At 38.5% G+C, this 63,597-nt stretch overlaps 2 pseudogenes; both read left to right on the top strand.

The window, feature by feature from the left end:
- Window positions 1-42,174: 42,174 nt before the first annotated feature.
- LOC107506463 lies at window positions 42,175-45,300 on the top strand (annotated as a pseudogene).
- Window positions 45,301-57,725: 12,425 nt separating this feature from the next.
- LOC107506462 lies at window positions 57,726-58,145 on the top strand (annotated as a pseudogene).
- Window positions 58,146-63,597: the final 5,452 nt, after the last annotated feature.

A 63,597-nucleotide genomic window follows, 5' to 3' on the forward strand; every position in this document is an offset into this window, starting at 1 on the left:
CAGGTATGTGAAAATATGCTCGCCATCACTAATTATCAGGGCAATTAAAATCAAAACCACAATAAGATATAACCACACACCTGTTAAAATGGCTGTTATCAAAAAGACAATTGATAATAAGTGTTGGAGAGGTTGTGAATAAAAAGGAACCCTTGTGCACTCTTGATGGAAATGTAAATTGGTGTAGCCAAGTTAGAAAACAGTATGGAGGTTACTTGAAAATTTAAAAAAAAAAAACAGAACTACCATATCATCTAGCAATCCCACTTCTCAGCATATAACCAAAGAAAATTAAATCAAGTCATCAGAGAGACATCTGCACCCCCTATGTTCATCACAGTATTATTCACAATAGCGAAGACATGAAAACAACCTAAGTGTCCATCTACAGATGAATGGATGAAGAAGTGATATACAGGAATACTATTCAGTCATGAAAAAGAAGAAAATCCTGCCATTTGCAACATGGATGGACCTAGAGGGCATTATGCTAAGTGAATTAAGTCAGACAGAAAAAGACAGATACTGTATGATCTTATTTATATATGGAATCTAAAAAGGCCAAACTCATAGAGAGTTGAATGGTAGTTTAGAGTAGAAAGGGGCTGGGAGGTGGAAGAAATCGGGAAGTGTCAGTCAAAGTGCACTAACTTTCAGTTATAAGATTAGTAAGTTCTGGGCATCTACTGTACAGCATGGTGACTATAGTTAGCAACACTGCATTATATTCTTGAAAATTGCTAAGAGAGATCTTAAATGTTTTCACCATAAAAACGAAATGATAATTATGTGAGGTAATGAAGGTTTTAACTAACCCTACTATAGTCATAATTTTGCAATATATATGAGTATCAAATCATAATATTGCCCACCTTAAACTTATACAGTGTTAATATATATGGCAATTATATCTCAGTAAATCTGGAGAAAGGTACAAAAAAAGAGAAAATCTCATGGTTCTACTTAAACACTAGCTATCCGAGAAGAGAATGAATGAATCAAAAACTTCCCAGGGGAAAAATTCTCTTAGAAGAAGATCGAATCATGTTTCCCCATATCATAGAAATTCTTCATAAACACATTAGGATAAAAATAAACATTAATTTTAGTTAGGTAAATATAACAAGTGTCTAGTCTTCTATGATCCTTATATTCTTTCCCCTGCCCCCAACCCATTCGTATTAGGAAATTCAATTGCAAAGTAGGAACATACAAACATGTTCCTTTATGTTCCTAAAGTGGAAATATTATTTTGTGACTGAGGCTGTGAATTTTTAAATCACTACAAGACTTTCCATAGTTGGACTTGAATTATTAATTTTTTTAACCTAGTTAAATTTTTGAGGTCTTTCAGTGGACTATACATTTTTTGGCAAATATGAATATTTTAATTTGTACATAAAATCAAAAAGTCATCTTCTTAATTTGTTAATCAGTGGTTGGGATAAAGTAAATGAAATCCTAAACACTACAAGCAGAAATATTATTTTCATATATATACATAGAAAGAAAAACTGTATGTTATGAACTGACATCTATATTATCGTCATGGATACTAGAAAACAAATTCTCTTTGGTGGTTTTCTGACACCAGTGTTTAACTGTAGCCTTATTACAAGCCATCTCTAGATACATAAAGGAAAATACTATTTAAACAAGTACAAATAAATGTGCATGATTCACCAGCACAGTTAATTCAAGATTTTCCAGACTTACAACTACAGCTGATAGGAAGATTTATTACCACAGCTGCTTGTATTAAACTTCTTTTCTCAAGTTTCAGGAATCAAATTTCTCATTTAAGATTGGACATTTGTGAAGGTGTTACCAACTGCAAAATGCTTCTGTTATGCACTCTGTTGCTGTCCCCCAATCTTAATTTTTATCTTTTTTGTGTCTAACCCACTTATACACAGACAATTTTTAGTGACTTACACTGTCATGTTTAATTTAGTTCGAAAACTAAATTAGTTTGCTTTGTTTAATGGCAATGTGGCAATCTGACAAGGAAGGATAGGATGAAATGACGTTTTGGCACATGTTCACATGTATGAAATCTGAGTAGATGAGAAATTCTATATAAAGATGAAAGTGGAAAGAAAGAAAACTAACATTTCTTGAGTGACTATAAATGTGCCAAGCACTGTGCTATACTTTATAGCCTCATGATTACTTTGTAACTACCAATTTGTACTTCTTAATACCTTCACTTTTTTTTACCTAGCTCCAACAAAACTCTAACCATTTGACAATCATCAGTTTGTTCTGTATCTGAGTTTGTTTTTGTTTTGTTTGTTCATTTATCTTGTTCTGTAGATCCCACATATAAGTGAAATCATATGGCATTTGTCTTTCTCTGACTTAGGTCCATCCATGTTGTTGCAGATGGCAAGGTTTTGTTCTTTTTAAAGGCTGAATAATATTCCATTGTATATCTGTGCCACTTCTTATCCATTCATCTATTGATGGAGAATGAGGTTGCTTCCGTATGTTAGCTATTGTAAATAATGCTGTAATTGACATACAAATGCATATGTCTTTTTGAAGTAGTGTTTCGGGTGTCTTCGGATAAATACTCAGAGGTGAAATTACTGGGTCGTACTTTGTCACTCATTATAACCTTTGTTTTAAAGCTTTTTTTGTTTGGTATAAGTATTGGTACCACAGCTTTTTTTCCCTCCATTTTAATGAAATATCTTTTTCCATCTCTTTACTTTCAGCCTGTGTATATCTTTCATCTGAAGTGAATCTCTTATACACAGCATATTTAAGGGGCTCATTTCCTTCTCCATTCAAGGAACCTATGTCTTGATTGGTGCATGTAATCCATGTACATTTAAAGCAATTGTTGAAGATCTAGTCAAGATGGCATAGAAGGTAGATACTGTGCTCGCCTCCTCTTGGGACCACACCAAAATTATAACAAAACTACAGAACACCCATCACTAGAGTTACCTCAGGTTTAGCTGAACAGAAGTCCTACAACTGGCAACATACATAAGGCGTAAGGTTATGTCTAGTAGGAGGGGCAGAGATGCGAAATGGCCCAGTCTCATAACCACATATGGCAGTTGAGAATTGGGAGGGTTGTCTTGGCTACAGGTCCTCCTTCCCCCCAAGAGGAGTGAAGGATCTTAGCCCCATACTGGGCTCCCCAGTCCAGGATACCAGTGCTGGGAAGAGAAGTGACCACAACCTCCAAATGTGAAAATCAATAGAAATTGTAGCTGAGTGAGATGGAGGGCTGCAGGAGTCTCCGACGTTCCTCTTAAAGGTCCTGCACCCAGATTTAATCACTGATGGACTCATGTGCCTTGAGCTCCAGCACTGGGGCAGCTGCTCAGAGTGCCAGGGACACACAAGGAGTAACTGAGTTGTTGGGCTTCAGGTCAAGGGCTCGAGGAGTGGCTTTCTCCTGAACAGAAGTGCTGGCAGTAGAATGCTGGCAATATCCATTGTTCCTATGTTGAGCTTTCCCCGCTCCCAGCATGCATATGTAGGTGGCTGCCAAATCTGTCTCCAGCAACCTCTTTAACACAGATTGCTCCACCCAAGTGATTACCTAAAACCCTGCTTCTCCCAACATGTGTGTCCAACCAGGCTGCCTCCAGTGGTTTATTCCATACTAAGAGCTATAATGGCTGAAAAATGACTGCTAGAAATTTATCACTTGCAGGAAAATTACTGCTTGGCTGTGTCCATGGGAACATGGCTATGTCCATAGGCTGTCACTCATAGGAACATAACATTCTAAACAATAAGCTTTCTGCTTCTGTACCCCCGCTTACACACCTGACCTGTGAGTTGACAGGTAAAGAATAGAAGGGTAGATCTTTGTGTTTAGACAGAATGAAGAATGGGATTTGGGGCTTAAAAACCCTGTACCTCTACATTTCAGGGCTGCTTAATTTTGGGTCTGCGTACCCCTGGCAGACCCAGCTGGCTGAATAAAGAGTGTTTCCTATAACTCACTGAGTTCTGGTGGTCCGTGTGTCTTTTGGGGGCTGGCGGCCACAACATAGCCTGTCTTGGCTCGTGCTGCTGACTTTCCTAAAATCTGTCAAAGGCTCACAAAACTCAAAGAAGCAGCAACCGGCCTTGGCATGCCTCTTGCTGAGCAGCCCCAAGCCCAGCACTAGCAGCAGGTAGCCTCAGTTTCTGGCTTGGACTTTTCAGAACCTCTAAGCCCAGAATGGATGACAGCCACCTGCAGATTGCTTGGTGACTCTTACTAGGTGGCCCTGAAAGTGCACAGGCTGTGGCTAAACTTACTTGGTTGGCAGCTGGGCCCCTCCCAGGAGGCCCTGGTGTTCACACATTCAGTAGTCTGCTTTGACTGGAGCTAGAGCTAGTGCACCATCCAGGGCTGCAACTGAAGAGGACACACCTAAAGGGCAGACTGGGCAGCACCAAAGCCTAGCTAAAGTGAATCCTGCTCTGTAGGGTTGGTCCCTCACGAGCAAATTCTCAAAATCAATCAGCCTGAGGGTCCATCGCTCTCACTGACACGCAAACTACAACCAAGGCTCAAATACAAAAGATACATCTATACAAGAGATACAACTTGACCTCCTGGCTCAAGTGACCAGGGAGACTGCGCCATTGGGCCCCACAGGACAACTAATACATGAATACACTCTGCTAAAACTGGTAGTCTTAGGAGCCCTACCTAAATACAGGAGGGAAGCCAAAATAAGGAGATAAAGAAATATGTCCCACATGAGAGAACAGAACAAAGCTCCCAAAAAGAACTAAACAAAATGGAGACAAGCAATCTACCAGATGCACAGTTCAAAACACTGGTTATAAGGATGATGAATGATCTCAGGAGGAATTTCAACAAAGAAATAGAAAACATAAAAATGGAGATAAAATATATAAAAGAGAACTAGTTAGAAATGAAGAAAACAATAGCTGAGTTGAAGAATACATTAGAGAGGTTTTTTAGGGGGAAGATGGCAGACTAGGTTAAAGCAGGATACGCCTCCTCTAAAGTCTACATTGAAATTAAAAACAAATTATAAAATAAACAATGTGGAGAATCACATGAAGTCAAGCTAATCAAAACACATCTGATAATATAAAAATGGAGCCACACTGAAGACAGCAGGAGGGTGAAAATCATGAATTGGGCTGTTCCTGCGCCCATGGGTGGTGGAGAACAAGGCTGCAGAGGCTCCCTCGAAAGAGAGGGGTGTCCTACCTTCATTCATGGGCTCCCCAGCCCAGGGAATAGGAGTTTCCAATAACTGTAACTGTAAAAACCAGAGGGAATTTCGGCCATCTGGGAGAGACAGAAGTAGACTGAAACCGTAGATGCCCCTTTTAAGGGCTTACATGCAGGCTTTCTGACCTGCAGACACTCACCCAGACACCAACCGTGAGTCAAAAGTTCATGCAGGATTCATACTGAGATAGTCTGCATTACCTGGTACCAAAATGAAGGCTGGAAGGGCAGCCACCGTTCTGCTTTAGTCAGGTCTCCCTACAGGGCAATCTACAGACCACATAAGCTTGACACTGCAGACTCCTCCTACAGCGCCATTAGGAAATCCTGGCCTGAGGAAATCAGCTTGCCACACCCAACCTGCAGATTGCCAAGGGCTTTTGTTGCTGGATGGCTGCCACGTCCTACATCCATTCAAAGCCAAACATTCACAGCTGCCAGCGAGCTCTGTGAGCGTATATTTCAGAGACAGCTTCAGGCAGATCACTACTGCCAACATGAACTTGGGCGAATCTCAGGCCAGTCACACAAAGCAGAGGGTCTTGCTGTAATCTGAAACTTCTGTGGGAAGGAGCCAACAGCTACCAAAGATGCAGCAATACTGAGGCTGTATTGCTCTGATGGCCATTGTCTCCCAGAGACTTGGCCCCACCCTATCTACAAATGGCCCCCGGCAGCCCATTGACAGTGAACCACCACAGCCCTGCACAGCTACCCTTGTCTCCTAATCCACTCAGGAAAAAAACTTTGGCTAGCACAGGACAGGCACTGCAGGGAAACCAATTGCAGCAAGACCTCTGTTGCCTGCAAGAGATGCAATATCCCTTGATGGTACAACAGAGGTCAATGGAGTCTCTCTAGGTGGAAGCTGATCTCACTGTGATCTGTAATTACGGTGTTAAGTGCCCAGGCACAGAAATTGCAACAAAACTGAGGCTGTGTGGCCTGATGGCCCTTTGTCTCCCTGAGATACCGCATCACCCAAGCCTTAAAGTGCCTGCAGCCCATTGACAGGCAGCATCCCACACTCTGCTTGGATCCGGGGTTGCACATTCTGCGAGGCAACAGACCTTGGCTAGTGCCTTGAGTGCATTTCGAGGAAAACAGTTGTGGACAGATCGCTACAGCATGAACAAGCTGCAATATCTCTTGAGGGGATCAAAGGAATTTATAGGATTTCCCTAGACAGTGGCTTGTCTCTATGTAATCTGTGACTACTGAAGGAACATGCAGACACAGAAACTGCAGAAAACTGAGGCTATTGACCTGACAGCCCTTGACTCCTTGAGTTCGAAACCCATCTAATACACTAACTACTCATGGCACTTTGATAAGGAGCGGCCTCTGCCCTGGGGTGACATAGTCAGGACCAATGAGGGCAGCAGCTGAACTTTCCATGATTGGAAACTTATATAGGGAGCTACAGAGACAGCACTAGTGTGTAAACTGACACTGCAGTGGCAGGGGAAAATTTACTCAATAGATTCAGGAGAACCCTGCACTACCCAACACACATATCACCCAGAGGATCTTCCAGTTTCAGAGACTTATGGGCAACTGACAGGTGATGTCACTCCTTGAGGAGCACTGGTTCCTTTGCTAAACTGCCCTAGGTCAGGGACAGGGGATAACCCGACCTCTGCCTACAGCGTTGTCTCTTCCATTTACCTATAGACACAGCAAAGGCAAAACCCATCTGCAGATCACTTTGTAGCTCTGAGCCAAGTAGCCCTGAGCAATCAAAAGCAGCAGCTGACCTTGGCATACCGGGGAGCCTCTCCCAAGGGGCCACAAAACTAACACATCTGGAAGCTGGCAGTAGACCACAACAGAGCAGTACACAAAAAGGGTGTTTAAAACAAGTAAGCAAGCCTGCTAGAGCAAATCCCACTCAATGGGGTCAGCCACCACGCAGTCACTCTTACATGTGGGTGCAGCCAATTCCCACAATTAGTCAGCCTGAGCATTAATCCCATCCACTGATGTGCTAAAAACAATAAAGCTTTGGTGACAACAGAAGATCACACACAACCCACACAAAGATCAAATCCAGAGCCCCTGGCATAGGGGATCAGGGAGAGTGCACCACTGGGCCACACAGGACACCTTCCACATTAGGCCACCAGGCCAAGGCCGAGGGACAAAACAAATACTTCTGACACATGGAAATAAACAAAGAGAAGCTAATAAAATGAGAAAAGAAAGAAACATGCCACATATGAAACAACAGGAGAAAACTTCAGAAAAAAAAGCTAAATGAAATGGAGGCAAGCAACCTACCAGAGACAGAGTTCAAAATAATGGCTATAAGGGCGCTCAATGAACTTAGAGGGGTGAATGGATGAGCACAATGAGAACTTCAACAGAGAGATAATAAGCATAAAAAAGGACATAGAAAGTGCAAAAAAGAACCAGGCAGAAATGAAGAATACAATAAGTGAAATGAAGAATACACTAGAAGGATTCAACAGTAGACTGGATGAAGCAGAAGACTGAATCAGCGAGGTGGAAGACAAGGTAGCAGAATACACCCAATTAGAACCAGAAAAAAAAGAATTTTTAAAAATGAGGCTAGTTTAAGAGATCTCTGAGGTAATGGGAAGCTTAACAATATCCGGATCATAGAAGTACCCGAAGGGGAAGAGAGAGAGCAAGGGATTGAGAATCTATTTGGAGAAATAGTGACAGAAAACTTCCCTAACCTTGCAAGAGAATTAGACATACAAGTTCGGGAAGCACAAAGAGTCCTAAACAAGAGGAATTCAAACAGACCCACACTAAGACGCATCATAACTAAGATGCCAAAGGTCAGAGGCAAAGAGAATCTTAAAGGCAGCAAGAAAAGGCAGCTAGCAACTAACTTATAAGGGTACCCCGTAAGAGTGTCTGCTGCTTTTTCAGTGGAAACTTTGCAGGTGAGAAGGGACTGGCAAGAAATATTCAAAGTTATGAAAAACAAGTATCTACAACTGCAAACACTCTACACAGCAAGGCTTTCGATTAAAACGGAAGATGAGACGAAGAGCTTCCCAGACAGGAAAAACTTAAGGAATTCATCATCAACAAGCCAGTATTACAAGAAATGTTAAAGGGACCTCCGTAAAAGGAGAAGGGGTAAAAAAGTAAATAGAGAAAACAAATAGGAATAATAAAGTGGCCGTAACTACGTACCTATCAGTAATCACTTTAAATGGAATTGGATTAAATGCTCCAATCAAAAGACATAGGGTAACCGAAGTGGGGGGGGGGGCACGACAAATGCATATGCTGTCTCTAAGAAACCCACTTCGGATCAAATGAAACTCACAGACTGAAAGTAAAGTGATGGAAAAAGATATTTCACGCAAATGGAAATGATAAGAAAAAGCAAGGGTAGTGATATTTATATCATATAAAACAGACTTTAAAATAAAGACTATAATAAGATCTTTGGAAACATGGCAGAGTGAGAGACGTCCCCAGATCTCTCTCCTTGAAACAACAATACGCTGAACATCTAAAACTCAACGAAAATCACCCAAACTGCACACCAGCACGTCTGAGCATGGGATCTACGCACATAAGAGCTACCACAGGTCAGAACCCCTGTTGTCAGGCGGTGGACGAGGAGAAATAAAGAAGCTGCCTCTCACAGCCGCTGGAGCTCTCTGCGGGAGGAGAGCGAGGGGACGGGGAGCAGCAAGTTTGTGCAGCAAGTTCCCTGAACAGCCTGGATAGCTGTGAGGTCCCTGTGGCTGGCTGGTGGCAGGGCCCGGTCATCAGGGCAGAAAGCAGAGAAGTGGGACGGGAACGCAGAGGAACAACACCCGGTTTTTGCTGGCTGCAGTCGCAAAACCGAGGCTGAGCCGCAGGCCCCAAACTCCAACCCAGAGGGCACCTCTCAGCATACCCTCCAAGACCGATCACCACAGAGCCCCAGGGGAATCCGAGCAAACGCTGCTGAGACTGTCACTGACACTGACAGGGACTGAAACTGAGGGTAGCGAGTGTGATTAAATATCCACAAGAAAAATTTTAAAAAATGTTATTAAGAAGCTTAGACGCCACCTACTGGAAACCAAAAGAAAAACGCCTTCTTTGCCATAGGCTAGAGAGAGACCTTTATATAATTAATTTTCTTACTGGAAAAACAGCAGAATATACTTCCATTAATGCCCAGGCACAGAAATAGTCCATTAAACACCATGAACAACCAAAGTGACAAGGCATCTCAGAAAAAAAAAAGAGAAAACTCTTCAGAAAATAAGCTTACAGACATAGAAATACGCAACTTCAATGACAGAGAATTCAGGATGGTACTTCTGAAAAAAAAAAAAACTCAATGAGATCCAAAACAACTCAAATCGACAATTTCAGGAATTGAAAAAAACAACTAGATAAGCAGAGCAAGGAGATTGAAACCCTCAAAAAGAGCCAAATAGAAGTTCTGGAGAGGAAGGACACACCGCAAGAGATGAAAAATGAAATAGCAAGCTTGGGAAGTAGAGTCGACCAAATGGAGGAAAGGATCAGTGATACTGAAGACAGAAATCTAGAAATAAATCAGAAGGAAAAAGACAGAAGCCAAAGAATGAAAAATAATGAAAGAGAAATACAAAAACTAGGTGACACCATCAGGACAGGAAGCAAGAATAATGGGCATTATCGAAGGTGAGGAAAAGTAACAGGGATTAGAAAGCATTTTAATAGTTGATGAGAATTTCCCAAATCTAAAGAATGAGCTAGGGCTTGGAATTCGAAAGGTCAATAGAACATCCAATTATCTCAACCCAAAAAGGCCTTCACCAAGACACTTTGTATTAAAATTATCAAAAATCAATGACAAGGACAGAATTCTCAAGGCAGCCAGAGAGAGAGAAAGAAAAGGTAACTTTTGAAGGTAAACCCATTAGATTTTCCTCGACCTTTAAGCACAAACCTTATGAGCCAGAAAAGAATAGAACCAATATTTAAACTATTAAGTGAAAAAAACTACCAGCCTAGAATAATATCTCCAGCTAAGCTCTCCTTTAGATATGAAGGAGAAATTAAGACTTTTCCAGACATACAAATATTGAGGAACTATTCACTATGAGCTTGCACTACAGGAAATACTGAAGGGGGTCAGTTCACCTAAAACAAAATGAAAAAAAAACATAATTAGGAATAAAGTGACTATCGGGCAAATAGAAGCAGAGGAGTGCATTCCTTACTAAGAACAGGGCATTATAAGCTTAAATAATAAGAAGAGAATTGTTATAACAAGACAGCAATAGGAACAAACTGAGATAACAATGACTGAACAGGAGGGGATTCAAAGATCCAAACCGCAAAGGGGAATGGAGATAAGGCATGCAAAGAAGAAAATAGATGAGTGTGTGTGTGTGTGTGTGTGTGTGTGTGTGTAACTATCCTTTACATATTCATAATGGTAACCACATGCCAAAGATTCAGAACCATTGTATATAACGTAAAACAAGAGGGACCAGAGGCAAAACCGACAAAAGCCAACCAAAATAAAGAAAACAAAAGCACAAGGACAAGGAAGCGATAGAAACACAGAGACAAGAAAGCAAAAGATAAATTGGCCATAAGAAGACCTCGTATTTCGATAATCACCCTAAATGTAATTGGATTCAACTCACCAATAAAATGGCACAGAGTTGCAGAATGGATCAAAAAAACAAAACCCAACCCTATGCTGCCTCAAGAAGAAACATCTCAGCTTCAAAGACAAATATACACTCAAAGTGAAAGGGTGGAAAATGATATTTCAAACAAATGACATTCAGAGAAAAATGGGAGTAGCGGTAATAATATCAGATGAAATAGACTTCAAAATAAAAAAGTTAAAGAAAGATACTGAGGGACACTTCATAATGATAAAGGGAATCATACACCAAGAAGACATCACATTCATTAATACCTATGCTTCCAAATATGTAAAGCAATTACAACAGAACTAAAAGGTAAACAAACCAAAACACTATCATAGCAGGGGACTTAAATACCCCACTGTCGAATATGGACAGATCATCCAAACAGAAAATCGATAAGGAAATAACATCCTTAAATGGCGCATTAGACCAACTGGACATAATTTACATTTGCAGAGCCTTCCATCCCAAAACAGCTGCTTATACATTCTTCTCTGGTGCGCATGGAACATTCTCAAGAATCGACTGCATGCTGGGACACAGAGATAGCCTCAACAAATATAAGAAGGTTGAAATCATACCAAACATATTCTCTGCTTTGAAACGAGAGATCAACTGCAAAAGGAAATCAGGAATAACCACAAATACAAGGGGATTAACCAACATGCTGCTGAAGGATAACTGGGTCAGAGAAGAAATAAAAAGAGAGATCAATGATAATGATAGTACAACATATCAAAACTTTTGGGACATGGCAAAAGCGGTCATAAGAGGAAAGTTCATATCATTACAGGCCTATCTCCAAACAAGAATGAGCCCAAATAAACAACCTAACCCTTCATCTTAAAAAACTAGAAAAGGAAGAACAAATAAAGCCTAAAGTCAGCAGAAAGACATAATCTAAAGTAGAGCTGAGATAAATGAAGTTGAAAACAAACAAACAAAAAGATTAAAAATAAATAAATGCAACAAAGAAGTGATTATTTGAGAAGGTTAATAAAATTGACAAAACTCTGGCTACACTCACTAAAGAAAAAAGAGAAAGGACACAAACACAATCAGGGATGAAAGAGGGGAAAGTATGACTGACGCCACAGATAAGCAAAGGATCATACAAGAATTTTATGAAAAAGCATATAACACCAAATATAATAGCCTAGAAGAAATGGACCAGTACTCAGAAAAATACAACCTTCCTGGCCTGAATCAGGAGGAACTGGAAAATCTAAATAGACCGATCAGCAGTATGGGAATTTAAACAATGTCAAAAGCCTACCAAAAAGTAAAAGTCCAGGACCAGATAGATGGCTTCGCTAGTGAATTCTACCAAATATTCAAAAAGAAGATTTAATACCTATTCTCTTCAATCTCTTCCAAAAAATTGAAGAGGAGGCAATACTTCCCAACTCATTTTATGAGGCCAATGTTACCCTGATACCAAAATGTGGTAAAGATAACACAAAAAAAGAAAACTACAGACTAATATCTCTCATGAACACGGATGCAAAAATCCTCAATAAGATACTAGGAACCAAATACGGCAACATATCAAAAGATTATATACCATGATCAAGTGGGCTTCATCCCAGGGGCACAGGGATGGTTCAACATATGCAAATCAATTAATGGGATACACCAAATAAACAAATTAAAAAGTAAGAATCATATGATCTATCGATAGATGCAGAAAAAGCCTTTGACAAAATACAGCATCCATTTATGATCAAAACACTTAACAAAATCGGTATAGGAGGAAAGTACCTTAACATAATCAAGGCCATCTATGACAAACCCTCAGCCAACATTCTACTTAATAGTGAAAACCTAAAAACCTTTTCTCTAAGATCAAGAAGAAGCCAAGGCTGTCTACTATCACCATTGTTATTCAATATAATATTGGAGGTCCTAGTGAGTGCAATCAGACAACAGAAAAATTTAAAAGGCATCCAAATAGGAAACGAAGAAGTCAAACTGTCACTATTTTCAGATGACATGATTCTCTATATAAAAAACCCTAAAGACTCCACAAGAACACTACTAGAAACAATCAGCAATACAGTAAAGTCTCTGGATACAAAATCTACATTCAAAAATCCATAGCATTCCTATACTCTAATAATGAAGTGTCAGAAAAAGAAGTGGAAAAATAATTCCTTTTGTAATTGCAACAAAGAGAATAAAATACCTAGGAATAAAATTAACGAAACATGTGAAGGATCTATATAATGAAAATTATAAGACCTGTTTAAAAGAAATCGAAGAAGGTACAAAGAAATGGAAAGATATTTTGTGTTCTTGGATTGGATTGGAAAAATCAACATAGTTAAAATGACCATGCTACCTAAAGCATTATACAGATTTAATGCAATCCCCATCAAAATCCCATCGGCACTTTTTAAAGAAACAGAACAAAACATCATCAGATTTGAAAGGAGGCACAAAAGACCTAGAAATGCCAGAACCATCCTGAGAAAAAAGAACGAGGCTGGAGGCATCACTCTGCCCAACCTGAAAGTATACTACAAAACAACAGTAATCAAAACGGCATGATATTGGCAGCAAAACAGACACACAGACCAGTGGAACAGAATCAAGAGTCCAGAAGTAAACCCATATTTATATGGGCAAATAATTTTCAACAACAACAACAACAACAACAACAACAACAACAACAACGAAAAGCCAAAAACGTACAGTGGAGAAATGAAAGAAAGCCTCTTCAATAAATGGTGCTGGGAAAACTGGAAAGCCACCTGCGAAAGAATGAAACTAGATTGTTGTCTATCACCACACACCAAAATTACCTCAAAATGGGTTAAGGACCTAAATATAAAACCTGAAACAATAAAATTCATAGAAGAAAATATAGGAACTAAGCTGAAGGACCTTGGACTTAAAGAGGATTTTGTGAATTCGACCTTGAAAGCAAAGCAAGTAAAAGCTAAAATAAATGAATTGGACTACATCAAACTAACAAGCTTCTGTTCAGCAAAACAAATCATCAACGAGGTAAAGAGACAGCCATCCAAATGAGAAAATATATTTGCAAGCAACACCTCCAATAAAGCCCTAATATCCAAAATATACAAAGAACTCAAAATAACAAACATACAAACAAAACCAAAAAACCATAACCAAAACAAAAACCAAGCGATCCAATCAAAAAAAAATGGGCAGAGGACCTGAAAAGACATTTCTCCCTAGAGGACATACAAAATGGCTAACAAATATACTAAAAGATGCTCAACATTGCTAGCTATTAGGGAAATACAAATCAAAAGCACAATGAGATCCCATCTCACATCTGTTAGAATAGCGATAATCATCATGACAAATAACGACACATGTTGGAGAGGATGCAGAGACAAAGGAGCCCTCGTACACTGTGGGGGGGGGACTGCAAATTTGTACATCCACTATGGAAAACAGTCTGGAGGTTCCTTGAAAAACTAAGAATTGATCTCCCGTATGATCCAGCAATCTCCTCTATTGGGTATTTACTCCAAAGTCTTGAAAACCCATATCCAAAAAGATATTTGCACACCGATGTTCATAGCAGCATTATTCATAGTGGCCAGGACACGGAAGGAACTGAAATGTCCTATGAGAGATGATTGGATAAAGAAGTTGTGGTACATATATACAATGGAATATTACTCAGCCATAAGAAGAGATGAAATACTGCCATTTGAGACAACATGGATGGACCTCGATATAATCATGCTAAGCAAAATAAGCCAGACAGAAAAAGTTGAAAATCACATGATATCACTTCTGTGTGCAATATAAACGTAAAAGCAACGAATGAGCAGGACAAACGAACAGAGACTCATGGATATGGACTATAGGCTAGTGGTTACTGGAGGACTATAGACTAGTGGTTACTAGTGGGGTGGGGGAGGAGTTGGGAGATAGACAGGGTAAATGGGATCAGATATAGGGTTTAGGGGGAGGGTGAAGAGGATAAAGGGGATCAAACATACGGTAGCTGAAGGAAACCGGACTTTGGGTGGTAAACGCACAATAGAATATATAGATGTCAAGTGATAAAGTACACCTGAAAATTATGTAAAAATTTATTTTTTAAAAAATAAAGACTATAAGAGATAAAGACGGGCATTATGTAATGATAAAGGGACCGATAAATCAAGAGGACATAACCCTAGTAAGCATACACACCCAACATAGGAGCACCTGCATACATAAAGCAATTATTGACTGACAAAAGGAGAGATCAACAGCAATACACTCATATAGGAGGCTTTAACATCCCATTGATATGGACAGATATCCCAGACAAAAAATTAACAACATAACAGTGGGCATACGAGACACACTAGACTAGATGGATTTAATAGATATTTTCAGAGCATTTTACCCCAAAGCAACGAATTATGCGTTCTTCTCAAGTGCACATGGAACATTTTCCAGGACAGACCACATGTCAAGTCTCAATAAATTTAAGACTGAAACCACATCAACTGTCTTTTCCAATCACCACGGTATAAAACTAGAAATCAACTACAAGAAAGAAAAGGAAAAAAAAAAAAAAAAGAAAGAAAATACACAAACACACGAGGGCTAAATAACATGCTGCTAAACAATGAATGGGTTATCAATGACATCAAGGAAGAATTCAAAAGATACCTAGAGACAAATGAAAATGAAAACACAATGACTCAAATCTATGGGACACAACAAAAGCAGTCCGAAGAGGGAAATTCATAGCAATACAGGCCTACCTCAAGAAACAAGAAAAACTTCAAACAAACAATCGACCTTACACTTGAAAGAACCAGAAAAAGAATAGCAAACAAAACCCAAAGTGAAGAGAAGGAAGGAAATAATGAAGATCAGAGCAGAAATAAATGAAATAGAGTCTAGAAAAACAATACGAAAGATTAATGAAACCAAGGGCCCTTTCTTTGACAAGATAAACAAAATCAACAGACCCTTAGCCAGACTCATCAAGGAAAAAAGAGAGAGAACTCAAATAAATAAAATCAGAAATGAAAGAGGAGAAATAACCACGGACTCCACAGAAATACAATGGATCATAAGAAAATACTATGAGCAATGATATGCCAAAAAATTGGACAATCTGGAAGGAATGGACACATTCCCAGAAACATATAATCTTCCAAGGCCGAGTCAAGAAGAAACAGAAAATCTGAACTGACCAATTACCACAAATGAAATAGAATCAGTAATCAAAAACTTCCCAAAAAACAAAAGTCCCGGACCAGATAGCTTCAGAGGCAAATTTTACCAAACGTTCCAAGAAGAATTAACACCTATTACTTTCAAACTATTCCAAAAATTTCAATAAGAGCGAAGGCTCCCTAACTCCTTTCATGAGACCACCATTACCTTGATTCCAAAACCAGACAAAGACATTACGAAAAAAGAAAACCATAGGACGGCATCTCTGATGAACATTGATGCAGAAATCCTCAACAAAATATTAGCAGACGGAATTCAGCAATACATTAAAACTATCACACAGCATGATCAAGTTGGATTTATTCCTGGGATGCAAGGTTGGTACGATATCCGCAAATCACATTAACACATCAAAGGCTAAAAACCGTATGATCATATCAATAGATGCAGAAAAGCATTCGACAGAATCCAGCATCCATTTATCATAAAAACTCTCAGCAATGTGAGAACGGAGGGAACATACCTCAACATAATAAAGGTCATATATGAAAGACCTACAGCCAACATCATACTCAATGGGCAAAAACTAAAAGCATTTCCCTTAAGAACAGGAACAAGGCAAGGATGCCCACTTTCACCACTCTTATTTAACATAGTACTGGAAGTCTTAGCCACAGCAATCAGACCAGAAAGAGAAATAAAAGATATTCGAATCGGAGAGGAAGAAGCGAAACTCGTTATTTGCCGATGACATGATACTATATATAGAGAACCCTAAAGATTCCACCAAAAAAAAAAAAACTCTTAGAACCAATCGATGAATTCAGTAAATTAGCAGATTACAAAATAAATATCCAGAAGTCTGTGGCATTTTTATTCACCAATGATGAACTTTCAGAAAGAGAAGTTAAGAAAACAATCCCTTTCACATTTGCATCAAAAACAATAAAATACCTGGGACTCAAATTAACCAAGGAGGTAAAAGACCTGTTTTCAGAAAATCATAAGTCATTGGAAAAAGAAATTGAAGAAGATACAAATAAATGGAAACATATACCGTGCTCATGGATGGGAAGAATCAACACTGTTAAAGTGGTCATACTACCCAGAGCAACCTATAGATTCAGTGCAATCCCTATCAAAATGCCAATGGCATTTTTCAGAGAGCTAGAACAAATAATCCTAAAATTTATATGGAACCATAAAAGACCCCGAATAACCACAACAATCTTGAGAAAGAAGAACAAAGTTGGAGGTATCGCACTACCTGATATCAAACTATACTACAAGTCTACAGTAATCAAAACAGCATGGTCCTGGTGCAAAAACAGATTCATTCATTGATGGAATAATAGAATGAGAGCCCAGAAATAAATCCACACTTATATGTTCACTTAATATATGACAAGGAGGTAAGAATATACAATGGGGTAATGACAGTCTCTTTGATAAATGGTGTTGAGAAAATTGGACAGATACATGCAAAAAAAAAACATTAGAAACTGGACCACCTTCTTACACCACATACGATAGACTCAAAATGGAGTAAAGACTTAAATGTGAGACCTGAATCCATAAAACTTGTAGAAGGAAACATAGGCAAGTAGACTCTAATTTTGCTAACAGTAATTTCCTTTCAGCTATATCTCCTCAGGCAAGGGAAACAAAAGAAAAAAATCAACAAATGGGAGTATATCAAACTAAAAAGTTTTGTACAGAAAAGGAAACCATCAACAAAACAAAAAGGCAACCGATTGATTGAGAGAAGATATTTGCTAATGATACATCTGATATGAGGTTAGTTAATATCATAAATATATAAAGAACTCATACAACTCAACAACAAAAAAATCCAAACGATCCAATTAAAAAATGGGCAGAAGACCTGAACAGATACTTTTCCAAAGAGGAAATACAGATGTACGATAGACATATGAAAAGCTGCTCAAGGTCACTAATCATGCAAAATTTAAATTAAAACCACAATGAGATATCACCTCACACTTGTCAGAACGGCTATCATCAATAAATCAGAAAACAACATGTGTTGACGAGGATGCGGCTAAAAAGGAACTCTCGTACAATGTTGGTGTGATTGCAAGTTGGTACCGCCGCTATGGAAAACAGTCTGAAGGTTTCTCAAAAAATAAAAAGTGGATATACCTTTTTACCCAGCAATTGCACTTCTGGGTGTTTATCCAAAGAAAACCAAAACAATACTTCGTAAAGATCTATGCTCCCTTATGTTCGTGGCAGCACGATTTACAATAGCCAAAATATGGAAGCAACCTCAATGCCCATCCACAGATGATTGGATAAAGAAGTTATGGTTCATATATACAATGGACTATTACTTAGCCATTAGAGAAATGAAATCCTACCATTTGTAATGACATGGGTCGATATAGAGGGTATTATGCTGAGTAAAATAAGTCATACTGAGAAAGATAAATGCCATATGATTTCATTATATGTGGTATCTAAGGAACAGGAAAAACAAACTAATCAAAAATAGACTCACAAATATAGGGAACAATCTGGGGTCGCCAGAAAGAATGGCATTTGGTGGGCTAGGATAATGTGGTATAGGTTAAAGAAGTACAAATTGGTAGTTGATAGATGGTCACGAGGATGGGGAGAACAGCATAGGGAATTCAGTTAGCATTATTATATTGTCTAGGTGTAGAGCCAGAGAAGAGAAAGAGCAATCGGGGGATCATTTTATAAACTATATAAATGTCTAACCAAAAATCAGAGCACAAACCAGGAACTTCTTTAATAGGACAAGTGTCTGGAAATAGTAATGGTGCTTGGTCTTTTCAGGGGGTTGAAATGTGTCCCCCCAAATATATTTTTACCAGGAACTTCAGAATTACCTGATTTCAAATAATGATCTTTGTAAATGAAATTAAATATTTTGAGAAAAGCTCATCCTGGATTATGTTGGGCCCTAAATATAATCATAGGTCCTTATAACAGAAACGGAAAAGACACAGAAGAAGACATAGAAGAGAAGACTGTATGAAGGGAGAGGCAGAGATTGGAGTCATACTGCCATAAATTAAGGAATGCCTGGAGCCACCAGATGCTGGAAGAGGAAAGGATCGAATCTTCCTTAGTGCCTTTAGAGGGAGTATGGCTTTGCTGACAGTTCAATTTCAGACTTTTTGCAAAACCAGAACTATGAGAGAGTAAATTTCTGTTTTTCTAAGCCAACGATTTTGTGGTAATTTGTTACAGCATTTCATCATGCAGATACTATGGAAGACAGATGCAAGATATATAATGTGTTATAAAAGGAATACCCATCACTTCTGGAAAAAAGCCAAGACTGTGTGAATAAGGCAGTTTGGAGATAAAAAACTATAATGACCTCTAAGAAGGGTGGAGAATTGGTATAATGATCTTGTTTCTGATCTTGATGAAAATCTCACTTGAAGGGATCATTTAATGAGACTGCTAAAAATCTTGGTGACCTTAGTCAGGGAATCTAAAGTACAAAACAAACAAACAAACAAACAAAATGAAAACAGACTCACAGATACAGAGAACATACTGGTAACTGCCAGAGGGGAGGGGATTTGAAGGGCTAGTGAAAAAGGTGAAGGGATTAAGAAGTACAAATTAGTATTCACAAAACAGTCACGGGAATGCAGAGTACAACATAGGGAATATAGTCAATAATATTGTAACAACTAGGTATAGTGCCAGGTGGGTGATAATCAGGGAGATCACTTCATAAGCTATATAAATGTCTAACAGTTGTACTGTATACTTGAAACTAATAATAAAAAATGTCTTGGTAATCTTAATCACTATTTTGAAAGGGTCACAGTGGTATTATTAAACTGCAGACTCATGGCTATAGGACTTGTCTGCTGGGAGTACATCTGTATACTATCATCCTTATCATTATTTAGTAATTACCAAGTGAAATAATATCTTCCACCAAATTTGTTTACCAGATATATATGATTTGATTGAATCAGACTTGAGTGGAGATTGCTAGAATCAGAGTTTTGTTGGTACAATAACAGCCCAATCACGATGTAAGATTTATTTTATTTCGTAGGTACAATGCCAGAGTAGATCAAGGTTGGGAATCTGGGTAGAGGTAAAGGATGTCAAGGAACTTGATGACTTGCCATTTCAAAGGCCCATATAGTCTTTCTTTCTTTTTAGTAAGTTGTTTACTAGGGCTTTCAAAACAGAATAGTAGAATGAAATGTTAGTAACTGTTGTAGTTTGGCGGGAGGAACTAAGACTCACCCCTTCTCCATTCTGGGTTCTGTATGATGCAAAAAAATAAAAATAGATATGGTGAACTGACAGCTAAATAGGAATCAGGGAACAGAGCAAGTTCTCAATAATTCTCAAAACATATGACATTCTTGCTAAAGCTAGATTGAAGAATGCAACTGGATAGTGAGACCAAAATAGCATCTTTCCATTACCTTGCTAAAACTAGACTGTGGGACCTGTCTGTGCAGAGAATTATATCTATAGGGTAGATCTTGGTTTACAAAGCTATTTCTAAGAACTGCATGTCTGCCTTACACATATAGTCACCATAGTTACTAGCAAGAGCACAAACAAAAGTGTGTGTGAGAGAGAGAGAAAGAGAGGGGAGAGAGAGAGAGAGAGAGAGAGAGAGAGAGAGAGAGAGAGAGAGAGAGAGAGAGAGAGAGAGAGAGAGAGAGACCAAGCTTCCATATAGAGGATATGCTATATGCCCTCCCTCAGGTGTGCTTACATATGTGTGTGCTAACACATGGAACAGGTAACTACTTCCACATTTACCAAACCATGAGTAAGGTAGTTAAAGGGAGAAAGGCTAATACTAATCTTGTTCGGAAATCACTGTTACTCTGTCCATTTGTTGAGTGTGGCTTAAAGGATGTCAGGCAGTCACTAATCATGTTAGTTATTCTCCCTTCATCAGACATAAGCAAATAATGAATAGACAGAGAGGTAGAATTTCCTACCACTAAACTATCTTTGAAAGGCAAGATAGGTGATAAAAGGCCTGGGGAATGGGAACTGAGTGTTCTCTTTATCATACTATTTAATGTAGCCCTGGAGGTGATGAACATTGCTGATTTACAAGGGAATGTCTCACTGTAGACCCCTTGGGATATTTTTTGTCTAGCATAATAAGATGTTTTGGCTGAGGGCAAGATAGGCAAGGAATTTCACTGTAGCACACTCAATCAGTATTTTACCTCTTTGTTAGCACAGGCCTATCATCACAACATAAAGGCAATATCATAAAGCCCATAAGTACTTAAGTTTTTAAAGATCCTTGTTCCATGATATCTATCCATGAAGACTAATAGTAACCAGTAGAATTCTCAGATATTGTGTAGAGATCACAGTTAAATAGCCTTTTATCAAAAGTGAAGTGCTCCATTTTTCTTTAGAGGGGAAGAGAAATGCTTGATAAACTGAAATCAATAAATTAGAAGACAGTTTTGATCTCTAAAACCACTATATAAATTTGACAGGAAAACAGACATTGAGCATCAAATCAATCACTCATACCCACTCATAATGCAGGAGACTTTCTCTCTATCATGTCCAAAAATTCTTCCAAATCCAACACACATTTTTCTAGGATCCCAGATCTAGAGGCAAATATATGGTAAAACATTACAGTAAATTTAGTGACTGCTAAAATGTGTGTAGTATATACAAATGTAAGGTAGACAAGGTATCCAAGGTGGTCTTTCTTACTAAACACATATTCACCTTCCATGTTTTTCATAATCACACAGATACCACTAGGAATTATCCAGCCCCTGATCTTGATCTTGTTCTTGATCTTTGTCAAGAGCAAACATACAATGGAATATTCTAGGACAATCATTGACTCAACACAGCCACTTTCTGAGGTTGCTATCCATGCTACCTAATTCCTGAACTTCCAGAATACTTCTAGGGAGACTAACTCTTTGGATACCTTTAAAGCACATTAATTGTTGTCTAAATAAGGATAGGTGACAGGAGGAAAATTACTTTCCAGAGAAGTTTTTGTGTATAAAAATACTATTTGGGAGGCAGGACTTCTAGACTGATGTAGTAAGGAGTCCCACTTACCCTCTCCCCAACAATTTAAGTGATGAAAATTACTTTTATAAAAGCAATTATTCAGAGTCTATGGAAAATTTCCTAAAAGCATACAGAAAATGGAAAAAAATTGATTCAAGAAATTCTACTAAATCTCAGTAGGAATTGTGAGGGTTTGTGGCATTCGAGCCACAATTCATTCCATTACTCTCTCTCTTCTACCAGCTCATATAATGGAAGGTCTACCCTGGGCATGGTGCAACCAAGAAGTCAGGGGGTTATTTTTCCCCAGTTTCCAGTCTGAGGATACAGTTTTACCCAGAATAGTCAGGTTGCTATTGTTTCTCATTCTTTCCAGCACGATGTTGCAGAAGCTCTCTTCCAGGCAGGCATGGTAGAGAGGACTAGGTCTCTCTTCTCCTACCCAGCTTTCACTACTGGAGTGTAACCTATACTCTAAGTGTAGGAGGCCAGGAACACTGGCCCCAATCATCTCTGCCCCCGCTTGCTCATTATGAGCATTATGAAGGGAGGTGCTAGCTAAGAAGACCAAGAGTTACCACCTTCCTTCAGTGTCCATCTTATAGAGGGGAAGTGTCACTTTGAACTTGAAATCATACAGAGTATGTCCTCAAACTATAATAGAATAAAGGAGAAATAAATAACAGAATAAAATTTGAGAAATTCACAAATGTATAGAAATTAAACAAAAATAAAATATTATTAACCAATGAGTCAAAGAAGAAATCATGAAGATTTAAAAAATACTTTCTGATATAGAGTTCCGGTCAAGATGGGGAAGTAGATAAATGTTGTGCTCATCTAGTCCCATGATCACCTCAAACTTACAATTAAACTACAGAACAATCATCATTGAGAATCGCCCGAAGTCTAGCTGAACAGAAGTTCAACAACTAAGGATATACAGAAGAAAACACCACAATACTAGTAGAAGGGACAGAGATGTGGAACAGTATGGTCCAACTCCTATATGAGGCATTTAAAAATCAGGAGGGATATCTCAGCTGTGGAGGCCCTCTAATGACTGAGGGGTTCCAAACCCAAACCAAGCTCTCCCACCCAGGGCTCTGGTACTGAAAAGAAAAGGCCCCATAACTTCTGCCTGTGAAAAGCAGCAGAGATTATGGCTAAGTGAAATGAAGGGCTGCTACAGTTCTAGGCAATCCTCTTAAAGGGCCTGTACATGAACTTACTTGCTGATGGACTCACTCACTCTGAGCTTCAGCACTGAGGAAGCAACTTGAAAGGCACCGAGTCTAATGGGGAGGAACTAAATTGTCTGGCTTCAGGGTAAGGGGCTATAGGGACATTCTCTGGAACAGAAGTGCCGGCAGAAGCCATCGTCCATTTGTTGAGCCCTCCCACCACCCGACGTGCACATGCAGGCAGTTATCATATCTGATTTTCCATCAATCTAGCTAACACTGTTTGCCCTGCCCTGCTGATTCCCTGAAACCCCATCCCACCCAAATAGTAGACCCATCTAAGCCTATTCTAGTGGCTTTTCCATACAAATAGGGCATCTTGGCTCATGCTGCAACTTTCCTAAAATCTCTCAATGGTTCACAAACACCAACAAGCAGTATCTGGCCTTGGCATGGCCCATACCTTGGGCTAAGCAGCCCCAAGCCCAGCCCTAGTGGCAGCCAGCCTAAGTTCACAGCTTAGGCTCTCCCAGGCACCTCCATGCCCAGCACAAGTGGTAACCATCTACAGATCACTTTAGGGCTCATACCACGTGGCCCCAGGCAGAAGCTAACCTTGGCCTGCACCAGAGTTCCCCTAAAGAGGCCTCAGAAACAACACACTTGGTGGCCAGCTTTAGACTACACCAGGGTACCACCCATCCACCTCCATAAGGAACACACCCAGAGGGCAGACTCGGCAAGAACCAGAGCCCCATTAAAGCAAAACCTGCTCCATAGGGTCAGCCCCTACACAACAGCTCCTCCACTGTAGTCATGGCCAGTTCCCACAACCAACCAAACTGAGGGGCAATCCCTCCCACTATTGCGCCAATAGCAACCAAGGATCAACTACAACAGGAAGACACACAAGGGACATGAAGCGCCTATTTCAGGTGACAATGAAAACTGTACCACTGGGCTCCACAGGATATATACTACATAAGGCCACTCTACCAAGACTGGGAGATATAGAAGCTCTACTTGATACATAGAAACAAACACAGTGAGGTAGCCAAAATGAGGAAATATAGAAACACATCCCAAATGAAAGAACAGGACAAACCTCCAAAGAAAGAACTAAAGAAAATGGAGACAATCTACCATATGTAGAGTTCAAAACACTAGTTATAAGGATACTCAATGATTTCAGAAAGAACGTGAACATAGAAGTAGGAAACGTAAAAGTGGAGATAGACATGGAAATACAAAATGTAATATAAAGAAAATAGTTAATAATGTAAGAAACATGTAAGGGGGGAGAAGGGTACTACATTTAGTGGGGTGATTACTTTGTGAGTTATATAGATCTCTAATCACTGCTGTACAACTGAAATGAATATATTATTGTATGCCAACTATAAATGAAAAAAAACTCATTGTATTGTGCAATATAAATATGAGTAACTATTTGTCTATCATATTTCAATAAAGCTGGGAAAATGAAAAAAAGAATACATGAGAGGCAATCAACAGTAAATTTGATGAAGCAAAGACAGAATTAGCAATTTGGAAGATAAGGAAGCAGGATACACCCAATGAGAACAACAACAAGAAAAAAGAATTTTAAAAAAGATGAGGATAATTTAAGGGGACAACCTCCAGCATACCAACATTTGCATTATAGAAAAATCAGAAGGAGAAGAGAGAGAGCAAGGAATTGAAAACCTATTTCAAGAAAGAATGACTGAAAATTTTCTTAACCTGGTGAAGGTGGGATAATGATACTTATACCAGAAAAAAACAGACTTAAAAAAAAAGAAATCTTTACTTTCTTTGAATATACCACCTGATATCAAATGCAGGAGTTGAGCTTCTTCTGTTTTCAAGCATATGTGTAAACTTTTTCTTAAATTTTTTTAAATTTTATGGTGACATTAATTAACGAAATCCAGTAAGTTTCAGCTGTACAATTTAACAGTAAGTCATATATATATTTACACTGTGTGTTCACCTCCCATAGTTAGATTTCTTCCTGTCACCACTTTTTTGACCCCATTTACCCTGTCTACCTCCTCTCTTTCCCCTCCCACCTCCCCTCTGGTAACCACTAGTCTATAGTCCATGTATATGAGTCTCTGTTTATCCCGTCCATTTGTTGCTTTTAGGTTTATATCTCACACATAAGTGATATCATGTGATTTTCACCTTTTTCTCTCCAGCATATTTCGCTTAGCATGATTTCTTGAGGTCCGTCCATGTTGTCACAAATGGGATTGCTGAAAAGTGCTCTTGGTTATAAATTTTGCATTTTCAACACTTTGAATATTTTGTGCCAAGCCCTTCTCTCCTGCAGTTTCTTTTGAGAAATCAGCCGCGTCTTATCGGAGCTCCTCCCTTGTAGGCAACTAACTGCTTTTCTCTTGCTGCTTTTAAGATTCTCTTTGTATTTAACGTTTGGCATTTTAACTATGATGTGTTTTGGTGTGGGCCTCTTTGAGTTCATTTTCTTGGGGACTCTCTGAGCTTCTGGTATTGTACGTCTATTTCCTTTACCAGGTGAGGGAAGTTTTCCATTATTATTTCTTCAAATAAATATTCAACTTCTTATTCTCCCTCTTCAGGACATGAATGTTGTTACCCTGAATTTTGTCCCATAACCTCCTTAAATTATCATTATATTCTTAGTTACTTTTCTCTTGCCATTCTGATTGGGTGTCCCGTCTTCACCATCCTCTATATTGCTGATTCGATCCTCTTCTTCATCCACTCTGTTGATTTCCTCTAATACACTCTTCATTTCAGATAATGTATTCTTCATTTCTGACTGGTTCCCTTATATAATTTCCATTTCCATTTTTACGTGTTTTATCTCTTTGTTAATATTATCGCTGAGTTCATCTACACTTTTCCTAATTTCATTGAGAATCTTACAACCAATGTTTTGAACTCTGCATCTGCGAGATTGCTTGACTCCATTATTTCTGGATCTCTGTTCTGTTCTTTCACATGGTTTCTGCTTCCTTTGTCTTCCCATTTTGGCTGCCTTTCTGTGTCTGTTTCTATGTACTAAGCAAAGTTCCCAGGTCTCCCAGTCTTATTAGCATGGATTTGTGTGATAGGTGTGCAGTGGCACAGTCCTGAGAGGGTTCAGCTGCAGGCCAAGTTTAGCCCCAGCCTGTGCTCTTCTAGGGCCACCTGGTAAATTCAGCAAGCAATCCACAGTTGCTGTGCTTATAGTTTTCGAGAAGCCATGCCAGAAACCAAGGCCAGCTACAACAAGTCTGTGTCTTGGTGCTGCTTAGCAAGGAGCACGGGACTTGCAGAGGATACAACTGGATGTGGCTTGAGTAGGGCCACGAGTTGGGGAAGGCAGAGTTTCAGAAAATCCTCTGGGCAAAGCAAACTCTGTTATCCAGTTCGATGAAGTCTCAGCTAAGGCAGCACTGCATCTGCACACTGGGAGGGGGAGGGCTCAACAGAAGAACAATGTATACTACCAGCACTTCTCCCTGGGAGAAAGCCTTCCCTTCAGACCTTGCTCTGACAACTCAGTGTCACCCTGTAAGTCCCTGTTGCCCCTTGAACAACCGAATGGGTGCTGGTGCTCAGAATGAGCACAGCTGTCACCAAGAAAATCTGGTCACAGACATGGCCCCTTTAAGTGGCATCAGCAGCTGCCAGTTCCACTCAGCTGATCTGAACTAAGCAGCCTCACATCTTTGCCCCCTCCTACTCCCAACTGTTGCAGAGTGATTTCTTATTTCTCTTCCGAGTTGTGGGACTTCTGTTCATCTAGAGCTCTGGCGGCTCTGTTTGCTGTTTGCTCCGTGTTTCTTTCACATTTTTGATGTGATCACAAGAGGAATGAATGAAGCTTCTATCATCTATGCCATTTTGCCTGGTTTTGGAGTGCAACAGTTTTTAATTTTGATAAAATTCTACTTTCTCAATTTGTTTTAGTGGGTCATGTTTTTGCTTTTGGTGTTATATCCAAGAACACTTTGCCTAACATAAGGCCACAACGATGTTCTCCTAAGTTTTCTTTTAGAACTTTTATAAGTTTACCTCATAGATTTATGTCTATGATCCATTTTGAATCTTTTAGTATTTTCGTATGGTATATGCGATGAGGTAGGAAATCAATGTCACTTTTTTTTTTTTTTGCATGCGGATGTCCATTTGTTCCTTTTGTTAAAAAGACTATTATTATTTCTCCACTGAATCATCCTGGTGCCTTTGTCAAAAACCAATTGACCATAAATATAAGGACTTTTTTCAGGATTTTCAACTATGTTCCATTAATCTCCTTACGGCATTACCACACTGTCTTGTTTACTGTAGCTTTGTATTAAGATTTGAAATAAGGAAGCATACATCCTCCAGCTTTGTTCTTCTCTTGCATTTCCATGTAAAATTTTAAGATCATTTGTCAATTTCTACAAAAATATTTGTGAGGACTGCATTAAATTTATAGATCAATTTCGGCAGGATTATAATCTTTACCTTATGGAATCTTTTAATCCATGAACCTGAAACGTCTTAATTTATATAGATCTTTTAGAAATTTCTCTTGTCACTGTTTTGTACTATTCAGTGTATAAGTCTTACACATATTCTGTTAAATTTATTCCCAAGTGTTTTATTCTTTTTATTGCTATTATAAATGAAATTGTTTTCCTGGTTTCACTTTTGGATTGTTCGGTTGGTAGTATATGCAAATATGATGACTTTTTGTATATTGATCTTCTACCTCACTACCTCATTGAACTCATATATTAGTTCTAGTAGTCTTTTTTGGATTCATTAGGATTTTCTAGGCACAGGAACATGTTGGCTATAAGTAACACAGTTTCATCTCTTCCTTTTCAGTGTAATTTAAGAAACTATTTCTGCTTCTTGCCTGATTGCACTGACTAGAACCACCAGTACAATAATGGATGCAAGTGGCAAGAGCAGACATCCTAGTCTTGTTCCTAGTCTTAAGGGAAAGCATTCGGTTTCATAACATTTAGTGTAATTATGTTAGCTGTAGGTTTTTAATAGTTAACCTTTATTAGGTTGAAGAAATTTTCTTCTATTCCTTGTTTGTTGAATTTTTTTTATCATGAATTTGTTTTGGATTTTGCCCAATGCCTTTTCTGCATCTATTGAGATGATAACATATTTTTATCCTTTATTCTATTAACATAATGTGTTATGTTAATTAATCTTGCAATCCTGGGATAAATCCTACTTAGCCATAATGTATAATCATTTTTATATGTTATTGGATTCAGTTTACTAGTGTTTTGTTGAAGATTTTTATTTTTGTATTTATAATGGATTTTGATCTGTATGTAGTTTTCTTGTGATGCCTTTGTCTGAGTTTGGTGTCAGAGTAATACTGGCCTCAAGAATGAGATGGTAAGTATTCATTCCTTTATTTTCTGGAAGAGTTTGTGAAGAATTGGTATTTATATTTAATTTGAACATTTGATAGAATTAATCAGTGAAACCAGAGATTGCTACCTTTATCAATTTTGGCAATAAATAAAAGAGCCATTGATTTGGTCTTTTTTTTTAACAAAAAGGTTATTATATGGAGATTTTCATTATAATGTGATTTTCTGGGAAATATGCACATATTCTTCACCTGTTTAAAAACGAGCATGCTGTCTACAACACAAGAGAAAACCAAGACAAAAGAGAAAACTTTCTAGCACTCAGAATTGGTGCCCCATGGACACGTATTTTGCTCAATAGGAGAGCAACACAGGATTCAATGGAAAATCTATTTACTCTTACAATTCATAAATTGCTAACACATTTGGCTGTCTGGATTCCCTTTTTCTCATGTTACAATGTGAATTTTATGAGAAAAATTGCTTTAGCTTTTTATCATATGGTAGATTAGAAGTCACAATTCAGAATCAAATGGAGACCTATCTCTTCAGGGGAAGTCAATGACCGGGAAGTGATTCATATCAGTCTGATAAGAGGGGGAAGGCATAAAAATTATAAAGAAGAGACAAGAATTTAAAGCAAAGCATTTTGAAGCGATTTACTGTGGGGGCAGATAATCCTATATACCTCAATTGACTTTGTAGGCATAGTGCTATGATAAATGTTTCTAATAATAAACTGGAGACATCTAGAAATGAGTAGATTATGATCAGAGATAAACTGCCAGTCATTTGGAAGAGCGAGAATGATTTATCTACTGGGGATTGCAGATAGCTGAGGTTTTACTAGATTCCCAATGTACAGAGTGATGAACAGCTATGACTGGTTTGCATTGTAGTTATGGGGCTATTTATTTGCTAGAATTGCCATAACAAATACCACAGGCTGCATGGCTTAAATGGCAAAAGTTTAGTTTCTCAAAGTCTGGAGGCTAGAAGTCCAAGATTGAGGAGTTGGCAGTTTTGGTTTCTTCTGAGGCCTCTCGTCTTGTCTTGCAGATTGTTGCCCTCCTGATACATCCTTACCTGGTCTAGCCTGTGTGCCTACACTCCTAGTGTTTCTCCGTGTGTCCAGGATTCCTTTTCTTAAAAGGGCAGCAGTTATTTTGGATTATAAAACACCCTTCTGCCTCATTTTAACCTAATCACTCCTTTATTGGCCCTATCTCCAAATATAGTCACATTCTGAGGTGCTGAGGGTTAGTACTTGAATTATGAAAATGAGAACGGGGGACACTATTCAACCTGATCAGAAATGGAAGAGATCACAAACAGAATGCAGGAGAATAAAATAAAATATCTGTGATCCTGGGGCCTTTAAGACCTGCTCTGTGTCTATGACTCAGGGTGCTGACACTTGATCGCAACCCACTGCTTCTGATTTGAAAAAGAGCCAGTTAATTCCCTCCTATATCCGAAAGCATAAATAGACATACAACGTGGTGTGGGGGACCTCAGGCTGCACTGGCTGCAAAGAAAGGGCTGTTTGAGAACGTCAGAGGGTCTGCATTACATTGCATTGCCTAATTCTACAATGTTAATGTGAAAAATGTCACTTTTTGTCATGCAGCAGAACTGGAAGACTTTCATGATGAAACAGATGGGAAACATCTGGCAAGAACCTGGGACTTACAGAACCAAGACTGTTTAGAAAGCAAAATCATGCAGTTTCATCAGAAGCACATGTAAGTACTCTAACTTATACCTACTCCACCAGAAGGGAACACTGCAGTTGAAAACAGACTCTCTTCTTCTTTTCTTTTTAGGATAATTTTTTAAATTTTAATTAATTAATTGATTAATTGATTGATTTATGGTGACATTGGTTAAGAAAAGCCAGTAAGTTTCAGCTGTACATTTTAACAGTAAAGCATATATATATTTATACTGTGTGTTCACCTCCCATAGTTAGATTTCTTTCTGTCACCACATATTTGACACCCTTTACCCCATCTAAAACCCCCATCCCCCTACACCCTACCCTCTGGCAACCACTCTTCTATTGCCCATGTCCATGAGTCTCTGTCTTGTTCATTTGTTTCTTTGAGGTTTATATCACATATATAAGTGATATCGTGAGATTTTCAACTTTTTCTGTCGGGCTTATTTCGCTTAGCATGATTATCTCGAAGTCCATCCATGTGCCGCAAATGACAGTATTTCATCTCTTCTTATGGTTGAGTAATAATATTCCATTGTATATATGTTCCACAGCTTCTTTATCCAATCATCTATCCTAGGACATTTCAGTTGCTTCCATATCCAGGCCACCATGAATATTGCTGCTATGAACATCATTGTGCAAATATCTTTTCAGATATGAGTTTTCAGGTCTTTGGGATAAATACCCAGTATATGGATTGCTGGATCATATAGTATAACAATTCTTAGGTTCTTGAGGAACCTCCATATTGTTTTCCATAATGGCTGTACCAATTTGCAGTCCTACCAGCAGTGTATGAGAGTTTCTTTTTCTTTTTTTGGCATCCTCTCCAATACTTATTATTTTTTTTTTCTGTTGACTATAGCTATTCTAACAGGTGTAGTTTTTCATTTTGTTTTTAATTTGCATTTACCTAATAGATAGCAATGTTGAGCATCTTTTCAAATATTTCTTGTCTTCTAGGGAAAAGTGTTCAGGTCCTCTGCACATTTTTTTGATTGGATCATTGGATATTTTTTTTTGTTTTTTTGTTTTGTTGTTGTTGTTGTTATTGAGTCGTATGAGTTTTTAGTATATTTTGGATATTAGGCCTTTATTGGAGGTGTTCCTCGCAAACATATTCTCCCATTTGAATGGTTGTCTCTACCTTTTTGATGATTTCTTTTGCCGAGCAGAAGCTTTTTAGTTTGATGTAGTCCCATTCATTTATTGTTGCTTTTATTTGCCTTGCTTTTGAGGTCAAATTCATAAAATCCTCTTTAAGTCCAAAGTCCTTGAGTCTAGTTCCTGTTTTCTTCTTTGTATTTTCTTGTTTCAGGTCTCATCTTCAGGTTTGTAATCCATTTTTAGTTATTTTGTTTGTGTGTGTGTGTGTGTGTGGTGATAGGCAACAGTCTAGTTTCATTCTTTTGCAGATGGCTTTCCAGTTTTCCCAGAACCATTTATTGAAGTGGCTTTCCTTTCTTCACTGAATGTTTTTGGCATTTTTGTTGAAAATTGTTTGCCCATATAAATATGGGTTTACTTCTGAACTCTGTATTCTGTTCCACTGGTCTGTGTGTCTGTTTTTCTGCCAATACCATGCCGTTTTGATTACTGTCACTTTATAGTATAATTTGATGTCAGGCAGAGTGATGCTTCCAGCCTCGTTCTTTTTTCTCAGGATGGCTTTGGCAATTTGGGATCTTTTGTGCCTCGATACAAATCTGATGATTTTTTGTTATATTTCTTTAAAAACATGCTGATGGGATTTTGACAGGGATTGCATTAAATCTGTATAATTCTTTGGGTAATAATGTCATTTTCACTATGTTGTTTCTTCTAATCCAAGAACATAGAATATCATTCCCATTTCTTTGTATCTTCTTCAATTTCTTATAATAGGGTCTTATACTTTTCATTATATAGGTCCTTCACATGTTTTGTTAAATTTATGACCATGTATTTAATTCTTTTTGTCGCATTTGCTAAAGGAATTATCATTTCCACTTCTTTTTCTGAAAGTTCATTATTAGAGAATAGGAATGCTATGGAATTTTGAACGTCGATTTTGTATCCAGAAACCTTACTGTATTTGCTTATAGTTTCTAGTACTGTTCTTGTGGGGTCATTAGGATTTTCTGTATAGAGAATCATGTCATCCGCATATAGTGTCAGTTTGACCTCTTCATTTCCTATATGGATGCCTTTTATATCTTTCTCTTGTCTGATTGCACTTGCTAGGACCTCCAATATTATATTGAATAGCAATTGATATAGTGGACAGCCTTGCCTTGTTCCTGATCTTAGAGGAAAAGTTTTTAGTTTTCACCATTAAGTATATTGTTAGCCAAGGGTTTCTCATAGATGGCCTTGATTATGTTAAGTTACTTTCCTTCTATACCAATTTTGTTAAGTGTTTTGATCATAAATGGATACTGTATCCTGTTGAGGGTTTTTTCTGCATCTATTGATATGATCATAAGATTCTTATTTTTTAACATGTTTATGTGGTGTTGTATCACATTAATTGATTTTTGTATGTCAAATCATCTCTGTACTTTGGGGTGAATCCCCATTGATCATGGTATATAATCTTTTTAATATGTTGCAGTATTCAGTTCACTAGTATCTTACTTAGGATTTTTGCATACGTGATCATGAGAGATATGGGTCTGTAGGTTTTGTGTGTGTGTGTGTGTGTGTGTGTGTGTGTGTTATCTTTACCAGGTTTTGGTATCAGAGTAAATTTGGGCACATAAAATGAGTTGGAAAGTATTTCCTCCTCTTCAATTTTTTGGAAGAGATTGAGGAGAATAGGTATTAAATCTTCTTTGAATGTTTGGTAGAATTCACTGGTGAATCCATATGGTCTTGGATTTTTCTTTTTGGTAGGTTTTTGTTGATTGTTTTAATTTCCGTACTGCTGATTGGTCTATTTACATTTTCCAGTTATTCTTGATTCATTCTTGGTAGGTTGTATCATTCTATGTACTGGTCCATTTCTTCTAGGTTATTAAATTTGATGTTATATACTTTTTCATAGTATTCTTGCATGATCCTTTGTATGTCTGCAATGTCAGTTGTAATTTCCCCTCTTTCATTCCTGATTTTGTTTATTTGTGTCCTTTCTCTTTTTGCTTTGGTGAGTCTAGCCAGGAGTTTGTCACTTTTATTAACCTTCTAAAAGTACCAGCCCTTTGTTGCACTTAATTTTTCCATTGTTTTTGTTGTTGTTTGTTTGTTTTCAAGTTAATTTATCTGAGCTCTAATTTTAATTATTTCTTTCCATCTGCTGACTTTAGGCTTCATTTGTTCTTCCTTTTCTAGTTCTTTTAGATGAAGCATTAGGTTGTTTATTTGGGCTCCTTCTTGTTTTTGGAGATAGGCTTGTAATGATACAAACTTTCCTCTTCTGACCACTTTTGCCATTTCCCAAATGTTTTGATATGTTTTACTATCATTATCATTTGTTTCTATGTTTCTCTTGATTTCTCTTTTTATTTATCCTCTGACCCAGTTATTCTTCAGAATGATGTTTAATCTCCATGTTTTTGTGGGTTTTCCTGATTTTTTTTTCAGTCGATCTCTAGTTTCAAAGCATTATGATCAGAGCATATGGTGGGTATGATTTGAACCCTCTTATATTTCTTAAAGCTACCTCTGTGTCCCAGTATTTGATAAATTCTTGAGAATGTTCCATGTGCAATAGAGAAGAATGTGTGAGCAGCTGTTTTGGGATGGAAGGCTCTGTAAATGTCAATTATGTCCTGTTGGTCTAATGTGTCATTTAAGGATGTTATTTCCTTATTGATGTTATTTCCTTATTGATGTTCTTCCTTTTCTGTTTGGATGATCTGTCCCTATCTGACAGTGGGGTATTTATGTCCCCTACTACAATAGTGTTTTGGTTTCTCCATTTAGTTCTGTTAGTAATTGCTTTACGTATTTCAGGGCTTTCTGATTGGGGACATAGATATTAATAGGTGTGATATATTCTTGGTGTATGATTCCCTTTATTATTATGAAGTGTCTCGCAGTACCCTTACCTTTTTTATTTTGAAGTCTATTTCGTCTGATATTAGTTCCACTACTCCCACTTTTCTCTGAATGCCATTTGCTTGAAATATCATTTTCCACCTTTTCTCTTAGAGTCTATATTTGTCTTAAGATCTCAGATATGTCTCCTGGAGGCAGCATATGGTTGGGTTTTGTTTTTTGATTCATTCTGCAAAACTGCGCCTTTTTATTGGTGAGTTCAGTCCATTTACATTTAGGGTGATTATTGAAATATGAGGTCTTCTTATAGTCATTTTATCTTTTGTTTTCTGGTAGCTTGGTGTTTCCATTGCTTCCTTGTCCTTGTGTTTCTGTTTTCTTTATATTGGTTAGCTTTTTGTGTTTTCCCTCTGGTTCTTCTTGTTTTATGTTATATACAACAGTTCTGAATCTTTGGCATGTGGTTACCATTACAATTATGTAAAGCATAGTTACACACATACATATACACACACACATAGTTACATACATATATATACACATATATACATATATACACATATATGTGTGTATATATATATGTGTGTGTATACACACACACACACACATATATATGTATACACACACACACAGTTTTCCATTTTATTCTGTGTGTGCCTTATCTCCATTCCCATTTGCGAATTTGGATCTTTGAATCTTCCTCTTTTCAATCATTGTTGTCTCAATTTGTCCCTATGTATGCTGAATGTTCATTACTATCTTGCTATAGAAATTCTCTTCTTATTTAAGCTTATAATGTCCTGTTCTTAGTTCTTAATAAGGATTGCACTCCTCTGCTTCTATTGCCTTACTCCAAATTATGTAATTTTTATTCGTTATTTTATTTTAGCTGAGCTGAGCACCTTCAGTATTTCCTGTAATGCAGGTCTCATCGTGGAGAATTCCCTCATTTTTTTTGTATATCTGGAAAAGTCTTAATGTCTCCTTAATATCTAAAGGAGAGCTTAGCTGAATACATTATTCTAGGTTGGTGGTTCCTTTAACTTAATAGTTTAAATATTTGATTCTATTCCTTTATGGCTTGAAGGTTTGTGCTAAGAAGTCTGATGATAATCTTATCAGTTTATCTTTATAAGTTACTGTTTTCTTCTCCCTGCCTGCCTTGAGAATTCTCTTTGTTGTTGATTTTTGATAATTTTAATACAATGTGTCTTGGTAAATGCCTTTTCGGTTGAGATAATTGGGTGTTCTATTGACTTCTGGAATTCCAAACTCCAGCTCATTCCTTAGATTTGGGAAATTCTCATCAACTATTAAAATGCTTTCTAATCCCTGTTCCTTTTCCTCGCCTTCGATAATGCCCGTTATTCTTATGTTTCCTCTCCTGATGGTGTCACCTAGTTCTTGTATTTCTCTTTCATTATTTTTCCTTCTTCATTTTCTCAATTCTTCTGATTTATTTCTAGAGTTCTGTCTTCAATATTACCAATCCTTTCCTCCATTTGGTCAGCTTTATTTCCCAAGCTTGCTATTTCTTGTTTCAACTCTTGCAGTGTGTTCTTCATCTCCAGAAGTGCTATTTGGTTCTTTTTGAGGGTTTCAATCTCCTTGCTCTGCTCATCTAGTTGTTTATTTTCAGTTCCTGAAATTGTCGATATGAATCGTTTTGGATCTCACTGAGTTTTTTCAGAAGTACCATCCTGAATTTCCTGTAATTTAAGTTGCATACTTCTATGTCTATAAGCTCATTTTCTGGAGATTTTTCTCTTTCTTTCTGAGATGTCTTGTCACCTTGGTTGTTCATGGTGTTTAATGGACTATTTCTGTGCCTGGGCATTAATGGAAATGTATTCTGCTTTTTTTCCAGAAAGAAGATTTATTATATAAAGGTCTCTCTTTAGCTCGTTGCAAAGAAGTCACTTTTCTTTTGATTTCCAGTAGGCGGCGTCTAAGCCTCTTTGATACTTTTTTTATATAAAGCCTTTATTTTGCTTTTTTTTTCCTTACAGATGTTTATTAGCAGTCACTACTATCAGTCTCATTCCCTTTCAGTGTTAGCGACAGTTTTGGTAGCTTTTACTCAAATTTCCCTGGGGCTCCATGGTGATCAGTCCTGGAGGATATGGATAGAAGGGCCCTCTGGATTGGGTGTCGGGGGCTGCAGCTCAGCCTTGATTTTATAACTGCAGCTGGTAAAAAGCAAGTGTTGTTTCTCTGCCATCCTCTTCCTCTTCTTTCTGTCTTGATGACTGGGTCCTGCTGCTGGCTGGCCATGAGGAGCTCACAAGTCTCCCAGGCAGGACTGTTCAGAGAACTCGTTGTATCTTCTCCCATTCCCCTCCTCCCTCAGGTAGCTCCAGCCTCTGAGAGAGTCAGGTTTCATTATTTCTCCCAGTCCACTACCTGACACCCGGGGTTCTGACCTGTGGTAGCTCCTTTGCGCAGATCCCATGCTCAGATGTGCTGGTGTGCAGCTTGGGTGTTTTTTGTTGACTTTAAATGTTGAGCTTAGTGTTGTTTCAAGGGGAAAGATCTGGGGACATCTCTCACTCTGCCACGTTTCTCCAAACTCCCGAAAACAGGCTTTTAAACAAATGCTAGAAGTAGGACCCAGTGTTTTTACTTCTGGATATTTATTCAAAGAAACCCAAAACACTAATTGAAAGAGACATGAATTCATGTGTTCATTACAGCATTTTTTACAGTAGCCATGATATGGAAGCAATCTAGGTGTCCGTCAATAGATGACTGGGTAAGGGAGAAATGTTACATATATTTAATAGAACATTACTCAGCCATAAAAAGTAATAATGAAATCTTGCCATCTTTAACAACATGGGTGGACCCAGAGGGTATTATGCTGAATGAAATGTGTCTGACACAGAAAGTCAGATGCCATATGATTTCACTTATATGTGGAATCTAAAAAACAAAATATACAAAAAGCCCTCCCCCTCCCCCGGAGCTAGCTGAAAAAGGGGCAGGCAAAAATGCTCATCTCTGTTTCTCCTGGAAAAGAGTTTAACTGCATATATTCCATGCTGGAGCCCAAGGGTCTAGCTTCAAATCAGCCTGCATCTAGGCGCTGACTGGGATCTTCCCAGGAGACTGAAAAAGCCAGTAGGCACTGTCCTTGCCTTCTATGTTTGGCTTGCTACAAAGATGAAACCATGTGCCCAGCTTCTCCCTCAAGGAGTTTGTCCATAGATCTAGTGCCCCAACTTTTATAGCTGCCACCGGTGGGACAGGCCCTCAAATTACCTAGCTCTGAGAGCCAATGAGGCTTGACATTTGTGAGTCACCCAGGACCACATTAAAGAAAGACATAATTTCTTTAATTGGTTTATTAACACTCCCATGGTTATTGCCTGGGCTCATTTCAGATGCAAGAAATAAAATTGCCCATCTCCCACTTTCTCCCTGGAAAGCATTTAGCTATATACATTCTTAGCTATAACTCAAGAATATGACTTCTAATCAGCTTGTATCTGAGTGCTGAGTGGGGCCTGAATGAGCTCCTGGTAACTTATCCTGCTTTCTCCCTTGGATTTGCTCCAACAATGAAACCAAGCCTCTAGCTTCTCCCTGGAAGGAACTTATCCACACATCTAACACTGTAACATTTATGGCTGCCACCTGAGGGATGGGTATCCATATTACCTAGCTCTGAGATCTGACAGTACTCAGTGTTTGTGATTACTCTGGAACCACATCAAACTAAGAGACAGTTTTATACAGAACTACAAGGACTTCCTATGTCTATCCCCCTGGGCTCAGCACAAAGGGAACAGGCAGAAAAGCAAAGCTTCTAATTTTTCTCTGGAACACATTTGACTGAATCCTTTTTATAGATGCTGCCTGAGGGATTGTGCTTCTCATTAATCTGCACCTGGGTTTTGAAAGGGCACATAATTAGTAATCATCTGGGAGCCTGAATGGGTACATGGAGACTCCCTGAATCTTCTTCCTCCAGCTTGTCCCAGTGATACAACCAAGTCTCCACTCTTCCCTGAAAATAGTTTGTCTGCACATTTGCAAAAAACTTCTCTACAAAATACTAGCACCTAATTAAACGGCACATTAATAGAATCATATACCACAAGTGGGGTTTATCCCTGGGATATAAGAATGGTTCAATATGTGCAAATCAATCAATGTGATACACTACATTAACAGAACATAAAACAAATCCATATGATAATCTCAATAGATGCAGAAAAATAATTTGAAAAAATTCAACATCCTTGCATGATAAAAACGCTCAAGAAATTAACTATAGAAGGAATGTACCACAACCTAATAAGAGTTACATATGCTAAGCCCGTAGCTAACATCATAATGGTGAACAGCTGAAAGTTTTTCCTCTAAGATCAGGAACAAGACAATGGTGCCCACTATCACCATTCCTATTCAACATAATACTGGAAGTCATAGTCAGAGCAATTAGGCAAGAAAAAGAAAGAAAAAACATCCAAATCAGAAAAAAATAAGTAAAATTTTCTCTGTTCACAGGTGACATGATTGTATCTATAGATATCCTAAAGAATACCCACAAACTGTTAGAATAAACTAGTTCAGTAAAGTTGCAGGATACAAAATATATATATATAATTCACCTGTGTTTCTATCCACTAACAACAAACTATCTGAAATAGAAATGTTAAAAAATCCCATTTAAATAGCATCGAAAAGAATAAAATACAGAGGAATAAATTTAACCAAAGAAATAAATGATCTGTACCCTGTAAACTATAAGACACCCATGAAAAAAAATTGAAGAATACAGAAATAAATGGAAATAAATTCCACGTTCATGGATCACAAGAATTAATACTGTTAAAATGTCCATACTACTCAAAGTGATCTACAAATTCAATGAGATCCTTATCAAAATTCCAATGACATTTTTCAGAGAAAAAGAAAAAAAAATCCTAAACCTTGTATGGAACTACAAATGACTCTGAATAGCCAAAGCAATTCTGAGAAAGAAAAACAAACCTGGAGACATCACACTTCCTGATTTCAAACTATATTACAAAGCTATAGTAATCAAAACAATGTGGTACTGGCATAAAAATAGACACATAGACCAAAGGAACACAATAAAGAGCTGAGAAATAAACCCACACATATACAGTCAACCGATCTTTGACAAGGGAACCATGAATACACAATGTGGAAAAGATAGTCTCTTCAATGAATGGTGCTGGGGAAACTTGATATTCACATGCAAAAGAATGAAATTGGTTTGTTATCTTACACCATACATAAAAATCAACTCAAAAGATTAAAAACTTAAATGTAAGACCTGAAAATGTTATGCTCCTAGAAGAAAAAATACGGATAAAATCGCTTTTTGACATTATTCTTGGCAGTGAGTTTTTAGCTATAACACCAGATAAATAGGCAACAAAAGAAAAAATAAAAAGTGGGACTAGAGCAACTAAAATGCTTGTGCACAGAAAAAGAAATAATAAAAAAAATGAAAAGGCAACCAACAGAATGAGGAAAAATTACAAAGTACATATCTGATAAGAGGTCAATATCCAAAATGTATAAGAAATTACTATGACAGTAGGGGAAAAAAAGGAAAATATTAGGAGGAGGTAAAATAATGGAACAGGTGATAGATGCTCTGTACATCCCTCTGGCAATCAAATCAAAGTTGTAATAAAAACAAGGAGCAAACAGCAAGGAAAATCACCTAGAATCTAGATGAACAAGCCATACAAACAGGGAGAAAACTAAGAAATCACCATGAAACAGCAGAAGGTAGGACAGGGTGAGCACACAAGGCTACCCCAACCCCAACTGCTGAGTGGGACTGAGGTCATACCAGTGGCAGCCTAAAGCTGCAGATGCCTTTTAAAAGGGCCGTATACTCGAGCAGACTTTTGTGGTGATGAACCTGCTAGCTCTGAGCATCAGCACCAGGTTATCTGTGCAGGGGACACCAGGGACTTACAGGGGAACACTGAGTTGTCGGAAAGAGGGTCAAGGTGAGATTCGCCCTGTACAGAAGTGCCAGCGAGTATCAATTGCTCCTCTGTTAAACCCTCCCCCTCCCAGTGCATGGATTCAGTGGAGCCATAGATGAGATGTCATCAAATTGAATGACAGAACTTTCTCTTCCCAGAGGATTCCCTGAAACTCTGCCTCCCCCAACTTGTGGCACCACCACAGCCACAGCCACAGCCAGGTATGTCCTTGGGGAATAAGGTGCTGCTTGCTGAGCAGAAGAGACTCACACTAGCGGCAGCTGGCCTCTGTTTCTGGTGTGGACTCTTGGGGGTAATGATAAGCACAGCATCTGTGGATTGCTTGCTGAATCTTAACAGGTGACCCTGGAGGGGTACAAGCTGGGGTTAAATTTGGCCTGCAGTTTAACCCTTCTAATGGATTGTGCCCCTGGACATCTGCTTCACAAAGCCACACTAATAAGACTGGGAGACTTAGGAGCTTTGTTTATACTTAGAAACAGACACAGAAAGGCAGTCAAAATGGGAAGACAAAGAAGCAGAAACCATATGAGAGAAGAGAACGGAGATCCAGATATAATCGAGTCAAGTAATCTAACAGATGCAGAGTTCAGAACAGTGGTTATAAAGATGCTCACTGAACGTAGTGGAAGTGTAGATGAATTCAGTAAGAACTTTAACAAAGAGATAAAAAACGTAAAAATAGAAATGGAAATTAGAAAAGAGAACCAATCATAAATGAAGAATACATTATCTGAGATGAGAAGTATGTTAAATGGAATAAACAGGAAATAAAGAAGAGGATCAAATGACCTATATAGAAGATGGGAAAGCCAAGGACACTCAATCAGAATGGCAAGAAAAAAGAGGCCAAGACTATAATAATAACTTAAGGAGCCTAAGGTACACTATTAAAAGTAAAAATATCCATGTCATACGGGTACTAGAAAAAAAAACATGTTGAAGAGCTTTTTGAAGAAATAATGATAGAAAACTTCCCTAACGTGGTAAAGGAAATAGACATACAACCCCAGGAAGCTCAGAGAGTCCCCCAAACCAAGAACCCAAAGGGGCCTACACCAAGATACAACATAATTAAAATGCCAAAGGTTAAGTACAAAGAGAGTATCTTAAAAACAGCAAGGGAAAAGCAGGTATTTACCTACAAGGGAGCACCCATAAGACTGGCAGCTGATTTATCAAAAGAAACTATGAAGGATAGAAGGGCTTAGCAAAAATATTGAAAGTGATTAAGACCCAGGATCTACAGCCAAGAATATTTTATCCAGCAAAGCTGTCATTTAGAGTTGAAGGACAGATAAAGAGCGTCCCAGACAAAAAATAAGGTAAAGGAATTTGTCATCACGAAGCCAGTATTACAGGAAATGTTGGAGGGACTTCTTTAAGAAGAAAAAAACACATATCAAAAACAGGAATACAGAATGGTGATAACTACATTTCTATCAACAATTACCTCAAATGGAAAAGAATTACTTGCTCCAACCAAAAGATAAGTTGGCTGCATGGATAAGAAAAGAAGACCCCTACATATGCTGCCTACAAGAAACTTCTGATTAAAAAACAAACAGACTAAAAGGAAGGGGATGGAAAAAGATTGATGGACCTAGAAGGTATTGTGCTGGATAAAATTAGATAAAGACAAATACCACAACTGATTGGTTGTGGGGGGATATTGTGAGGAGTATGAGGGGAGTCCAGAAGCATTCACAGTTTGCTTTCCTTAGGTTTCCTTTCTGGCCCCCCACATGGCCCCACCCAAGTGGCAGACAGCTTGGGTGGGACTCCAGAGTTAGGAGCGGTGAGGAACCTGAACCCTTATCTCACTGTGTCCAGCAAGTAGGCACCCAGCCACAATGATGGAGCTGCAGAAGGTGCAGATCATGGAGGAGAAGCTGCTGTTGCCAGGGTAGTCACCTGAGGTGGCTGAGAAACGCTCCGTGGAGATGCCTTATGGCTCTATCTTTTTTACTGTATGTGACAGCCCCAAACCCAAATGCCCAGTGATCTACAGCTACCATTATGTGAGGCTCAACTACAAATCTTGCTTCCAGCCACTGTTTCAATTTGGAGATATACAGGAAATCATTCAGGATTTTGTGCAGATTCATGTGGATGCCCCTGGGATGAAGGAGGGTTCTCCTGTGTTTCTTGTGGGATATCAATATCCATCTCTGGACCATCTTGCAGATGTGATCCTGTATATCCTGCAGTATTTAAATTTTTCCACAATAATTGTAATTAGTGTTGGAGCTGGAGCCTACATCTTATTGTGATATGCCCCTACCTTATCAGATATAGTTGAGGGGCTTGTCCTCATCAACATTGATCCCGATGTCAAGAGCTGGATGAACTGGGCAGCCCAAAAGCTAACAGGCCTTACCTCTTCCATTCCAGAGATCCTTGGACATCTTTTCTACAAGGAGGAGCTGTCTGGAAATTCTAAGTTGATACAAAGTACAGAAATATAGAAATACACATGCACGCGACCTGTAGAACATTGAATTATACTAGAACAGCTAAAACACTGGCCGAGATGTTTTTTTTTTTTAAACTTCATTTTGTGTGTGTGTGTGTGTGTGTGTGTGTGTGTGTTTGTGTGTGTATAACCAATATACTGTATACTTGAAATTATAATTTCAAGTACACAGTATATTAGTTAGACATTTACATAGTTTATAAAACAATCCCCCAATTGCTCTTTCTCTCCACTGGCTCTCCACTTAGCTAATACAGTAATGCTAACTGAATTTCCTATGCCGTGCTCCCCATCCCCATGACCATCTATCAACTACTAAGTTGTACTTCTTTAACCCTTCACCTCATTCTCCCAGCCCCACAACCCACCCTCCCTTCTGTCTGTCACCAGATTGTCCTCTATATTTGTGTCTGTTTTTTATTAGTCTGTTCTTTATGTTCCTTAGATTCCTGATATAAGTGAAATCGTATGGTATTTATCTTCCTCTGACTTATTTCATTCAGCATAATAACATCTAGGTCCATCCCTGTCATTGCAAATGGTAGGATTTCATTTTTTTAATGGCTGAGTAATATTCCATTGTATATATGAAACATAACTTCTTTATCCAATCATCTGTGAATGAGCATTTAAGTGGCTTCCATATTTTGGCTATTGTAAATTGTACTGCCATACACATTAGAGTGCATAGATCTTTACAAATTATTGTTTTGGTTTTCTTTGGATAAACATCCAGAAGTGCAATTGCTAGGTGAAAAGGTCTATTCAGTTTTGATTTTTTAAGAAACCTCCAGACTGTTTCCATAGTGGTTGTACCAATTTGCAATCACACCAACAATGTATGAGACTTCCTTTAATTCCGCATCCTCGTTAACACATGTTGTTCTCTAATTTATCGATGATGGCCATTCTAAAAGGTGTGAAGTGATATCTCATTGGGGTTTTAATTGGCATTTTGCATGATTAGTGACCTTGAGCATCTTTTCATATGTCTATTGGCCACCTGTATTTCCTTTTGGGAAAAGTATCTGTTCAGGTCTTCTGCCCATTTTTTACTTTGATTGTTTGCTTTTTATTGTTGAGTTGTATGAGTTCTATATATATTTATGATATTAAACTCCTATCAGATGTATCATTAGTGAATATCTTCTCCCTATAATTCAGTTGCCTTTTTGTTTTTTTGATGGTTTCCTTTTCTGTACAAAAACTTTTTAGTTGGTGTAGTCCCATTTATTTATTTATTTTTCTTTTGGTTCCCCTGCCTGAGGAGATATAGCTGAAAGGAAATTACTGTTAGCAAAATTAGAGTCTACTGCTTATGTTTCCTTCTACAAGTTTTATGGATTCAGGTCTCACATTTAAGTCTTTACTCCATTTTGAGTCTATCGTATATGGTGTAAGAAGGTGGTCCAGTTTCTAATGTTTTTTTGCATGTATCTGTCCAATTTTCTCAACACCATTTATCAAAGAGACTGTCGTTACCCCATTGTATATTCTTACCTCCTTGTCATATATTAAGTGAACATATAAGTGTGGATTTATTTCTGGGCTCTCATTCTAGTCCATCAATGAATGAATCTGTTTTTATGCCAGGACCATGCTGTTTTGATTACTGTAGACTTGTAGTATAGTTTGATATCAGGTAGTATGATACCTCCAACTTTGTTCTTTCTCAGGATTGCTGTGATCTTCATTATTTCCTTCCTTCTCTTCACTTTGGGTTTTGTTTGCTATTCTTTTTCTGGTTCTTTCAAGTGTAAGGCTCAATCGTTTGTTTGAACTTTTTCTTGTTTCTTGAGGTAGGCCTGTATTGCTATGAATTTCCCTCTTCAGACTGTTTTTGTTGTGTCCCATAGATTTTGAGTCATTGTGTTTTCATTTCCATTTGTCTCTAGGTATCTTTTGATTTCTTCCTTGATCTCATTGATTACCCATTCGTTGTTTAGTAGCATGTTATTTAGCTTCCATGTTTTAGTGTGTTTTCCAGTTATTTTTTCTTTTTGTACTTGATTTCTTGTTTTATACCGTGGTGATTAGAGAAGACAGTTGATATGATTTCAGTCTTCTTAAATTTATTGAGAGTTGTTTTGTGTCTATCCTAAAAAATGTTCAAGACATGGTTTTGAGTGTGGAAATGATATCACCCTCAAGTGCCCTGTGATGCTGGTGGTCAGAGACCAAGCACCCCATGAAGTTGCAGTGGTAGAATATAACTCAGACCTGGACACAATCCAGACCTTTCTTCAAGATGCCCAATTTTAGAGGTTAGCCCCAACTGACTCAGCCAGGCAAGGTAACTTTGGCCATCAAGCACTCCCTGCAAGGCATTAGCTGCATGACCTCAATCTATGTGACTTGCCTATACTATTCTCACAAAGCCTCCCTGACCAAGGAAACATCCATTGATGGCAACTAGTACTGCTCTCATACCCCATCCCTTAGGCATGAGACTTGGAATATCCCTACAGGATCCCTGGGGCACACCATGGAAGTCTCTTGTTGAATGGCCCTTTTGGCCTTGTATGGGACCCAGCACTCGACTCCTCCAGGACTATCCTAGGAGTTATATAGGGCACTGGGCCAGAGTAAGCAAGGAAAGCTGGGAAGATCATGTGTGAAGATGAATTTGATCTTTAATTGGTACCCTAATCTTGACCTCTAACTTGTGATTTCCATCAGTTCCTTGGAGAGATATCCTAATATCTCTTAGGGACTGAGACTGCTAGATCATTCCTCTCCCTCATTCTAATGTTAAGGCAGAGAGGGCATGTATCCCTTCTCCCTAAACTAGGTATCTATAGATTAAGGATAAAAGGTTGTTGTAGTTGTCTATTGTGTATCCCCCAGACTCTCCCTACTCATCCCATTGTAAGGGTAGAGTACTTGGGATTAGGGTTTCATTCACCAATGTGGATATGGTTCCTACTAAACCCTTCAGATCTTTGAAAGTTGTTGGCCTAAATGAATGAGGCAGGCGAGGCTTGCTGGTGAGTTAGTGGTCCTCAGGTTGTGATAGAAACATACAGTGTGTAAATGGAAGTTGGAATGGAAGGTGGTGGGCAATGAACAAGTTTGAAGGAAGGCTTGGAGCTGGGGCAATATGAAGGAGCCTGGGGCCATTGGCTGAACTACCTTTGGTAGCTGTCTAGACAGTGCATGCCTAGAGTGGGAGGGTTGTGGGACTCAGGCTGGGGCTAGGTTGCTTTGGGCTTGGAAAGGGCTACCTTGGGGCTCTGACCATAATGTGTGAAAAGTATGCTTCTGTCTCCCACAGTTTCTGTAGAGGAATCTGCAAAACAAAACAAACAAAAAACACACGTGTATTTGTACAATGGAATATTATTCAGCCTTGAAAAAGAAGGAAATCCGGTCATTTGCAATAACATTGGTGAAACTCAAGAACATTATGCTGAGTGGAATATACCAGACAGATAAAGATAAACACTACATGACCTTGCTTACATGTGGAATCAAAAAACCCTCCAACTATTAGACAGTGAAACAATTGTTTCCAGGGGTTAGGGTTTGAGAGTAATTAGGACACGTTGGTCAAAGTGTAAAAAATTTTAGATCAGGAATGGGAAACAGCTGTCCGCATCACCACTAGCATTCTATCTACTACTGGAAGTCCTAGCTAGAGCAAACAAGCAAGAATAAAAATAAAAGGCATCCAAATAGGAAATGAGGAAGTCAAACTCATGTTTTCTAGATGACATGATTCTTTATGTAGAAAACCCTAAATACTCTATTAAAAAACTATCAGAAATAATAAACAAATAAAGTAAAATTTCAGGATACAAAAACAATGTTCAAAATCCATAGTGTTCTTATATTCTAATAATTAATTTTAAGAAAAAAAATGAAAAAAATTCATTTTTCAATTACAAGAAAAGGATAAAATATCTAGGAATAAACCTAATGAACCATGTAAACGATGTATACACTGAAAACCATAAGGCTTTATTAAAATAAATTAATGGAGACACAAAGAAATGGAAAGATATTCCACGTTCATGGATTGGAAGATTCAACATAGTTAAAATGACCATATCACCTAAAGCACTATACAGATTTAATGTAATCCTCATAAAAATCTTATCTGAACTTTTTAAAGAAAGAAAAAATTGTCAGATTTGTATGAAACCACAGAAGACCCCTAATAGCTAAAACAGTCTTGAGAAAAAAAGAACAAGGCTAGAGGTATCACCCTGCTTGGCTTCAAATTATACTACAAAGCATCAATAATCAAAATGACATGGTATTTGCAACAACATAGATGGACCTCTAGATAATCACGCTAAGTGAAATAAGCCAGACAAAAAAAGTTGAAAATCACATGATATCACTTACATGTGCAATATAAACCTAAAAGCAGCAAATGAGCAGGACAAACAGAGACTTATGGACATGGACTATAGGCTAGTGGTTACCAGAGGACTATAGACTAGTGGTGGGGTGGGGGAGGAGTTGGGAGGTAGACGGGGGGTAAAGGGGATCAAATATATGGTAGTGGAAGGAAACTGGACTTTGGGTGATAAACACACAATAGAATATACAGATGTCAAATAATAATGTACACCTGAAAATTATATAATTGTATTCACCAATGAGAAAAAAAAATGGCATGGTACTGGCAGGAAAACACACAGAACAATGGAACAGAATTGGGAGTCCAGAAATAAATCCCTGTATATATGGGCAAATAAGTTTTGACAAAGGAGCCCAAAACATACAGTGGAGAAAGGAAAGCCTCTTCAATAAATAGTGCTGGGAAAACTGGAAAGCCACCTGCAAAAGAATGAAACTAGACTGTTTTCTATCACCACACACCAAAATTAACTCAAAATGGATTAAGGATCTGAATATAAGACCTGAAACAACAAAATACATAGGGAAAAAAAAACATAGAAATTAAACTCAAGGACCTTGGACTTAAAGAGGCTACATATATATGTGTGGGAAAAATGAGACATTTATAAAGGTATGCACTCAGGTCTAACTAGTGAGTCCATCATTGAGGAGAGACAAATTTTTATTCTTCAAAGTCATGGTGGTTCCCTTCCTTCATCTTTACCTGGCAAGGTGAACTGATTTTGAAAAACTGAGCTAGCTTGAACAGAAAGCTAGAGGATGACACCTGCAGGGTTGGGGTGCAAACACTCCAGTTGAGTCTAAGATATTCCTCAAAAATAATTCCTGGGACAAGAAGTCCCATTGTTAAATTTTTTAAAAATCTACTCCCTTTTATCCAAGTCTATTCACATGTCAAATCACACACACAGATACACAACAGCAGAGTTTCCTCTACTAATGTCTCTCAGCTCTTGTGTGCTCAAACAAATCTTTCAATGGAATAGAGATTTGATAATTATGGGGGCTTAGGGAGTCCTGTGAATCCTGCTACTCCCTTGAGTATAAATTATATTCTCAATAAATCCCATCATAGCTACAATGTGTGTGGCTAGAAGAGGGAGACACCATTGAAAAGAAGGCAGTTGTAGGAAGTGATTAAAGAAAATCTGGACTGAATTGAGAGGTAAAGACAAGGAGATATGGCATCACATATCCAAATAATTACTGGGTAAGTTTCAGGATTACAGAGATTTGAGAGCAACAATTAATTTTCTGTATACTAAAGAAATATTTTATAAAATTTATGGGATTATGGCTTTAAGGAGAGACAGGGCAAAGATGAACCATATTAAAGGGAATCCAGCCAGGACAATAATAATACAGTTTTATTTATTTGTTTGTTTGTTTATATTATGGTGACATTGGTTACAAAATCCAATGTTTCAAGTGTACAATTCAATAGTAAGTCATATATACATTACGTTGCATGTTTACCACCAATAGATTTCTTTGTCACCACATATTTGACCCCTTTTACCCCATTTACCACCCCCTCCCATCATACCCACTGGTAACCACTAGTCTACTGTCCATGTCCATTAGTCTGTTTGTCCTATTTATTTGTTGCTTTTAGGTTTATATCCCACATATAAGTGATTCATGTGGTTTTCAACATTTTCTGTCTGGATTTTTCTGCTTACCATGATTATCCGTGTTGTCCCAATGGCAGTATTTCATCTCTTCTTATACATTGTATATATGTACCTCATCTTCTTTAAATGATCATCTATTGTAGGAAATGAGAGTAGAGACATTAACAGGGAATCAGATCATTTAGGCCTAGAAGTGGAGAAATGGCTTTGTCTTTTATTCTGAGGGTGAGGAAAAGCCATTGGAGGGTTTAAGCAAAGGAATGGCATGACATCACTTAAATTTTAACAAAGTCACTTTAACTATTATGTGGAAAATAAATTCTGGGAGCAAGATGAAGAGCAAGAGAGAAAACATAAAACACCAGCTAAGAAACTGTTGCAATAATGCCTTCCACTAAAGTAGTAGCAGTAGAGGTAGTAAGAGTGAATTGGATTATGAATGTCCTTTGAAGGTAGAGTGAATCGTATATGCTGATGAAACTTTTTTTTTTAATTGTAAGAAAAAGACAAGAATCAAGGGTAACTGCAGGGTACAAAGGGCCTGAGCAACTGAGAGAATGGATTTGCTATTATTGTGAGAGAGATTAGGAAAAGCAGTTTTTAGAGGAGTAGATAGGAGTTCTGGACATTTTAAGTCTGAGTTGCCAATTAGATATCCAAGTGGAGATATCTAGTAAGTAGTTGAATATATGAGTGTGGAGTGCTATAGAGAGGTCTGGGCTGGAGATATAAATGTAAGAATTAACAGCATGATTGTAGCACTTACAAAAGAGAAGGGGGTCCCAAGATTGAGCCTTAGTTTAGAGGTCAGGAAAATAAGGTGGAAATAGCAAAAGTGTTTGAGAAACAATAGCCAGAGAGGAAGAATGTAATATCCAAGTAAAGGGAGAGTTCAAGAAGGAGAAAGCAATCAATTTTGTCAAATGCTGCTTACAGAACTAACGAGATGAAAACTGATAATTGATCATTGGATTTGGCAATGAGGAGATCATTGATGGCTTTGATAAGTGCAATTTCAATGGAGGAAAAGGCCAAAAGATTAATTAGAATAGGTTTATGAGAAAACAGAAAAATTGGAGACTGGGAACATAAATAACTCTCCCAATGAGTTTTCCTGTAAAAAGGATGGGGGAAAGTACACAGAGGGAAGAAGTAGAGAGAGGGTTTTTGCTTCATTATGTTTTAGGATAGGAAAAATGTTTGACTACGGGAAAGTTCCAGTAAAGACAGATAGATAATTTGATGATGTTGGTGCATGAAGAATTTTTGGAGTCATATCCTTAAATAGGAGAAAGGATATTGGGTATAGTATACAAAGAGAGAGACTTTGGTAGGAGTGGGGCAGTGCGTCTGTGGTAACAGGAAATAAAACAGAGTATAATGAGCACGAGTGACCATAGGTGGATATATATAATGATACAAGCCTATGAAAAATCTCTTATGCATGCTTCTATTTTCGCAGTGAATTATCAAGCAAGAGCACCAGCTAAGAATAAGGATTAAAAAGGAGATGTTGGAGTTTGAGGAAAGAGGGCAAAGTATGAAATAATTGTCTAGGAGAGTGGGAGAATGAATACACTAGGGAAATGTACTCTAATTGGCAGCAGCAAGAACCCACTTGAAGTTCATTGCCATGAATATAAAGTGAGATAATTACCCAGGGTTTTTTTGCAGCCATGTTCATCCAGGTTTTAGGCTATGTATAATTAATATAAGGTTCTTAAACATTTCTGGAAGCAAAAATGTCAACATCGACCACTATTAATCCTAGTGAGTAGTATTGAGAAAGCATCTTCATGAAGGAGAGAATCTCAATCGCCACTGATCTTCTTCCCCAAAGAGAAGAGCTATATCCTTAGCTGGCCATATGTTTAATGGTTAAGAGAACATAAAGCTAGGAAAAGTTGGGGAACACTTAATAGCGCATTCTTGATGCATCCATGTGAACATATTTCTTAATCATCCCTGGCCTCTTTCCTCCCCTTTTACTCATTGCTCTCCATTGGAGAAGTGACTTACTTAATTTTTGAGCTTGGATGAATAACCTGAGCCTCTTTGTCTTGGCCTCCTCCTTTCTTCTCTTTTGGGATCTGCCTACCTGCGCAGGAAGGTATTTTCTGGTCCGCTTGCTTCACTTTCCCATAAGCTTAGCAAAGCAGGCTGTGCTCCTGTGGGGTAGACCTGAAATGTTGTGGGTAATAGTTAAGGGTGAGGCAGAGAACATCAGTAAGGTCCTCAAACCTAAGCTATGTTCTCCCATCGGCTGTATGAGTAGTAAAGCTGATTATTTTAATTTCCATTTTTCTGACCTCAGGTAGGAAATAAAGGTATTTATTAGTTCCCTCAAATCCCAATATGTCTTTACATTGTTCAAAATAAAACTGATTATTTAAGGTGATGGGAAATATAACTATATTGTGAAACTATATAACTACATGATAAAGTAGAAAATTACAAATCTGCCTGAAACACAGAGGATGCTCATTAAGTAAATGTCGAATGGATTTTGTAGAGTGGTACAACCAACCCAATATCTACTACAAGCCTCATTTGGCTACAAAGATTTTGGGGTAAATTTTTACTTCATTGCCAAAACTACCATTGCAAAAAAATATATATAAATCATTTTCCGACAGTTCCCTTTTATAAAACAGGATGAAACTTAATAAATAGAGATATAATAGAGAATAAATAGAGAATTAGCTATACCTTTCCAAAGTGTCCTAGTAATAACAGTGATGCTAATACTAATGATAATCCTGGTAAGACCTAACATTTATTGAGTGCTTTGCTTTATGTTTTCAGTGATTCTCATTTAATTCTCACAAGTGTACAAAGTAGGTACTATTATTATCTTTGTTTTAGAGGTAAAAACACTCAGGCAAAGTTAATTGACTTGACTAAGATCAGACAGCTAGTTAAAATGACAGTAGGACTTCAAATTTAGGAAGTTGGATTCCAGAGCTGCCTCATTAACCTTTAAATTATACTACCCAAAAGTCAGCAATTGAGCATGAAATATGTCCTTCCTAGTTACAGCAAGCGAACCAAAGCACATACCATGGGGAATTACTGAAATCCATAGAAACAAGCCCTGGGTTTCGATGGAGTTCATAATCTACTCTAAGCAACGGGAATGTACATTCTATGGATAATGAGACTAGGTAACTATATTTTCTGACACTCATTCTATATTTCATAGTTGGACAGGCCCAGAAATAGAAATTCTTGAAATGTATTTAAGGGAGACTCTGACTTCTCACCTACAGTCAATAAAGTGAACTCTAATCTCCCTAATTTATAAAACACCAGTGAATGAGAGGGCAAATCTTACAGTTTAGGTCAGCTGAAAGTGGGATATACTGTACTGCATCTGGGAAAATGTAGTAAGGCAGAAATCCTACTAATGCTGCTGTGTTCGTGGCCAGATGCTCCCAGAAGACAACCTCCTTGTGATCTGGAGTACGCACTACTCTCTGCACTTTCAGAAGATAATTGAAGCAGGTTTACTCTAAGTCTGCAGACACTGCACAGGGAGATGACATCACCATTCTTGTGTTTAATACTCCACTGATAATAATTTATGGCTGCAAAGAAAAGGAAAGAAAGAAGGAGAGGAAACAAGGAGGAAACTAATAATTGCTGGGTTATAGCGCTGTGCTAGGTGTTTTTCTATGCTCTCTTATTTAATGAAGTAGGTTTTATATCCAATTTAAAGATAAGAAAACTGAGGCATATAATTGGTCTGCTCAGGGTCACACTGCCACCAAGTAGTGGAGATGTGAATGAAATCTGCATTTATGTTTCAAAGCCTGTATGTTCTCAATATTGTCTTTTTGAAGGAGCTTGAGATCTCAATAGGTCCAATTCCTTTATTTTAAAAATGAAGAAACTGAGGCTAAGAGCATGAATCACCTTGCCCAAGTCCACAGGTTTCACTAACCTTCCTGTGGGTATACCGCAAGGAAGCAGAGTGAGGACCTTGGCAATCCCTGCAGGGCCTTACGCAGTAGGTAATTTTGCTGTTCCCTTCAGAGGGTGCACTTAACCCTCCTTGGCCACTGGGACATAGCAGAAACAAAGGCAATATCTGGATGACCTTTTGAAAGAGTTTTTCACAACATCATGATTAACATTTTCCATGTATGACTCACAGGCCAGTATTATTTTCTCATTTTCTGAGGAGAAAAAGACACTGTATGACATAAATAAAATTTTAACTAGAGATTCCTATTTAAACTGAATTCTAAGTGTGAGTAGCTCTGAAAGTTTAGGTCTAAGCTGGCCTTCACTCTTGGTCTGGGAGAGACAGGAATAAAGATAGAGGAGTGTCCCTTCTCATTTATTACCCCACTGCAAGTCAAGCTGTTTCTTGAAAATATCTGATGTGAGCCTTGCTATGCTATTCCTCAGGAACTGTGGAACTCACTAGAAATTGATCCATGCACAGATTTTGTGAATTTAGGCCATGGAATTTTTAGGCCCCTGGTGAGGAATAGCCTGTGTTCCTGTGCTAATCAGTATCTGTGACACCTTATAGATATCCTATAGATTTAATAGTTATTTGAAGACCAAGCAGATACCATGGTCTCATTGATTTTAATAAGAAGTGGAAATATGGGTTTCACAGTCAGTGACTTATATATAATACGTTTATTGAATGCCCACTCAGTGTCTAGACCTGTGCTAGTAGGCTCAGGTTGTAAGACGGTGAATATCACAGATGTGTCTCTACTCTCAAGGAACTTCCAGTGTAGCATGTTCATCACCAGTAAAACAACTCAGAAGCTTCCTGTTTAGGAGGATGGCAGAGATAAGATGACAGAATTAAATGGAGACCATGCCAGAGAGAAAATATGCTGTGCATAGAGACTGAGGTCACATGATATCATCAGACACTTGACTCAGGCTGGAATGACTGGGGAAAGTAGGGAGCTTAGGAATATTTCAGAAAGGCCTTAGAAGAAGAAGTAGCTTCTAGAGGCAACTTTGGCAGGTAAGACTGGTTAAGAGGTGTCAGTAGAAGCCTTTGACAGACATAGACATGGACTTAAGTTTAGCTACCTGCCTAGTGAACAATCTTAGACTGAAACCCAAGGGTTATGGCTGGGGCTGGCCTATGAAAAAGGAATGGAGAGTTCCCTAAATTAGGAGTAAGGAATAGCCCACCAGTATGGATGGGAGGGATGGAGCTAGGTTAGTAGAACAGAGAATCTATGGTCTGAACCTAATCAATGTGACCTGAGCTAAACTGAAAGTAGTCAGGAGACACACTTACAACTTTTAAAAATGGATTTCCTCTTTTATTCCATCCATCTCACCCAGAGTAGCAATAAGATTGTCCTCCCTACAACTTCATTATGCAGACAGAGGCTAGTACTGGAGAGAAAAAGAGATCACGATCTAAAGCTATGTGGTCTTTTGTGAAGGAACTTCTGTGATGTTAGATAGTAGCAACAGAACATTAGCTTCAGGGTTCCCTAGGTGTAGGAAATCCCAAGTCCGAAGGATCAGGAAGGTAGGCCTCAGCTGTCAGGTCATACCCATGCTTTTGATACTGGGCATTGCATTGCTTCACTTGCTCCAAGACAAATTTTGAACCACAGACTGGAGGGGTCATTATAAACTTCTACAACAGTCATTATTAACCCAATGCTTCTTTTTTAATAAAAAAACTCCTTCCATTATCCTGAAATGAAAATCATAGGTGATCCAACCTACCGCCACATGTAATTAAAAAAAAAAGTCTTATGATATAAAGGGGGGATAAAGGAAAAAGTGATTTATTTCTACATGTAAAGGCTTGGGCAGAAATACATAAGACAAATATGCTCTAACAAATTTCCAAAATTTATTTTGGAGGACAGTTCTAGTCCTATCAAGAACCATTGCTTTGCACTGACCTCAGTTCCCACATGGGCAAACTGGATTTCAGAGAAAGGAAAAATTAAATCATGCTGCCTTTTAGGGGGTCACTGAAACCTTTCAGTGGGGTCTACTTAACATTTCCAAATCGTAAATGTTCTGAAACTCCATGCTTAATACAAGGAAGCTCATGTTATTTTTGGCAAGTCTTGTTAAAATATAAGGCAGGGACTAAATGCACAGGGTTTTGAGTGAAAAATCTTTGAATTTTGGCTGCCACTCAGCAGTAATGTGACCCTGTGCCAGACATTTAACTCTCTGACTCTGTTTTGTCATACATAAATTGGAGATAAATTAGTACCTACTTTATAGAATTAGTGAAATATATTTTAAAAAGGCTCGATATACAGTAAGCCTCAATAAGTGGTACTTATTACTATTAATATTTGTAGCACCTTGAACTGCTTCCAGCACTGTTAATGCAATTGTCACTACTCCATTGCTGCTTTTGCTGCCACCGCAACTGCTACAGGAATCCCCAATTGGGAGCATCATTCTTTCAGCAACATTCTCTTGACCAGCTTAATATGATCTATTCTCATATGTATACTATATTGTATTAGGAAAGGTATCCTGACTATTTTGATTTTGTTCTTTCCTTTGCTGTGGAATAAGTTCCAAAGGATCAGGCTAGAAGGCATATAATGGTTGCCCTCCAGTGTTCCATCGAGTGCATTGTTTGATACTTCCAAACTGGTATCACAAGAAGGAGCCCAGGGACTTCTCCAAATTTCACGTGAGTTCCTGTCAACCCTCCATGTTGGAACACTTTTTGTCTTCCCTTCTTTGTTCACATTTTAAAACTTACCGTGCTAAGAACCTTTACCATTTATCCCTGGAGGCCTATGTGTCCTTAACCAAATAAGACCCCTGGTAATTTACCTTTCTTATCACAAAGTTCACAAAATAGAAAACCAGATTTGGTCTTCATTGTGATCCTGGTTCCAGTAATTTGTATTAACCCTATGATTCCTTTCAAGAATAATGAACCTTTGATTTGGGGCTTAGCCAGCTTGCAAGCCTGCCAGGCTCACACTCAAGTCCGGAGTCTCAAACAGAGGAGGAGGAGGAGGGGGAGACATAGGGGTCTTGGACTTTGGCAAACAATTGACATCCATAAGCAACTATGTCCCTCATATAGCTACTGAAACACCTAAACACACACTCCTCCTCCAATACTTTCTGCTTCTCATATGAAAGCACATTTCCCCAACAACTAATATGAACAAGGGCTCTTGGGAAGTGTTTTATAAGGAGTATGTGTGTGTTGGTGTGGGGGGTACTATGTCTCATCCTTTCCAATTTATGCTGAGGTTAGATACCTGTGTGAATTTTATATTCATTAATGTTACTATACCTAAGGCCCTAGGAGATTAAAACTATTTCTTATTTTAACACAATTTTTTGAGTTTCTTTTTCACAACTCTGAGACTATCACACTACTAATGGCCCTCAGGGTATCTGTCAGCTTCCTGCTGGGGATTGCTCTGTAATGTTTCAATCACAGCAAAGCACTATGATGGGGAGGAGTATACACATGTGTATGCATTCATGAAAGAACACACATCTCATAGCATACACCATAACTCTCATGCCACACACAAAAGCAGCTTCTCTAAATCTTTAGAAACTCTCAAAAAGAGAACCTCAAAAGTAACTTTTTTACATTTAAAATATGCAAATCACCATTATTAGAATTCATCAAGCACACAATATCACATATATTTAAACTGAGCATTTTCAAATATAATTTGCCTATCAATAGAGATGTATGAAACCAAAGAGAAATAAACTGGAACACACTGTGCAAGCATGTGTGTGCACATGGGTATGCACACACCCCCAAAAAGGTTACCTGAATTTTGTCCCAGTGTAGCTCAGAATTTTATGGAAGAATGTTTAAAAACAGAGATTTTAACAATGTAATTGTACTTAAGTGACCAGGAGAACAAAACTATGAGGTTAAGACTCCAGTAAGTTTTGTAAAATCAGGAAATCAACAGAATATTGATGAAGATAATGGCAGGAGATAGAAGAGCTGGCCGGCTCCCTTAAATCCACATAAGCCAGAGAATAGCACATACCACTTTTGACACAGCACACTTCATCTCTAATTGCATCATTCTTCCATGCTGTCTCCATCGCTTCTTGTAGTCACTGAACAGTTCTTCACCCTCCCTGCAACATCTAATCATTCAGTACCTCCTATTTAATTTCAATCATGACTGTATGACTTTGTCACAAGAGCCTTGCTTCACAGGTTGCACTCTGTAGTCAGCTAATTTAATGGTGCCCTTGTCTCTTCCTTTCATGAGTTTCAGCTAAGCTCATATCAATAATTTGAATTCCTGACTATGGGAAGAGCAGCCCAGCATGATGGTAAACAGTTCAGGCTCTGGAGTCAGACATAGCTGTACTTAAAGCACACTTGCTAGCTGTATGATCTTTGGCACGTTATTTAACTTCTCTAAGCCTCAGTTTTCTTTTATGAAAAATGTAGATTGTAATAGCATTTAGAGCACAGGATTGTTGTAAGGACAAAATATATCAACGATGTAAAGTATCTGGTGTGGAAAAGGCATTCAGTAAACGTTAGCCAATGCCACTTCATCAACATCAACATCGTCATCACCATCATCATCATCATTCCTGCTTCCACTGTGATTTAACTGTCTAGATGAACTTTACATAGAAAGGTCTTTCTATTTACCCCTGAAACATTAAGCTTCTAATATCCATGAAAATAAAGAAGCTCCTCTTTTTATCCTCGGATTCTAACACTATATATTTAATTTATTTAAATTCCTACGAATTAATTTCAGGAATTTTCTAACAGTTACATGCTTGCCTTGTGGCTACAAAGAGTTATGGAGAACAAGGTTCTGGCCCTTGGGATGTTGTAATGAAATATAATCACTGCCTCCCAGTAATACCACATGCAATGGAAAGTCCCCCAAAGAGATCTCTGAAAACACAGTTCAGGTAGCTGGCATGTTGCATGGCAGCCAAACACCTATTCAGGGCTACCTGAGCCTGGGCGGGCTGGCAGGCTCAGGAGCTCTTTGATCCCACTGTTCCTGGAAGACTCCTTGGACAGGATTATGCCAAGAAACTAGTCATTAAGGGTGGCAAAGGAAGCAAAGGCGGTGTGATTAGTGATGTCTTGAAGGACCCAGAGGTGTGCACAGACCACGTCCGACTTACCACGCATGCCATAGGTGTCAACATCTACAAGGAGGTCCAGGATGTGGTCCTGAAACCAGAGGCCAAGCATCCTGAATGGCTGTTTCAGATAAATGTGGGTCCCCCAACAAAGAAGCTAGAGGAACTGAACCATGAGACCTGGGAGTACTAGTGGCTGCTGCGGAAACATAACATCTGGTGCCACGATAGGCTGAGCAAGAACCCAGAGCTATAGTAGGGGAGGGACTGGAACACTCAGACCCACCAAGGATCTTGGACAGGACCCAGAGGAGGACCCCGGAGGGGCATCACCTCTTCCCCATAGTGCCTCATGGAAGACTCTTTATTTTCCTGGAAGAAACAGATTTTTCCTTACCTGGGTTTCCACGTGGCCCTGGCTGGATCAGGGTCCTGGGGACCAATAAAGATCTCTTGGGGCTGTCAAAAAAAATTCTCCCAAAGAGAGACTAGGATACTATTAAGGAGGTTATGCTGGAGAGCCAAACCATGACAAATGTCTACTATACGTGTGAGTGTAGTATGAAAACTACTAACCTAGACCTTAGGAAGGCAAATCTTAATAATAGTTTTTTCAGCTTTCCCCTTCTCCCAATACCCCCTTCCACACTGAAGAAGAGCAACATAAGAATAAAGTCATCACATTCCACTGCATTGGTCCACTGTCCTAGGAGTTCAAGAGACAGCATCTTTCTTGGGATCTCTTCTCCAAGCAGTCTCTTGCTTCTGTGAAATTAGACAAGTATCAGCTTTATTCTCTTTGTCTCCTCTTCTCACTTTCTTTCTCTTTTGGCTTAATTTCTTCCATGAGGAAAGAAGACAAAAAGAGGGAAGGGACACAGAAAGGCTAACATGAGTTGTTCTAGGTATAGGGGGAAGATTCTCTGAATCTTTTTTTCCATCTTTCCCCCTAAAATCACCCTCAATTGTTGGATATTACTACTATCATAGCAAGAAAAAAAATGTCAGGAGTCTGGTCATGATGACGTAGAAGGTAAATACTGTGCTTGTCTCTACTAACAACCTTATTAAAATTAAGACAAAATTGGAGAACAACCATCACCGGGAGTCACCTGAGGTCTGGCTAAACACAAGTCCTAAAACTGGGGACATACAAAAGAGGTCAACTCAAGACTGGTAGGAGGGACAGAGACATGAAATAGTATGGTCCTACAACCGCATGTGATGGACAAGAATTGGGAGGGTTATTTTGGCTGCAGAGCCCTCCCCATGGAAGAGGGAAAGGTCCCGGCTCCGCCCTAGACTACCCAGACCAGGGTTCCAGTGCCAGGAATAGAACTCCCCACAACCTCTGGCTGTGAAACCCAGCAGAGATTGTTGCTGAGTGAGAGAGAAGGCTGTGGGAGTCACAAATATTCCAATTAGAGGGACTTCATGGACTTACTCGGTGATGCACTCATTTGCTCTGAGCTCCAGCTCTGAGGCAGCTGCTCGAAGAGAGCTAGAGACAAACGGGAAAGAACTGAGTTGTTTGGCTTCAGGGCAAGGGCTGGAGGGATAGCTTTCTTCTGGACAGAAGTGCTATCAGTATCCATTGTTGCTTTGTTGAGCCCTCCCCTCTCACAGCATGCGCATATAGGCAGATGCCATATCTGAGTCTCCATCAACCTAGTTAACACAGGTACTGCTTCCTAGGTGATTCCCTGAGACCTCATCCCTCCCAGCTTACAATCCTTCCCCAAGCTGCCTCCAATGTTTTCTTTGTTTCCATAAAAATGACCTGTCTTGGCTAATGCTGAGGACTTTCCTAAAATCTCTTATAGGCTCACAAAACACAAATAAGCAGCACTAGCCTCATTGTGTCCTGTACCTCTTGCTGAGCAGCCCTAAGCCCCATAGAAGCAGTAGCTAGCCTTGGTTCCTGGCTTCGCCTCTCAAAGTACCTATGAGCTCAGCATAGGTGGTCACCATCTGTAGGTGGCCCTGGAAGTATATAGGCTTCAGCTGAACATGGTGGGCAGCCGGGCCACTCCCAGGAGGCCCTTAGGCTGGCATACCTGGTGGCCTGATTCTACCAGAGTGGGAGCCAGAACACCACCCAGGGCTGTATCTGAGGAGGACACACCCAAAGGGCAGACTGGGCAGGCACCAGAGCCCTACTTATGTGAATCTTGCTCCATAGGTTCGGCCCTTCACCAACAAATCCTCACAACCAATCCGCCCAAAGGTCAATCCCTCCCATTGACATGCGAACAGCAACCAAGGCTCAACTACAACAGGAGGGCACATACAACCCATGCAAGAGACACACCATGGACACCTGGCTTAGGTGACGAGGAAAGCCTATGCCACTGGGTATCACAGGCTACTTACTACATAAAGCCACTCTAAGACTGGGAGACTTAGGAGCCCTACTTAATACATAGAAACAAACACAGGGAGGCAGCCAAATGAGAAGACAAAGAAACATGTCCCATGTGAAAAAAAAGGGAAAAGTAAAAGCACAACAAAACTCCAGAAAAAGAACTAAACAACATAGAGACAAGCTATTTACCAGATGCACAGTTCAAAAACACTGGTTATAAGGATTCTCAATGAACTAAGGGGAAAAATAGATGAACTCAGTGAGAACTTTAATAAAGAGACAGAAAACATAACAATGGAGTCGGAAAACATAAAAGGGAACCAGTCAGAAATGAATAAAACCATATTTGAGATGAAGAGTATGTTAGAGGTAATCAATAGATTGGATAAAGTGGAGGATCAAATCAGTGATTTAGAAGACAGGGTAGTGGAAGACACCCAATCAGAACAGCAACAAGAAAAGAGAATCCAAAAAATGAGGATGGTTTAAGGGGCTTCTGGGACAACATCAAGTGTACCAACACCCGCCTCATAGATGAAGAGAAAGAGAAAGAGCAAGGAATCAAAAGCCTATTTCAAAAAATAGTGATGAAAGATTTCCCTAACCTGACAAATGAAATAGACATACAACCCCAGAAAGTGCAGAGAGTCCCAAACAAAATGAACCCAAATAGGCCCACGCCCAAACACATCATCTAAAATGCCAAAGGTTAAAGACAGAGAATTTAAAAAATAGCAAGAGGAAAGCAATTAGTTTTCTACAAGGGAGATCCCAAAGGACTATCAGCCAATTTCTGAAAAGAAACTTTGCAGGCCAGAAAGGATTGGCGTGGAATATTCAAAGTGATGGAAAGCAAAGACCTACAACCAAGATTACTCTACCCAGCAAAGTTATCATGTAGAATTGAAGGACAAATGAATAGCTTCCCAGTCAAGAAAACAGCTAAAGGAATTCATCACCACCAAGTCAGGATTAAAGGAAATGTTGGACGGACTTCTTTAAGAAAATAATATGTATCAAAAATATGAATAATAAAATGGCAATAACTACATATCTATCAACAAGTACTTCAAATGAAAAAAAAAAGAATTAAATTATCCAATCAAAGATAGAGTTGCTGAATGGATAAGAAAACAAGACCTTTATATATACTGCCTATAAGAGACTCACTTCAGATTGAAAGACACACACAGACTGAAAGTAAAGGCATGCAAGAGATATTTCATGAAAATAGAAATTTCAAAAAATCTGGGGTAGCAATACTTATACCAGAAAAAATAGACTTTAAAACAATGGCTAATACAAAAAATAAAGGAGATCTAGTAATCCCACTTTGGGGTATTTACCTGAAGAAATCCAAAATACTACTTTGAAGGGACATGTGCATCCATATGTTCATTGCAGCATTGTTTATGGTGGCCAGGATATGGAAGCAACCTAGTTGTCCATCAATGGGTAAATGAATAAAGAAGAGGTGGTACATATATATGATAGAATATTACTCAGCTATTAAATAAATAAAGAATGAAATTTTTACACCTGTAACAACATGGACATACATAGAGGGTAGTATGCTGAGTGAAGTAAGTCAGAAAAAGACAAATACCATATGATTTCACTTACAAGCAGAATCTTCAGAATAAAATAAATAGAACAGAAACAGACTCATAAATACAGAGAACATTTTGAGTGTTACCAGATGGGATGGGGGTTGAAAAGGGGTGAAAAAGAAAGGGATTACGAAATACAAATTGGTAGTTACAAAATATTCATAGAAATGTAAAGTATAGGATACAGACTATAGTCAATAATATTGTAATAACTATGTATGGTGTCAGATGAGTATTAGACTTATCAGGGTGATCATTTCATAAGTTGTATAAATTTCTAATTATTATGTTGTATACCTTCAAGTAATATAATATTACATGCAAACTATTATTTAAAAATAAAAATATATATATATATTTTTAAAACATGTCAGCCAGTAGGAGGTAAATTAAAAGATTACAGCAATAGAATAAGAGAGTCAGAATCAAAGTCAGAGCTTAGCCCAAACCTTAGCCCTGTAGCCCTGCATCTCAAGGAATCAAAGCCCATTTGAGCTTTTCGTGATATAATGAATATTGTTAGAGCTCCACTTATGTCCCTTGGACTTTTTCACCTGCTCAGGCTGAGTTCCAACTGCCAGTATTTGCACGACTGCTTGAGGATTCTTTTCCCAGAACTATAGATCTCTGTGCTGTTTACATGTGCAGCAATCTAAAAGAGCCAACTATTAACATGTCCCCCAGGAGCGATGACATGTGGCTCATAATTTGGTGTATAAATATTTCAGCAACCTTGCCTCTTGTGTGGGATAATTCTGAAGTGAGTGCATCGTGCCTGTTTTCAGAATCTCTGCACATGATTATCAGTCCATCACTGTGGTAGCTGGCCTAAGAGCATATTTTTATTGACTGCATTAACTTCCTGTATAAGTATTACCTGTAATTGTTAAACAAACCTTTTTTTTTCAAATCCCTTTGTCTCAGGGTCTGACTCCTAGAGATCCCAAGCTAAGATTCCATGATTATCCTTGAATCAGTTGATAACTCTGAATGAGACAGAATCTCTCCCAAAATGTTTTTGCTATTTTGTCTTATAACAATGTATATAATGATTATTTTGTTCTTAAATAATAGCCCAGTGAGGACTTACTAGCTAAATGAGATACATAGAGAATAACTGTAGATCAGATATAGTATAATACACTTAAATAATTTCCTTTTGAGAATTTCGATCTTCTAAATGTAATGGCTGTGGGAAATAAGCATTTTACCATAGAGTAGGAGGTTGGGATCAAGGGTCATTGTCACAAATTGGCAAATTAAGGGGATTAGGAAAGCAATTCCTGATCACTAAAATTGTAAACTTTCTCTGAATAATCCAAGTAGATACACAAATGCTTGCCAAGATATATTTGAAAAAGTTGTTTGAAAAAATTAAGGATAAAGGGGAGGAAAAAAATGGCATAGATGATAGAGGCTCTGTTCATCCCTCTGGCAACCCAATCAAAGTTGTGATGGAAACAAGGAGGAAGCGGCAAGGAAAAAAAAAACCAGGATCTAGATGAACAAGTCATACAACTAGGGAGAAATACAAGAAATCACCCTGCAAGGGCAGCAGGTAGGACAGGGCGAGGATGTGGGGTTGCCCAGTCTCTGACTGAGATGGAGACTGCAACACCAGCAGTGGCAGAAGCCTCTTAAAGGGGCCACATCCACAAGCGGATTTTTGAGGTGACGGACCTGCTTGCTCTGAACACCAGTGCTGATTTGGCTGCGTTTAGGGGACACCACAG

Source organism: Rousettus aegyptiacus, unplaced genomic scaffold (assembly GCF_014176215.1).
Source record: "Rousettus aegyptiacus isolate mRouAeg1 unplaced genomic scaffold, mRouAeg1.p scaffold_m13_p_9, whole genome shotgun sequence".
NCBI classification, from domain to species: domain Eukaryota; kingdom Metazoa; phylum Chordata; class Mammalia; order Chiroptera; family Pteropodidae; genus Rousettus; species Rousettus aegyptiacus.